A 58,273-nucleotide genomic window follows, 5' to 3' on the forward strand; every position below is an offset into this window, starting at 1 on the left:
AATATTAAAGAGCACAGCTTTAAATCAACGCTCTCCAAACACCATCCATGTGTGGAGTATGTGTGCACAAATGTTTATCGTCCCTTACCATAGTTATATTGCTGTGCGATGACATGATCAGCCGGGAGCAACACTGCAAAGATTACAAGATGCACGGATCTCATCTTCGCTTCCCAATCGGGATCAAATAATGCGCGGAGATATTGTGTCTGATGGTAGACTTTGCTCCATATCTATATTGGAGCGGTGCCTAGAGTTGGCGAGCATGGTGGTGCACGCGCGTGGTTGATTTGTTCCATGAAGCGCCCGCCAGTCTGACTATTCCTCACTGGCTCAGGAACATTGAGCAGATGCCAGCGTGTTTTACCTAGCTGACATGAAGTAGTCAGCAATAAATATGTGTCCTTGTTCCCCATTTCAAGATTGGCCCGTTACACCAACTCCAGCCCGAACCTCAAACTTCCAGACACGACTCCTTCCGCACAGCATTGGTGTCCACGTGATTCTTGCAACGTGTCCCGGCGCAATGAATTAGATCTTCAACAAGAATATTAGAACTGTTCTCAATTCATACAGCAGTACATACAACACAGCGCACTTCCCGTTGCATTGTATTTGCAAAGGACTTTAGGCCAAGGATGTGCATTCTTTAGCAGTGCTTCTCCCCTTGTGTTTATCGTACATGCGTTTCCAATCGTCAGATGTATTGCCAGTGTGTTTCACACTGAATAACATACACATAGAGTCACAAAGTGTACAGAATGTGGCCGATTGGCTCCCAATTCCAAGGCCATGATCACTTCCCTACTGCTGTGGTCCTATTTACTAGCACTTGATCCACAGGGCTATGTGTTGGCACTTCCAGTGGTCGGATGAAGGGGAGTGAGAATGTCTGCCTCCACTACCCCTCATTCTCTGTTTTCCAGTTACCAATATTTCACACTTTCATACCCCCCCCAACCTTTGATTAAAGCTGTCACGTTGAATAGCCGCCAAGTTTGTAAGTTGCCCAACTTACTGCCATGCCCATTTTCGCCAACTCCAATGGGAACCCACCACTGGCCACATCTTCCCATCTCCTCCCCTGTCTGCTTACCGCAGAGACCACTCCCTACATAACTCCCTGGTCAATTTGTCCACCCAAACCACCCTCTCCCCAGGTACTTTCCCTTGCAGTCGCAGGAGATGCTGCACTTGTCGCTTTACCTCCCCCCTCGACTCCATCCAAGGACCCAAGCAGTCTCTCCAGGAGCGGCAGAGGTTCACCTGCACCTCCTGCAACCTCATCTATTGCATCGGCTGCTCTAGGTATCAACTGCTCTACATCGGTGAGACCAAGCGCAGGCTTGACGATCGCTTCGCCCAACACCTCCGCTCAGTTCGCAATAACCAACCTGATCTCCCGGTGGCTCAGCACTTCAACTCCCCCTCCCGTTCCAAATCCAACCATTCTGTCCTGGGCCTCCTCCATGGCCAGAGTGAGCTCCACCCTAAATTGGAGGAGCAGCACCTCATATTTCGCGTGGGTAGTTTACACCCCAGGGGTATGAACCAGACGCCTCTCATGGTCGAAAGTGTTACTGAACGCTGGGGAAACATGTCATGGTATGATTTATTTCTGGGGCCCCTGAATTTAGTGGACAGACCAAAAGATTATCCAGTCCTGGTGGTTCTTCGTCCATCGAGACCTTGTGTCATTTTCTTGCCAAAACTGGTTCCATTCCGTCCTCCCTCTCACTATATCCTGCGTTTTGAAACATTCTTTGTTTCTCCCGATCTGCTAATGTAGAACCAAAACAATGATGTAATTATCTCAAATTTCTGCGCCCGATCGTTAGTGAGATCGCGTTTGAATTTCCTCCGAAGTTCATGTTAGTGTGATGTTGGCACTGAAGGATGAAAACTGAATTGCCACTTGGAACATGTCTTTTTCCGCGGGCAAATACTGAAGGTAGATTTATAGGAGGTTTGTGCACTGAAGATGATCCATAAACTGTACGGAATGTTCTGTGATGTAGTTAATACAACTAGTAATCTCCCTCTCGACCGACATACCAGCCGTGTTTGTGTTTCTGATTGTGTAATATTACTTGTTAACTGTAAACTCCATCTGTTGCATCTTCATCGTCAAGATATATCAATGAATGATATCATTAGAGAGGCCCCAAAGAGGAGAGAAATATTGCTAAGGTGAGCATATCAGTGAGGAGAGGTGAAACACTACTGCGCCTACTTCAAACCCAATGCTACGTACAGTTACATTGACTACACCCGTCTCTTGCAAGAATAGAAACATAGAAACACAGAAAATAGGTGCAGGAGTAGGTCATTCGGCCCTTCGAGCCTGCACCGCCATTCGATATGATCATGGCTGATCATCCAACTCAGTATCCCATCCCTGCCTTCTCTCCATACCCCCTGATCCCTTTAGCCACAAGGGCCATATCTAACTTCCTCTTAAATATAGCCAATGAACTGGCCTCAACTACCTTCTGTGGCAGAGGAATCCACAGATTCACCACTCTCTGTGTAAAAAAATGATTTTCTCATCTCGGTCCTGAAAGACTTCCCTCTTATCCTTAAACTGTGACCCCTAGTTCTGGACTTCCCCAACATCGGGAATAATCTTCCTGCATCTAGCCTGTCCAACCCCTTAAGAATTTTGTAAGTTTCTATAAGATCCCCCTTCAATCTTCTGAATTATAGCGTGTACAAGCCGAGTCTATCTAGTCTTTCTTTATATGAAAGTCATGCCATCCCAGGAATTAGTCTGGTGAACCTTCTCTGTACTCCCTCTATGGCAAGAATGTCTTTCCTCAGATTGGGAGACCAAAACTGTACGCAATACTCCAGGTGTGGTCTCACCAAGACCCTGTACAACTGCAGTAGAACCTCCCTGCTCTTATACTCAAATCCTTTGGCTATGCTACCCATTACTCTGTTGTGGAGGGATCTGGATCAATCCGAACGTCCCCCACCCTCAGATAGAAATGTCCAGTGCTCCTGATCTTTCAACCTTGCAGCCACTGTCTCCAATACATCGTTCTCCGACAGTTCCGCCACTCAATCGTGATTCCAGCATCGCTCACATCTTTTAAGATTACCTGGCACCTTTTCCGCTGCAGCTCATGGTTTCATAGTCCCCTTCCTCCCAAATACTACTTCCCAGTTACTTGCCCTTTAAACACAGGAGATGTGGCAGCTGCCCTGGCACCTCCTCCCTTATCTCCATCGAGTGACCACATCAAGCCTACTGTGCATGACTGATGATCACATGCTCCTGACCTCCACCAACCTCCTCTACTGCACTTGGTCCTCCCCATGTGGCCAACTTTACTTCAACCAGACAAAACGTAAGCAAGGGAATGGATTCGACGAACAGTAGTGCACAATTCTCCAACGTCTCCTGCCTGACAAATTTACTGGACTTCTTTGATCAATTAAATAGCAGGACAGACAAGGGAGAGTCAGTAGATGTTGTTTTCCTAGATTTTCAGAAAGCCTTTGATAAGTTGCTACGCATTAGGCTGCTTGGGAAGACGAGAGCACAGGGTTTCAAAGGGCAGGTACTAGCATTGATAGCAGGTTGGCTGGATGGCAGAAGACAAAGTGTGGCACTAAAGGGGGGGGGGGGGGTTAGCCTGATGTGCTGCCAGTGAGAGTGGGGTCCCGCAGGGGGTCCGCTGCCCTTTACATTGAATATTCAGGAAGAAACGTGTGGTCTATTTATGAAGTGGGGAGAGAATCCTGAAATCGGAGGTGCAAAGGGACTTGGGAATGCTGGTGCAGGATTAATCGGTTCAGTGTGGAACGTGAAAAGATTTACTGGATTCACATCGGACGGAACCGAAGAGAAGCGGTGGGCAAACATGCACGTGTCCACATAAACATAATATATTACAATGTCCATGCAATTTAAGAAAGATCGTTGTTTATATTGTCATTTCAAAGGGCGACTGTGGTGCAAAGGAACGCATCCATCTCTCTTAATACAGATAATATATCATTCTAGTGAATCTTCCCCGAACTGTATCAAAATATTTCCTCCTTCGCTGAGACTTTCTGTCAAATACAGCCGTCCTTTCCTTTGGACCTTCAAGAACAAATGCAAACATTCTACGTTGACTAGATTCTATTCATTCCATTGTAATCGTGAACAAGGGGAAGGGTTATTGAAATGCTTCTTTTATGCCCCTGTCCCACTTAGGAACCCCGAACGGAAACCTGTGGAGACTTTGCGCCCCACCCAAGGTTTCCGTGCGGTTCTCGGAGGTTGCATGTGGTTGCCGGAGGTTGCAGGTAGTGGAAGCAGGTAGGGAGACTGACAAAAACCTCCGGGAACCGCACGGAAACCTTGGGTGGGGCACAAAGTCTCCAGAGGTTTCCGTTCAGGTTTCCTAAGTGGGACAGGGTTGTGTTGTGTTTTCCGCATTGCACACAACATGTTATTCAACGCTTCTATAGTATTTCGCTGCATATGTAAATAAAATGATTTACCGACTATTTATTCAGCTTTCATTTTCTTCCCTACAGATGAGTGCATTATTAGGCATGGATATTGTATGTCGTTTTGCCCCGAAGACACTATATCAGTCGGACATTGCAACACCTCAAGATGTTGCAAATATATTACATCGGGATAGTATTGGCAATAAAGTGTGCATGAATAAATAATAGTTGCATTACCACAGCTTTGCTTTTTCCTTGCTTCTCTTTTGAAGTAACCTGCTGGAAGTAAAGTTATTCAGGAATGAAACGAACATCGGCAACAGCAGTCAGCAAAGGCTGCCGTGCAGCATCCATTCACATTTGACTTTGCCAAGAATATAAAGGAGGATAGTAAAAGCTTCTTTAGGTATGTGAAGAGGAAACACGTAGTTAAGACCAAAGTTGGACCCTTGAAGACTGAAAAAGGGTGTGCTTATTATGGGGAACAAGGAAATGGCAGATGAGTTGAACATGGACTTTGGATCCGTCTTCACTAAGGAGGACACAAACAATCTTCCTGATGTACTATTGGCCAGAGGATCTGGGGTGGCGGAGAGACTGAAGGAAATCTACATTAGGCAAGAAATGGTGTTAGGTAGACTGATGGGACTGAAGGCTGATAAATCCCCAGGGTCTGGTGGTCTGCATCCCAGGGTACATCAGGGGTGGCTCTAGAAATCGTGGCTGCATTGGAGTTGATTTTCCAATGTTCTACTGATTCACAACCAGTCAATGTGCATTGGAAGGTAGCTAATATTATCCTACTTTTTAAGAAAGGTGTGAGAGAGCAAACAGGGAATTATAGACCAGTTTGCCTGACATCGGTGGCAGGGAAGATGCTGCAGTCAATCAGAAAAGATGAAATAGTGGCACATTTGGATAGCAGAATCGGTCTGAGTCAGCATGGATTTACAAAGGGAAAATCATGCTTGACTAATCTTCTGGAATGTTTTGAGGATGTGACAAGGAAAATGGGCGAGGGGGAGCCAGTGGATGTAGTGTACCTGAATTTACAGAAAGCATTTCATAAGGGTCCACATAGGAGATTAGTGGGCAAAATTTTGGTTCAGGAAACAAAGAGTAGGGATTTACGGGTCTCTTTCAGAATGGCATGCAGTGACTAGTGGGGTACCGCAAGGCTCGGTGCTGGGACCGCAGCTATTTACAATATACATCAATGATTTAGATGCAGAGATTCAAAGCAACATTAGCAATTTTGCTGATAACACAAAACTGGGTGACAGTGTGAACTATGAGGAGGATGCTATGAGAATGCAGGGTGACTTGGACAGGTTGGGTGAGTGGGCAGATGCATGACAGATGTAGTTTAATGTGGATAAATGTGAGGTTATCCACTTTGGTAGCAAAAACAGGAAGGCAGATTATTATATAAATGGTGTCAAGTTGGGGAAAGGGGGAAGTATAACGGGATCTGGGGGATCCTTGTTCATCAGTCAATGAAAGTAAGCATGCAGGTACAGCAGGAAGGGTCTTGACCCGAAACGTCGCCAATTTCCTTCCCTCCATAGATGCTGCCTCACCCACAGAGTTTCTCCAGCATTTTTGTTTACCTTCGATTATCCAGCATCTGCAGTTCTTTCTTAAACATGCATGTACATCAGGCAGTGAAGAAAGTGAATGCCATGTTGGCCTTCATATCAAGAGGAGTTGAGTATAGGAGCAAAGAGGTCCTTCTGCAGTTGTACAGTGCCCTAGTGAGACCACACTTCCCCGTCACCTCCGCCTAGCAGAGCTGGTCCTTATCCTTAATAACTTTTCATTTGACTCCTCCCATTTCCTCCAAATACAAGGCGTAGCTATGGGCATGCGCATGGGCCCTAGCTATGCCTGTCTCTTTGTTGGGAATGTCAAACAATCCTTGTTCAAGGCGTACCGTGGCCCTATCCCCAAACTCTACCTCCGCTACATCGATGACTGCATTGGTGCCACCTCCTGCACCCACACACTACTCATTGACTGCATCCATTTCACCACTAACTGCCATCCGGCACTCAAATACACCCGGACCATTTCCGACATTTCTCTACCATTTCTAGACCTCACTATCTCCATCACAGGTGATAGACTACTGACCAACATCTACTATAAACCCACTGACTATCTGGCCTACTCTTCTTCCCACCCTGCTTCCTGTAAGGACTCCATCCCAACTCCCACGTCTACGTCACATCTGCACCCAGGATTAGGTTTTCCAACCAAGGGCATCGGAGATCTCCTCTTTCTTCAGGGAACGGGGGTTCTGTGGCAACGAAGTTCATAGGCCTATCAAGTCTACTCCACCATTCAATCATGGCTGGTCTAAAACATTCACCAAGATCATGGCTCATACTCCACGATCTATCTCTCCCTCCTAACCCCATTCTCCTGCCTTCTCCCCATAACCTGAGACAGTTCTGTCTGAAGAAGGGTCTCGACCCGAAACGTCGCCTACTCCTTCTCTCCATAGATGCTGCCTCACCCGCTGAGTTTCTCCAGCATTTTTGTCTACCTTCGATTTTTCCAGCATCTGCAGTTCTTTCCTAAACATAGACAAACCAGGATAGCTTTAGTTTAGTTTATTGTCACGTGTACCGAGGTACAGTGAAAAGCCTTTTTGTTGCGTGCTATTCAGTTAGCGAATAGTCTGTACATGATTACAATCAAGCCGTCCACAGTGTACAGATACATGATAAAGGGAATAACGTTTAGTGCAAGTAATGTCTAATAAAATATATACTGTGGATCTCCAAACAGGTAGATGGTAGGTCAAGACCGTTTTCATCTTTCTCAGTAAACGCTAGGTTTCTGAGATGGGTTATGGAGCAGTGGGACTTGCTAGTACATGTAGATACAATACAATAATACTTTATTAGCCAAGTATGTTTTGCAACATATGCGGAATTTCATTTGCAATACAGTCATACCAATAAAAAGCAACACAACACACAAAATATATTTCACCATAAACATCCACCACAGTGACCCCTCCACATTCCTCACTGTGATGGAAGGTTCAATCTTTTCCCTTCTTTGTTCTCCGGCGGTCCGGGGGCCTCGAGCCTTCCGTTGACGGGACGATCTTGACTCCCTCAACCGATCGGAACCCAGGTCGGGGCTTCCCTGGAAGTGGTGTCAGAGGTACTGTGGATAGAGTGGCGTACAAGGCTTTTGCCATGCAGGCCTTCGTCAGTCAGGATATTGAGTATAGGTTGATTACTAGATGGCACGGTGGCACAGCGGTAGAGTTGCTGCCTCACAGCGCCAGAGACTCGAGTTCCATCCTGACTACGGGGGCATGGTCACCATTGACCACATAGACACAAGGAAGTGCAGATGCTGGAATCTTGTTAGAACACAAACCGCTGGAGTAATGCAACGTGTCAGGAAGCATCTCTGGAGGACTTGGATAGGTGACGTTTCGAGTTTAGTTTAGTTTAGAGATGCAGCATGGAAATAAGGCCATTCGGCCCACCGAGTCTGCACCGACCAACGATCCCCGCACACCAACACTATCCTAACCACAATAGGGACAATTTTTACAGTTCCATCAAGCCAATTAACCAACAAACCTGTACGTCTTTGGAGTGTGGGAGGAAACCCACGCAGGTCTCGGGGAGAACGAGGGGCTTGTTTCCGCGCAGCATCTCTAAACTCAACTCAACTCAAATAAAAGCAAAACGCCACCTATCCATGTCCTCCAGAGATGCTACCAGATCCGTTGTGTTACTCCAGCACTTTGTGTTCTAACAAGATTCCAGCATCTGCAATTCCTTGTGTTTGTGTGGTCAATTGAATGGAAGCTCAGGAGATGCTGAGGAGGAGATTAACCAGGTAAAGCTACAGTTAATGAACCACACCAAAGCTGGGGAATCTGTGAGATTCATTGCTACAGACGGCGGTGGAGGCCAAGTCAATGGATATTTTTAAGGCAGAGATAGACAGATTATTGATTAGTACGGGTGTCAGGGGTTATGGGGACAAGGCAGGAGAATGGGGTTGGGGGAGGAAGAGATAGATTCGCCACGATTGAATGGCGGAGTAGACTTGATGGGCCGAATGGCCTCATTCTGCTGCTATCACTTATGAATTGATGAAACCACCCTTTCACACCATGAAGATTAATTAACAAGACGGCTTCAGAATATGGCACGGAGCGCCAGGATCCTGAGGGAATGACCACTCAGGAATTGGCTCCATGGATTGTTGGGATACTGAGGGAATGATCGCTTGGGAATGGACCAGGGAATGACAGGAGACAGAGGGAACACTCACTCAAGGTACCGGCTCCAGCAAGACAGGAGCAGGCCATTAATTTAAACCTGTCTGAAATAAACACTGAACATTCTGGGATTACTCAACAAGTCAGTCAGCATCTCTGGAGAAAGTGAGAGGATGGAGAGACAGAGAGTGAGGGAGAGAGAGAGGTTGGGGGAGAGGAGAGAGGGAGTGAGATAGATAGGCTGTGGGCCGAGCATCAAAAATGTGTCGAGAAATCAAATTTTGTGACCCATGTCTCAGAACTACATAAACGTTTGCACAGATTTAGATGAAATATAATTGTGAAGGAAGTCATAACTCGTCAATGCCAAAAATTGCACATTAATTAATTAAACTAATTAGAAAATGAGATCAGAAAAGTAAGCGCCATCTAGTGTCCAATGCCCTTATTACTCACCGGCCTACCGACAGGCCCGACCGACTGACCCTGACCCTAACCCTAATCCTAGCCCAGCTGTACATTTGTTATTTATCATTTTTATTTAACAGTTCACATCATAACTTTATAAAGAGAAATCAATTGAAAAACAAAATGATCAGCAAGGTGAGCATTACCTTTATTCCTTGGAAACCTTGTTATTGCTACTGATATAATGAGGAGGCAGCCATGATCCCAGGGTCCTCGCTGCCTAGCGACCATCAAACAAAACGCGGCATTGGTCAATTAGCGTCTGACCTCAATGTCAAACGTGCATTGATTGGACAATTACTACTCTGAAAATTGGAAGTTTTAGTCATATTTAAACAAAATGTGCAGGTTTTGTTCTTGACGAGTTTCAGGTATGATTTATATCATATTTTTACACAATATGTGAAAAATTCAGGTTGTTCCGTGAGTTTGGTCATGAACCTGAAGGAAAAATCTCCTTGGTCAGTATGGATGAGTTGGGCCGAAGGGCCTGTTTCCATGCTGTATGACTCTACGAAGAGTCTTCAACCTGAAACGCTAACCTTTCCTCTTTCTCCAGACGCTGCCTGACCTGTTGAGTATTTTCGTTGTTTACTTCAGACTTGCAGCATCTGCAGGTTTGTTTGAATTCCGTGGGATTCATGGATGGTTGGTACAAAATGATGATTCACTGCTGGAAGAATCTGCAGCTGAAGCCGCTGACTGGCTCATCATTCAGAGTCCATCTTCTCCCACGCAATGTCCAACTGAGTTCTCTTCACAGTCTCATAGCCTTCGAAACCTGAGAATAAAACCAAATATCTGTTAGAAAGAACTGCAGATGCTGGTTTAAACATTGACTTCCCCAACTTCAGATAGTCCTTGCTTTCTCTCTCCATCCCCATCCCCTTCCCAGTTCTCCCACCAGTCTTACTGTCTCCGCCTACATTCTATCTGTCGCGCCCCCTCCCCTGACATCAGTCTGAAGGAGGGGCTCGACCCGAAACGTCACCCATTCCTTCTCTTCGGAGATGCTGAGTTACTCCAACATTTTGTGTCTACCTTCGAATAAAACCACATGACAGACTTTACCTGCCATGTCCAAGCATCATAATAATCTGAGCACAGAGAAGATTTTCGAGGATGTTTAGTTTAGAGATACAGTGCGGAAACAGGCCCTTCGGCCCGAGCGATCCCCGTACACAAACACTATCCCACACACTGGGGTCAATTTACAATATTTTACCAAAGCCAATTAAGGATGTGGGAGGAAACCGGAGCACTGGGAGTAAACCCACGTGTTCACAGGGAGATCATGCAAACTCCGTACAGACAGCACCAGTAGTCAGGATGGAACCCGGGTCTTTGGCGCTGTGAGGCAGCAAATCTACCGCTGTACCATGATGCAGGAAGGGGAGGAAGGAATGGAGGGGTGTGTTGGAGCATTGGAGAGGGGGCACCAGTGCAGCGCATGTCACAGCAGCTGGCTGGGGTTCGCTGCGGCAATGCACCATGCGCGTTTGGTCATCGGCACTCACCGTCACTCATGGCGATGGGGCAGGAGGTGTCTGCCACCTCTGCCTTCTTCCCCTTGCACATACGGCTGAACCAGTTGCTGTATTCTCTCCTCACCTGCCCACAGAAGGTAGCGTAAATAAACAAATCAGCACAAAAACATTGCACGAGACCGTACACTGACGACGTGAAAGCGAACCGTAGATTATTAATGTTCTTTAGATTTTTAGTTTAGAGATACAGTGTGGAAACCAGTCCTTGTCACTTGAAAATCTGAGTCCTTGTGTCATCCGACCCACATTGCCACTGTTGATTCAGAATTAAAGAACGTTCATTTAAGAAGGAGATGAGAAACTTTCTCAAAAAATTGATAATACTTGCAGTGAGTTAAAAGAACTGAAAAAGCAGAATAAGGAATTTGATAAGAGATTAAAATCAGAGTGTGTCAGAATTGAAAATGATTACAACAAGAAATTTAAAGGTGTAAAGGATGATTTCGGAAAGCTGGACGAGATAATGGAAGAAATGGAGAATGAGATAAAAGAGATTGTCTCGGAAATAAAGAGTTTGAAACAATCACAGAAAACTGAAGAGGACAAACTTGGAAGAATGACTGATAAATGTCTGGACCTGGAATCAAGAACTCGGAGATATAACTTGAGAATTCTTGGAGTAAAGGAAGGACGTGAAGGGCATGAATCTCAAGCATGTACTTTCGTTACTGATTTGCTCAAAGATGTCTTTGAACTGTCAGAAGAACCAAGAATAGACGTCGCTAACCGAGTTGGGTATGTTGCAAAAGGAAACATAAAGAAAAATTATTCAAGACAGATAATCGTGAAATTCCGTGACATCTCTTCAGTGGAATTTATATTGAAAAAGATCATTCATGGCAAGAAGCTAACATACCGTGGGGATAATGTGCGAATATTTCGCGATTACTCTCCTGAGGTAGTCCAGAAAATGAGATTGTTTACACCGGCAAGACACACTTTGAGGGATGTCCCAGGAGTAAGATATGGAATTTACTTTCCCGGAAAAATGAAGGTATCTTATAATCGCGTTGAACGCTCATTTGCAGAGCCCGGAAAAGCTTTAAAGTATGCAGAGGACATCGTTAAGAAAACATCGGGGCAAGCTGCCGACAAAGAAGAAGATTGAACTTTTTACAGAGCTTTGAACTGATTAAAATGGCCGAGCTAACCAGACAATTAAAAAGCTTATCTCATTGGAATGTGTTATTCAGAGAGCTTGGTTATATTCAACCTTGGATGAAAAGCTCAAAGTTTAACCCCTTGGCACCTGCCTGTACGGTAGTTAACCCTTTGGTACCGGCCTGTATGATGTATGGTAGTTATAGAATGGGATATTATGTAAGAATCCTGGGGGGATATATATTGGAAAGTTTAGATTAGATTAAGATTGGATAATTGGAAGGACATATATACTTATATAATCGTGTATATGTTGTGTTCTATATTTGTTTTGGGGTTTTTTTTACTCCTTATGTCTCTTCCTGGTAACTTTTTTTTTTTTAAATTTTTTATTTTTTCTCTCGGCTGTCACGCACTGGTTGATAAACTCATATAAGAAAAGACAAAATATGAAACGGTATGTAACTTTTTATGAGGATTCACCAAGGGGGAGGAGCTCCATGTATAACAACATCACGGAGGTCGATACATTTTTTGCCATCATTGATGGCTATTCGTCCTTAAGGTATCTTCCCTTAGATACCTTAATAGCACCTTTTTTTTAAAGCACAGTCAAGATTTTTATCTGTTTCATTTTTTTGAAAGTAATTGTATATCACATTCTTTTTTTCTTTTTCTAAGGCACTTTACAAGAAGGAGATGCAATATAAATCTAATAAACCGGGATGACCACCCAAGTCCTAAAATTCTGAGGTATTTGGTTGCACCATATGATTCAGGAATATTACCCTGATTACAATGCAAGACGATAGACAAATAAAGAATGGAGGAATTACATTTTGTAGTTGGAATATAAGGGGTGCCAACGAACCAATTAAGAGGGGTAAAATTTTTGCCCAACTAAAATCGTTGAAAAGCGACATAATGTTTTTGCAGGAGACCCACATGAAACAACAAACACAAATAAGATTAAAGGCGAATTGGATAGGCCAAACATACTACTCCTCATTTACTTCTAAATCTAGGGGTACAGCTATTCTTATTAGGAAAGGTATTCCTTTTAAATTAAAGAATACTATATCAGATAAAGAGGGAAGGTATACTATAGTCTCGGGTGAAATTTATGCAACCCCACTAACTTTGATAAATATTTATGCTCCGAATTTTGACAACCCCCAATTTTTTGATAAAATTATTGATATAATATCAGAGTTTAATTACCAAAATGTAATAATAGGGGGGGACTTTAACTGTGTTTTAGATTCATATCTAGATAAGTCATCAAAACAAAAGAAGAGTAATTTAAAATCTAAAACTAGCGAACTTCTAAATACATATATAAAAAATACTAATATAATAGATGTATGGAGATCTGCTAATCCAGTTGGAAGGGAATACTCGTTTTACTCTCCGGTGCATAAAACTTATTCAAGAATTGATTATTTTTTAGTGGACATGAAATTAATGCCTTATACAAACAACCCAACATACCACATTAGTAGTATCTCAGATCACTCTCCGTTGACATTCTCAGTAAAATTTGAGGGAATGCCGGGTAAAAAATTTTTTTGGAGGTTTAATACACATATTTTAAATGACGTGCAAGGCTATCAATATTTAAAACAACAAATGAAACTTTTTTTCGATACAAATGATATACCAGGTACTTCGCCTTCTTTATTATGGGAAACTTTTAAGGCATTTATGAGAGGAATTATAATTTCATACCAAAGTTTTCAAAATAAAAAGAATAAGACAGAACAATTGTTGTTAGAACAAGAAATCAGACAGTTAGAGTTGGATAATGCCAAAGATTCCACGACAGATAAACACAATAAGATAGTATTACTGAAATTTAAACTTAATCGAATTTTATCGGCAAGAGTAATAAGACTATTCCAAATTACAAAACAGGAACATTTTGAGTTTGGTGACAAGCCACATAAACTTTTAGCTCGCCAATTGAAAAAACAAGAAAGGGAAAATACTATAACCAAAATTAAATCAGAGAAAGGCAAATTACTAATACTACCTAAAGATATTAATAATAGATTTGCCCAATTTTACCAAAACTTATATACATCTAAAATTAAAATAGAAGATAGTAAAATAAAAAAAATTCTAGATAACTGTAACCTTCCAATACTGGACCCTTTGGAACAAGAGGAACTAGGAGCTCAAATTACAATCAAAGAAATAGGTGAAACAATAAAATCGTTGAAAAATGGTAAGACACCGGGACCAGATGGTTTTAATAATGAATTTTATAAAAAATTTCAGGAGATAACGGCCCCTTATTTATTTAATTTATACTCCCATGCTTTTAAAGAAAACAAACTACCTGAAACACTAACAGAATCAACTATTACGCTTATTCCAAAAAAAGATAAAGATTTAGAAGATCCGGGCTCGTACAGAGCTATATCACTTTTAAATACAGATCAGAAAATTTTAGCAAAGATTTTAGCAAGTAGATTAAGCAAATATATTAGTAAACTGATAAACCCTGATCAAACGGGGTTTATACCTAAAAGATACTCATTTAATAATCTGAGACGCCTGTTTTTAATATAATGTACTCGCATAAAGTAGAGGAAGAAGATATATCAATTATTTCTTTGGATGCAGAGAAAGCATTTGATCAGGTAGAGTGGCAATACTTATATAAAGTACTACAAAAATCTAACATGGGAGAGGATTTTATAACATGGGTAAAATTATTATATGATAAACCGATGGCAAGAATTTTAACTAATAACATGTTATCTCAAAAATTTCAACTATCAAGGGGTAATAGGCAGGGATGTGCACTATCACCCCTGCTATTTGCCCTTATGATAGAACCCCTGGCTGAAAGTATAAGAATTCATCCGAATATTCAGGGCTATAATACCAGGGACTCAAAGAATAAAATCTCATTATATGCAGACGATATACTTTTATATATTACAAAGTCACAAACGAGCATACCAAATTTATTAAACTTAATAGAGGAATTTGGGTCTTTTTCTGGATATAGAATAAACTGGAACAAAAACGAAATCATGACATTAAAACCTCAAGAACCTACACACTTACTGAAGTTCCCCTTTAAAATCGCAACAGAAAAATTTAAATATTTGGGTATTCAGATTACTAGAAAATATAAAGCATTATTCAATGCTAATTTCATACCTTTATTAAATAAACTTAATACACGGATTAAATTTTGGAAAACACTTCCCTTATCATTATTAGATAGAATAAATGCAATAAAAATGATCTTCTTACAACAATTACTATACCTATTTCAGTCTATACCGGTATATATACCAAAATATTTAAAAAAAAAATTAGACTCTAACATTACAAATTATATTTGGGACTATAAATCACATAGAATCACAAAAAAACACTTATGTAAACCAAAAGAGGTCGGGGGACTTTCACTTCCGAATTTTATGTATTATTACTGGGCAGTGCATATTAAGAATATGATTTATTGGTTGGATAGTTCTACACAACAGACAGAATGGATAAAAATGGAGAAGGAGGATTGTCATCCTTGTAATATAGGAACGATCCTCTTTTCCCCCAAAAAACTGAATAACACAATATATAAGAAGAACCCAATTATATATGGTACAATAAGAATTTGGAAACAAATAAAATTATCTTTAAAATTAAGAAATCTATCACTGTTAATGCCAATTGCGAATAACCCTTTATTTAAACCATCTCTTATTGATAAGACATATAACCAATGGGAAAGTCTCGGAATTAGAAGGATCAGGGATATGTACGAAATGGGAAACCTACTATCATTCCAACAACTACAATTAAAATTTAAATTGAAAAACAACCAATATTTTAAATATCTTCAGATTTGCGACTTTGTGAAAAAATATATACAAGGATATCAAAAAGTAACTCCTGACTTATTGGAAGAAGCAATGAATATTGAAGCCGACTCACAAAAATTAATATCCTATTTATATAATAGTATTCTAAATATAGACCTACCATCGACAGAGGTACTTAGAGAAGAGTGGGAACGGGAATTAATGATAAAAATTACGAAGGTTAAATGGGAAAAATACCTGATATATATTCACAAATGTTCAATTAATGTAAGACATAATCTAATTCAATTTAAAATTGTACATAGATTATATTATTCAAAAACAAGATTGAACAAATTTTATCCAAATATATCCGCCACTTGTGATAAATGTCTAGCCCAAAAGGCAACTATAACACACTCCTTAGTTTCCTGCATAAAACTTTATAGATTTTGGAATGATATTTTTGAAATACTTACAAAATTATTCAAGACAAGAATAGAACCTAATACTGAAATGATTATATTTGGTGTAATGGAAGATGGGAATAAATTGAACACATCTCAAAATCTATTCCTTAATTATGGTTTAATAATAGCAAAAAAATTAATACTTAAATTTTGGAAGGGTACATCAATACCAACGCTTAAAATGTGGATTGCAAGTATGTTGGACACCGCTCATCTTGAGGAAATGCGATTCCTCCTAATGGATAAATCAGACCAATTCATAACGAGTTGGTCTCCATTCGTCGTTTTTTTGGAATCATATGGTGCAACACAATTGTAAAAAATAACGGTTTCAGGACTGGACGAGGGTTGGTCAAGATTATAAATAATGATCTCCTTTTCTTTTCACTATTTTCTCTCTCAACTTTCTTCATTTACTCGTTTTCTTTCTTCACACACTATATATTTCACATTTTTCTATCCTTTACTATCTAACTTCTTTTTCTTATTCTCATCTTTTTTCAATGTAACAAAAAAAAAAGAAGTTGTACATAAAATGTATTATGAAAATATATATTAGGCACTTTGGTGCCATGTGACTGTGCTTACTTCTAATAAAATAAAATATTAAAAAAAAAAAAAAAAAAGAAAAAACATTAAAAAAAAAAAAAAAAAAGTTAAAAAAATTTAAAAAAGGAGATGAGGAGGAATTTCTTTAGTCGGTGGCGAATCTGTGGAATTCGTTGACACAGACGGCTGTTGAGGCCAAGACATTGGTTATTTTTAAAGCAGAGAATGACAGATTCTTGACTAGTATGGGGGTCAAAGGTTATGGTGAGAGGGCAAGAGAATGGGGTCAAGAGGGAAGACAGATCAGCCATGATTGAATGGTAGAGTGGACTTGATGGGCCGAATGGTCTAATTCTGTTCTCATGAACTGATGAATTCTGTTGTTGGTGAAGGGCGACACGGTGGCGCAGCGGTAGAGTTGTTGCCTCACAGCGCCAGAGACCCGGGTTCGATCCTGACTACGGGTGCTGTCTGTGCGGAGTTTGCACGTTCTCCCCGTGACAGTGTGGGTTTTCTCCGGGTTCTCCTGTTTCCTCCCACACTCCAAAGACGTACAGGTTTGTAGGTTAATTGGCTTTGGTAAAAAATGAAAATTGTCCCTAATGTTTAGGATAGAATCGCAGAGTCATAGAGTGATATATGTGCCCGCACCGGCCAACATGTCCCAGCTACAGCAGAATAGCGCGAGGGTGAGAGCAGATTACCTGCTGGTTCAGCAGGCAGTGGACCAGGAAGATGAACACTCCCTGGGAGCCGTTTACAATGGTGAATATGTACGACAACACTATGGTGTCCTTGTTCAGCTGGAAAAGTCCAATGACCCATGAGCAGCCCAACACAACGAATTGGGCCATGGTCTTGAAGGTCCGTATCCTGGTGATTTACAAAGACAGGGTGAGGACCTCAACCCAGCAGTGAACCATGCCCAAAATCCCCTCAACCCCCAACATTCCTTCCCCTCTCTCTCGTCTCCCTCTCCCCGACTCTCAGTCTGAAGAAGTGGTCACATACACCAAGTATGAAGAAGGCTCTCTACCCGAAACATCACCCGTTCCTTCTCCCCAGAGATGCTTCCTATCCCGTTGAGTTACTCCAGCATTTTGTGTCTAACTACTATCTACCTCACTGGTGACTCTCAGACTATCCTTGATCGGACTTTGCTGGCTTTACCTTGCACTAAACGTTATTCCCTTATCATGTATCTATACACTGTAAATGGCTCAATTGTAATCACATATTGTCTTTCCGCTGACTGGATAGCTTTTCACTGTACCTCGGTACACATGGCAATAAACTAAACTGAACTGAACTGGGAACATGAGGAAAGGAACTGCAGATGCTGGTTTAAACCACAGATAGACACAACAAGCTGGAGTAACTTAAGAAAGAACTGCAGATGATGGATAAATCAAATGTAGACAAAAATGCTGGAGAAACACAGCGGGTGAGGCAGCATCTATGGAGCGAAGGAAAAAGGCGACGTTTCGGGCCAAGACCCTTCTTCAGTCTGATGTGGGGTGGGGGGGGGGGGGGGCGGGGAAAAATAAAAGAGGCGGAGACAGTGGGCTGTGGGAGAGCTGGGTAGGGGAGGGGAAGAAAGGAGAAAGCAGGGACTACCTGAAATTGGAGAAGTCAATGTTCATACCGCTGGGATGTAAACTACCCAAGCAAAATATGAGTTGCTGCTTCTCCAATTTGCGGTGGGACTCACTCTGGCCATGGAGGAGGCCCAGGACAGAAAGGTCGGATTCGGAATGGGAGGGGGAGTTGAGGTGCTGAGCCACCGGGAGATCAGGTTTGTTATTGTGAACTGAGCGGAGGTGTTGGGCGAAGTGATCTATATACCTTCGATATATATGTATTATATCTCTCTCTACATCACCCTCTATATCTCTAGTTTCCCTTTCCCCTGAATCTGGGTCTGAAGAAGGTGTCTTGACTTGAAACGTCACCTATTCCTTCTCTCCAGAGATGATGCCTGACCCGCTAAGTATCTCCTCAGTTATTGTTGGCTAGCGATCAATATCCTCACTGTAGCTGAGCAGACCCAGCAACCCTACGATGGTTGACCTCTGCCTCCCCCTGTTTCTTGTGAGGTTTCACACGTACCTGGAGTCCTTGATGGTTGAGACATTGGTGTTCAGGGCAGTCTTGATATTCCTCAAGTTCCATATGATCATGACAAACAAAACCGTGTTAACCTGCAACACAGCAGCACCGTAATTATAGTTCCAACTAGACCAAGTGATCTTCCAATCTCACTGTGGAACTGCTACACTACAATGCTGAGAAACTATATTCTGCACTCTGGTCTCTTCACTCGTACTGTTGTACTTGAGTTTGGCTTGATTGTATTTATGCACGGTGGCGCAGCGGTAGAGATAACCATATAACCATATAACAATTACAGCACGGAAACAGGCCATCTCGGCCCTACAAGTCCGTGCCGAACAAATTTTTTTTCCCCTTAGTCCCACCTGCCTGCACTCATACCATAACCCACCATTCCCTTCTCATCCATATGCCTATCCAATTTATTTTTAAATGATACCAATGAACCTGCCTCCACCACTTCCACTGGAAGCTCATTCCACACCGCTACCACTCTCTGAGTAAAGAAGTTCCCCCTCATATTACCCCTAAACTTCTGTCCCTTAATTCTGAAGTCATGTCCTCTTGTTTGAATCCTCCCTATTCTCAAAGGGAAAAGCTTGTCCACATCAACTCTGTCTATCCCTCTCATCATTTTAAAGACCTCTATCAAGTCCCCCCTCAACCTTCTGCGCTCCAGAGAATAAAGACCTAACTTATTCAACCTATCTCTGGATGCTGCCTGATAGCGCCAGAGTCCCGGGCTCAAAGCTGACCACGGGTGCTGTCTGTACGGACAGCACGTCTGCTTCGGGGGGCAGTGGAGGCCGGTTCTCTGGATACTTTCAAGAGAGAGCTAGATAAGGCTCTTAAAGATAGCGGAGTCAGGGGACATGGGGAGAAGGCAGGAACGGGGTACTGATTGGGGATGATTAGCCATGATCACAGTGAATGGCGGTGCTGGCTCGAAGGGCCGAATGGCCTATTCCTGCATCTACTGTCTATTGACACAGATACACACACATACACATGCACACACACAAGCATTCACACACACACACACACACACTGACACTCATACACACACTCTCACGCACACACTCATACATTTGCAGACACGCACGCACACACACCTCTCTCTCATGTACACACACACACACACACAGGTACATGGATAGGACAGGTTTGGAGGGATATGGGCCACAGGCGGGCAGGTGGGACTAGTGTAGATGGGACATGTTGGTCAGTGTGGGCAAGTTGGGCTGAAGGGCCTGTTTTCACACTGTATCACGCTATGACTGTAAAACATGGACTGAGGAGCAGTCCACAAATGAAACATTCAACATGACACCAGGGTACTCATAGACATACTTGGTGCAAACTTCACCCCGATGAAAAATAAAAATCCCTGTGCAACAAGTAGCTAATAATAGACTAGGTTAAAAGAGGATTCAAGTTTCACAAGAGGGAGGGAATGTGCTGGTTTAGTCCAAAGCAGACCAAAATACAGGAGCTAGTGTGAGGGGGAGATTAGATGCTTTCAATGATGTAGAAAGAGTTGGTGGAGATTTGATGAGAGTTTGGTTTAGGTTAGTTTAGAGATACAGCACGGAAACAGGCCCTTTGGCCCACCAGGTCCAGCGATCCCCGCACACTAACGCTATCCTACACACACTGGAGACAATTTACACATACACCAAGTCAATTAAACTACAAACCTGCATGTCTTTGGAGTGTGGGAGGAAACCGGAGCACCCGGAGAAAACCCACGCGGGTCACAAAGCGGATGTACAAACTCCATACAGATAAAACCGCTGGTCAGGATGGAACCCGGGTCTCTGGAGCTGTGAGGCAGCAACTCTACCGCTGCGCCACCGTGCCACCCTAATGGACAGGCCTTGAGATACCACCCGTGCTTGCTCCACTTACTCTGCCTCATCAGAGAAACATAGACAATAGGTGCAGGAGTAGGCCATTCGGCCCTTCGAGCCAACATCACTATTCAATATGATCATGACTGGTCATCCCAAATCAATACCCCATTCCTGCTTTCTCCCCATATCCCTTGATTCCGTTAGCCCAAAGAGCTAAATCTAACTCTCTTTTGAAAACATCCAGTGAATTGGCCTCCACTGCCTTCTGTGGCAGAGAATTCCACAGATTCACAACTCTGGTTGAAAAAGCTTTTTCCTCATCACAATCCTAAACAGCCTACCCCTTGTTCTTAAACTGTGATACCTGGTTCTGGACTCGGTTGGGAAGGCGGATGAAGGTTGCGGCAGAAAAGGGTCTCCAGTCGCCTTGGACTCCATGCCACTGGATCCTGACCCAGATCCGTCAAGGACCGTGGGGTGGGCTGTCTGTGCACCAGTCTCCCCACGTTAAACAAAGTCACGCACAGGCGTCCTCCACAGTCATACTCGTTGCGATGAAAGGGCGGGAGAGGGGAACAGTATAGAAGCTGAGTATAGAAGCTGGGATGTAATGTTAAAATTGTACAAGGCATTGGTGAGACCAAATCTGGAGTATGGTGTACAATTTTGGTCGCCCAATTATAGGAAGGATGTCAACAAAATAGAGAGAGTACAGAGGAGATTTACTAGAATGTTGCCTGGGTTTCAAAAACTAAGTTACAGAGATAGGTTTAATAAGTTAGGTCTTTATTCTCTGGAGCGCAGAAGGTTAAGGGGGGACCTGATAGAGGTCTTTAAAATGATGAGAGGGATAGACAGAGTTGATGTGGACAAGCTTTTCCCTTTGAGAATAGGGAAGATTCAAACAAGAGGACATGACTTCAGAATTAAGGGACAGAAGTTTAGGGGTAATATGAGGGGGAACTTCTTTACGCAGAGAGTGGTAGCAGGGGTGTGGAATGAGCTTCCAGTGGAAGTGGTGGAGGCAGGTTCATTGGTATCATTTAAAAATAAATTGGATAGGCATATGGATGAGAAGGGAATAGAGGGTTATGGTATGAGTGCAGGCAGGTGGGACTAAGGGGAAAAAAATTTGTTCGGCACGGACTTGTAGGGCCGAGATGGCCTGTTTCCGTGCTGTTATTGTTATATGGTTATATGTTATATGGTTAACAGGACTAGCAGCCAGCAGCTTGGGCAACCGTGGCCGGTGACATGTCCAGGCACTGGTCACTCATAGACTGACCACAGGCAGTCACCCGCCATGGGAAGGTCACACACACACACACGAAGGCACCACCTTCAACTCTCCCACTACCGTATGGCTTTCCCCTTATTTTAAGAATAAGGAATAAGCCATTTAGAACGGAGACAAGGAAACACTTTTTCACACAGAGAGCGGTGAATCTGTGGAATTCTCTGCCTCAGAAGGCGGTGGAGGCAGGTTCTCTGGATACTTTCAAGAGAGAGCTAGATAGGGCTTTTACAGATAGTAGAGGCAGGGGATATGGGGAGAAGGCAGGAACGGGGTACTGATTGGGATCAGCCATGATCACATTGAGTGGCGGTGCTGGCTTGAAGGGCTGAATGGCCTACTCCTGCACTTATTTTCTATTGTCTATTGTATCACTCCTTCCAACCTTACCAAAACCACGAAGGACACCGGACCCAACAAACTCCAGATAAAACCTTTCTCCAGATCCAGCCAACACCTGCAAGTAAAGAAACATGTATTCATTTAGCAATGGGATTTTCAAAAGTAATAAGTTTTTTTTAACCTTCTGGGGCTTCTGTTAAAGTCTTGCATCACAACTTCTGACAGCCAGGGTGATAGACGCAGAATAACTCAACGGGTCAGGCAGCATCTCTGGAGAACATGGAGAGCTGACGTTTCAGGTCGGGACCCTTCTTCAGAAGTGGTATTTGAGGCAGAACAAGGGTCTTGACCCGTAATGTCGCCCATTCCTTCTCTCCAGAGATGCTGCCTGTCCCGCTGAGTTACTCCAGCGTTTTGTGTCGATCTTCGGTTTAAACCAGCATCTGCAGTTCCTTCCTCCATATGATATTAACACCAATCAGGATGAGTGGACTGGAGGCTGCGTCAGCTTGAATGGAGCGTCTGGGTGGGCATGGAGGAGTTGGGCCTAGTCTGTGGCTCTGGGACAGCAGAGATTGTAAAGGCAGCACACAGTACAAACAGGTATATGTAGGAAGGAAGATGCTGCTTTAAACTGCATAGATAGACACAGAGCTGGAGTAACTCAGCGGGACAGGCAGCATCTCTGGAGAGAAGGAATGGGTGACGTTTCTTCAGTCTGTGTGATGGTGTGTGTCACCGTGTGTGTCACTGTGTGTGTCACTGTGTGTATCACTGTGTGTATCACTGTGTGTCACCGTGTGTGTCACCATGTGTGACGGTGTGTGTCACTGTGTGTATCACCGTGTGTATCACCGTGTGTGTCACCGTGTGTATCACCGTGTGTATCACCGTGTGTGACGGTGTGTGTCACCGTGTGTGTCACCGTGTGTGTCACCGTGTGTGACGGTGTGTGTCACCATGTGTGTCACCGTGTGTGACGGTGTGCGTGACGGTGTGTGTGACGGTGTGTGTCACCATGTGTGTCACCGTGTGTGATGGTGTGTGTCATACTGACCGGTCATGACTCCAGTAGCCGCAGGTGTTGACAAAGGCTGCCACGGCCACCACCAGCGCCGGGCACAGGTAGGCGACAATGTACATGTATCGCCGCTTCATCACGCGTGTGCGGGTGAAGTTCACCACCTTCAGGTTGAGCACCATCAGCCACAGGTGTAAGGCCTCCAGCAGCATCCAGCTGAACGCCACCAGCAGCAGGTAGTGCAGACTACCCAGCACCAACGCACACTCTATCTGCAGAGACAACAGTGGTCACTGCATGCCCATTGGAGACCACCCAATACCCACACTTCACCTACTCCACCCATCCAATCAAGGCCACCCACCCAAACAGCCAACCCATCCCTACCCACTCTCACCCACCCTCAACCCAACACACTCCATGCCCCCTGGCCAATACCTACCTCACGCCTCATGCACCCTCACCCCACACAACACCCACCCCACACCCACCCCGCACCCGTCACCCACACGTTACCGATTGCGGTTTGATGAACATGGTGATGAGGAAGAGCAGCTCGGCCAGGAAGAGGTTGAGGCAGAGGTGCGCTCGGATCAGCGTGTTGGGACCGCGGATGGCCTTGCACCAGAAGAAGGTTGCTAAGGACAACAAGAGGAAGAAGAGCGACACGGGCAGCACCAGCACAGTGATCCACCAGAGGGCGGTACTGTGCACCGGGTCCTGTGGGCAACACAGATCAACATCAGGCAACCGCAATGTAAATGGTCCAAGTTTACGATGCAGCACAAACCACACCAACTTACTCCAGTACTTTGTGAGCCTGAAGAAGGGTCTCGACCTGAAACGTCGCCTATTTCCTTCGCTCCGTAGATGCTGCCTCACCCACTGAGTTCCTCAAGCATTTTTGTCTACCTTCCAGTCTTTTGTTAGGTTATTTTCTAAACCAGTATCAGCAGTTCAGCCGAAATGTGTTGGAAGGAACAGCAGATGCTGGTTTACACTGAAGATATGCACAGAATGCTGGTGTAACTCAGTGGGTCAGGCAGCATCTATGGAGCGAAGGAATTGGTGATGTTTCGCATCGAAATCCTTCCTCAGTTGCTGGTTTACATTGTGGAGTAATTCAACGGCAGCACCTTCAGAGAAAAAGGATGGGTGACATTTTGTCTCGGTCTGTAGGTTTCCTCAAAGTGCCCCTAGAGTGTAGGATGCGAAAGTGGGATAACATGGAACTAGTGTACATGTGATCAGTAGTCGGCGTGGACTCGGTGGGCTATTATCAACAGACTGGAAAAGCAACAAAATGAAATGAAACAAATTTAAATGAAACTGAACTGAACTAAATTGTACACTCTGGAGTTTAGAAGGATGAGAGGGTATCTCATTGAACATATAAAGTCATTAAGGGTTTGGACACGCTAGAGGCAGGAAACAAGTTCTCGATGTTGGGGGAGTTCAGAACCAGGGGCCACAGTTTAAGAACAAGGGGTAGGCCATTTAGAACGGAGACGAGGAAACACTTTTTCACATAGAGAGTTGTGAATCTGTGGAATTCCTCTGTTGAGGCCGGTTCTCAGGATACTTTCAAGAGAGAGCTAGATAGGACTCTTGAAGATAGCGGAGTCAGGGGATACGGAGAGAGAGCAGGAACGGGGTACTGATTGTGGATGATCAGCCATGATCACATTGAATGGTGGCGCTGGCTCGAAGGGCCGAATGGCCTACTCCTGCACCTATTGTCTATTGTCTAAATTAAACGGAACTTAGCGGAACAAAACTAATCTAAATGAAACTAATTTAAACTAAACTCCACTGAGCGAGCTTACCGAGGTCATGATCGAACCTGGCCAATAGTTCTATGTTATCCCACTCTCACATCTCACACACTGGGGGCAATTTACAATTAACCTCCAAACCCGCACGTCTTTGGGATGTGGGAGGAAACGGGAGCACTCGGAGGAAACCCCCGCGGTCACGGGGTGAACATGCAAACATTTGTGAAGACTTTCCACTGACTGGATAGCACGCAACAAAAACGCTATTCGATGCATGTGACACTAAACAAAACAAATTTAAACTCCTCAACTAAAAGTGTTTAAACAAAACAAAACTAAAATAAAATGAGTTAAACTAAACTAAATTAAAATAAACCAAATTAATGTAAAATAAATTAAACTAAACTAAACTGAAAGAAAGGAAACATCTAAACTAAAAGAAGCTAAACTGAACTAAACTAAACTAAAGTGTCCCTGTATTTACATGGGGACAGCACCAGAGGTCAGGATTGAACCTGTGTCTCTGGCGTTGTGAGGCAGCAACTCTACCAGCTACTCCACTGTGTGGCGCCCGTGTTCCTGCTGCCTGTGTTCCTGCGCTGCCGGTCTGTGGGCCAAGCGGCTGCCCGATGCCCAGCTCCATGCCCGCTCTCCACCCGTCTCACCATTTTGTACTGAGCCAGCAGCAGGGCAAAGCTGGACAGGGTGTTGTAGGTACAGGTGGCGTGAGTCTTGTTGCCGCTGCTCTCCTGCTGTGTTGCCCAGCCGTTGCCCATCCAGGTGCCGCAGTGTCTCTTCCTCTTGCCATCATCGCACGGCTGGAAGCAAGCACACCTGAGTATTACACACCTCCCTTACACACACGCACATGCACACACACTCACACACTCACACTCAAATACACACACTCAAACACACACACACACACACACACACACACTCTCACTGACTCTATGACCGTGCGGTGAGGTCCTGGACTCTCCCACCAGTGGAAACAGAAGATGTTGGAATCGATTTATTGCACAAGTTTCCAAAGCCGGCACCCAACCCAGGCGACGATAGTTTTAAAAACCAAAAATAATTTATTCACTTATTATTAAATAATATTTTACAAACTAAACCAGTGGTAACGCACCCAGCAGCATAATACAAAATCACCAAATTATCTAATCACTCAATTTTCAAGTAACTATATCGTCATCCATATTAATGACACATTCCACCCTCCGCGGTGCCCAGCGGTCCCGGAAATCCCCCAGGGTGCCCGTGGACAGCGCGTAGACCCTCTCTAACACCACCCGGGCGCGGAGGTAACCCCAGAAAAAGGGCAGGTAGCCGGCACGGGCAGAGCTCTCTTCCGACCTGGCGCTGTGACTCGCGGATGGCCAACTTGGCCAGGCCCAGGTGCAACCCAACCAGGACATCTTCAGCCCCCCTACCCTCTCCCCTACACACAGGGTGTCCAAAGATGTGGACGGTGGGTGCGGAGCACATTTGAGTGCTGGCCCATAGAAGCAGATCTACAGTCACATTACAACCGCTCCACAATCTGAAATCTCTACATCTAAAGCAACATTTCTTACTTTCTCACCTCATTTCTAAAGCTTCATCCTTTTGTTCTGAAGCTTTAGTTTAGTTTAGTTTATTTTAGAGATACAGCGCGGAAACAGGCCCTTCAGCTCACTGAGTCCGCGCCGACCAGCGATCCCCGCACATTAACATTATCCTACACACACTATGGACAATTTTTACATTTACTAAGCCAATTAACCCAGAAACCTGCACGTCTTTGGAGTGTGGGAGGAAACCGAATATCCTGGAGAAAACCCACGCTGGTCACGGGGAGAACATGCAAACTCCGTACTGACAGCACCCACAGTCGGGATCGAACCCGGGTCTCCGGTGCTGATTTGCTGTAAGGCAGCAACTCTACCGCTGTGCCACCGTGACCGCCCAAAAGCAGTGGCCACTGGTCCTAGACTCTCCCACTGGTGGAAGCATAGAAGATGGTGGAATGGGTTTATTGCGCAGGGATCTCGGGGTCCGCCGTTACTGCCGTTTGCCTTGCCCCACCGCTGAGTGCTCACCTTGCTCACCTCCTCCTTCACACGGAAGGTGATGTTGAGGGTTGGTGTCAGACCCTGCCTCTGGCCGCCCACTTTGGTCACCGTCACCACCTTCGAATTGAACTTCACACTGGCGTTGTCTCTGCCTCCCTCCTGCACCAACGTTGGCTCCACGACGGTCTCCAGCTTTCTGTAAGCCAGGAAGGTGAGGAGAGCGTTCTCTGTCCCACCCCGTGTGTGAGAGAGAGGAAGGTGGACAGTCTGATTGGGCTCCATGTAGAAAGCACTACCACCTCGAAACTACTCATCCCCACTCCAGCTAACCTCATCCCACCCCATCTAACCTCATCCCACCCATCCCCATCTCATCCGACCCCATCCCCATCTCATCCCAACCCATCTAACCTCATCCCACCCCATCTAACCTCATCCCACCCCATCTAACCTCATCCCACCCCATCAAATCTCATCCCACCCCATCTCCATCTAACCCCATCCCACCTCATGCTCAACCCCAAACCTCATTAACCCTCACCCACCAGACTCCCATGGTTCCTGCATCCACCTCCAGACCCTCATCGTTCCATCAACCTCCATCCACTATTCAACCCCTCCATAACCTCCCTTCCTGGGCTGTCATAGCTGTACCTGGGTTCCACCCGGAAACTCTGCCTCCCTCCCACCCTGCTCACCCACTCCCAAATTCCTTCACTCTGCCTTTGAATCGAGTTGGTACAGTCCACGGATGTCCATCGTGGTCAGAGCAGGGGCCTGGACATGGGTGAACAGTGATGGTGGTCTCCACTGCTGTGGCCTGGACTGGCTCGGCATTATGGGACTTCCCGGTGAGCAGAGCAGCTCAGGGCTGGCCCAGGTGAGAAGATCATAAGGTCATAGTGATAGGACTAGCCCATCGTCTACTCCGCCATTCAATCATGGCTGATGTATCTCTCTCTCCTAACCCCATTCTCCCCATAACATCTGACACCCGTACTAATCACGAATCTATCTATCTCTGCCTTAACAATATCCACTGACTGGACCTCCACAGCCTACGGTGGCAAAGAATTCCACAGATTCATCACCCTCTGACTAAGAAATTCTTCCTCATCTCCTTCTGAACAGAACGTCCTTTAATTCTGAGGCTGTGACCTCTAGTCCTAGACTCTCCCACTAGTGGAAACGTCCTCTCCACATTCACTCTCTCCAGGCCTTTCACTATTGTGTGTGTTTCAATGAGGTCCCCCCTCATCTGACCCTACTATCCGACCCAGGGGAAGGCTGGCAAGCTGCCCTCTGCCCTATGGATGGGGTAAGGAGAGCGGGCAGGTACCGTGATCGTCCTGTCCCAGCAGCGAGAGGGAGTGGGCCACCAAGATGCTGTTGTAGGCGTTCAGGTAGATGATGGAACTCGCCGTCACTTTGTCCTTCTGTAGAGAAGCCACATCAACCGCTGCGGGCAAAGGGGACAGGTTACATGTGGTGAGAAGTTGGACAGGTGAGTCAATGGTGAGGTGGTGGACAGGTGAGTCAGCAGTGAAGATAGGCACAAAATGCTGGAGTAACTCAGCGGGACAGGCAACATCTCTGAAGAGAAGGAATGGGTGACGTTTCGGGTCGAGACCTTTCTTCAGACTGATGCTGCCTGTCCCGCTGAGCTCCGGCATTTTGTGTCTTTCTTCAATTTGAACCAGCATCTGCAGTTCTTTTCTACACATAGAGAGATGTTGTACAGGTCAATCAATGGACAGATGTTGTACAGATAAGTCAATGGACAGATGTTGTGCAGGTGAACCCGGGTCTCCGGCGCTGCAAGGCAGCAACTCTACCAGGAGAATGGGGTTCGGAGGGAGAGAGAAGTGGAGTGCGGGGTGTCACTTACCGATGGTGGACGACGAATAGCGCGTCTTGTTGTTGCGGAGTAGGTTGAGCGCAGCGTCGGCGATGGCAACCTCCATGGCCTGCAGCAGGTGTCCAAGTGCTGCCTGCTGCTGCTGCTTGTTCAGGTGGCCCCATTCCACCGGGCTGGCCAACACCGACTGGGAGAAATTACTGAGCGCCTTGCGAGAGAGGCCGTGTTGTTACATAAACATAAAACATTTTTAAATCTATCACACTTTGTCTTTGCGGAATGATTCATATCACAAGAGCAGATATTTTAGTGGAAACAATGATCAGATTAGATTAACCCTGATCTGAGGAAGGACGTTCTTGCCATAGAGGGAGTACAGAGAAGGTTCACCAGACTGATTCCTGGGATGTCAGGACTTTCATATGAAGAAAGGCTGGATAGACTCGGCTTGTACTAGTTAGAATATAGATTGAGAGGGGATCTTATAGAAACTTACAAAATTCTTAAGGGGTTGGACAGGCTAGATGCAGGAAGATTGTTCCCGATGTTGGGGAAGTCCAGCACAAGGGGTCACAGTTTAAGGATAAGGGGGAAATCTTTTAGGACTGAAATGAGAAAAACATTTTTCACACAGAGAGTGGTGAATCTGTGGAATTCTCTGCCACAGAAGGTAGTTGAGGCCAGTTCATTGGCTATATTTAAGAGGGAGTTAGATGTGGCCCTTGTGGCTGAAGGGATCAGGGGGTATGGAGAGATGGCAGGTACAGGATATTGGGTTCGAACAGGATATTGGCCCTTCGAACCAACACCGCCATTCAATATGATCATGGCTGATCATCCAGAATCAATACCCTGTTCCTGCTAATTCCCCATATTGCTTGATTATGTTAGCCCGAGGAGCAAAATCTAACTCTCTCTTGAAAATTTTGGCCATGCTTCACTTTCAAATTGTGCCGAGCGCTGAAAGTCTTGGCGTCACAGAGTCACGTGACACAGAAAGTGGCCCTTCGGCCCATCTCGTCCATGCCGACCAAGATGACCCAGCCAGAGAGCACTCCTGAACTCTGGTTCAGTCTGAGGGAGGGTCTCGACCCGGAACGTCACCCATTCCTTCTCTCCAGTGATGCTGCCTGTCCCGCTGAGTTGCTCCAGCTTTTTGTATCAGCCTACTATCTACCTCATTGGTGACCCTCGAACTAAATGTCCAAGACTATGGGCGGTCATGGTGGCTCAGCGGTAGAGTTGCTGCCTTACAGCGAGTGCAGCGCCGGAGACCCGGGTTCGATCCCGACGACGGGCGCTGTCTGTACAGGGTTTGTACGTTCTCCACGTGACCTGCATGGATTTTCTCCGAGATCTTCAGTTTCCTCCCACACTCCAAAGACGTACAGGTTTGTAGGTTAATTGGCCTGGCAAATGTAAGAATTGTCCCGAGTGGGTGTAGGATAGTGTTAATGTATGGGGATCGCTGGTCAGCACGGACTCGGTGGGCTGAAGGGCCTGTTTCCACACTGTATCTCTAAACTGAGCTAAACTAAACTAGAGGGCATGGCTTTAAAGTGAGAGGGTCAAAGTTCAAAGGGATGATGGTCGGCATGGACTCAATGGGCCGAAGGGCCTGTTTGAATGCTGCATCTCTCAAACTAAATGAATGAAATGGTGCCTGGCCTAAAACTGCTGCAGGATAGTGTGTGCAGAGAGAGCTCACCTCCATTGCAATTCCAGCATCAGAACTGTTGCATGCTTTGTCCTTGAAGCTTTGAATCTTCTTTACAATGTCTGTGAGTGCAGCCTGCATGTCCTTCTTCCGAGGAAACAAAACATGGAACAATTGTAAGATTTGTACAAAACTTTGAAAATGATAAGGAAGATGGGTGTCACGGTGGCACAGCGGTAGAGTTGCTGCCTCACAGCGCCAGAGACCCGGGTTCAATCCCGACTACGGGTGCTGTCTGTACAGAGTTTGAACGTTCTCCCCGTGACTTGCATGGGTTTTCTCCGAAATCTTTGATTTCCATCCACACTCCATAGACTTACAGGTTTGCAGGTTAATTTGCTTGGCATAAATGTATGCTCTAAATTGTCTCTAGTGTGTGTAGGACAGTGCTGGGGATCGCTGGTTGGCGAGGACTCGGTGGGCTGAAGGGCCTGTTTCCACGCTGTATCTCCAAATTAAACACTGTATCTAAAATTAAAGGTCTGATGTAAATTGACAGCCGTGGAGAGAACACTGATGTCGTGCGTGTGTGGGAAGGAACTGCAGATGCTGGTTTAAACCAAAGGTAGACACTAAATGCTGGAGTAACTCAGCGGGACAAGCAGCATCTCTGGAGAGAAGGAATGGGTGACGATTCGGGCCTCGACCAATCACCCATTCCTTCTCTCCAGAGATGCTGCCTGTCCCGCTGAGTTACTCCAGCATTTTGTGTCGAACACTGAAGTTGGTTCCCTTCTCCTTCCCGTGAAGTTGAAGGATGTTATGGACACTTGGCCGATTAAATGTGGTTGAGAATGAAATGTTGCCTCTGTGTAAAGATCCTGCAGGATAGGGTGTCACCTCACCTTGTCCAGTCCTCCTGCGGCAGATCTGTTGCATGCTTTCTCCTTGAAGCTTCGGGTCTCGTTTACGATGTCTTGGATCATGGCTGCGTCTATCTGATGTTTTAAGGGAAAGGATACATGTAAGAGGTTTCGACCGAGGATTAGCAGTGTGTACAAGGATAAGTAGGAGGAGGTGTCTGAGAGTTGGCCCGTTGCCCAACCAGAAATGTCAGGAGGAAGGGTCTCAACCCGAGTTACTCCAGCTGGTTGTGTCTATAGACCGAGGATTTTTAATTCATTCCCTTTTGCCAGCCCTGGCATCGGTTTTGCCCGTGCCCACCTTTATCGGCCAGATACATTTGGGCAGTGTGGTGGCGTGGTGGTAGACTCATGGAAACAGGCCCTTCAGCCCAACTTGCCCACCGGCCAACATGTCCCAGCTACACTAGTCTCACCTGCCCGTGTTAGGTCCATATTCCTCCAAACCTGTCCTATCCATGTACCTGTCCAGCTGTTTCTTAAACATTCGGATAGTCCCAGCCTCAACTCCCTCCTCTGGCAGCTTGTTCCATACACCCACCACCCTCTGTGTAAAAACGTTACCCCTCAGATTCCCATTAAATCGTTTCCCCTTCACCTTGAACTATGTCCTCTGGTCCTCGATTCTCCTACTCTGGGCAATAGTCTCTGTGCATCCACCCGATCTATTCCTCTCATGACTTTGTACACAAACTAGTCACCGTGGAGTTGCTGCCTCACAGCGCCAGAGATCCAGGTTCGATCCTGACTACAGTTGCTTTCCGTGCAGAGATTGTGCCTTCTCCCCGTGACTGAGTGGGTTTTATCCGGGCGCTCCGGTTTCTTCCCACACTCCAAAGCCGTGCAGGTTTGAAGGCTAATTGGCTTCTGTAACTTATCCCTAGCGTGTAGGATGGAACGAGTGCATGGGTGATTGTTGGTCAGCCTGGACTCAGTGGGCCGAAGGGCCTGTTTCCACAATATATCTCTAAAGTAAACTATGCTAAACAAGGCAAACAATGTGTTAATCACTTTCTTTCTCCCCGTGACCGGCACCCATGCTGCAGAAGGTTGCATTGGTGGGGGTTGCATTACAGCACAGGTCAGACGCTACTCCTAAAGGTTCAGTACAGCAGCACAGCTGGTAGAGCCCTGCCTCACAGCAACAGAGATCCAGGTTCGGTCCTGACCTTGGGCGCTGTCTGTTGTCCCTGTGACCGTGTGGATTTTCCCCGGTCACCTCCCACATCCCAAAGACGTGCGGTTTTGTAGGTCAATTGGCCCCCAGTGTGTAGGGAGTGGATGAGAAAGTGGGATAACATAGAACTAGTGTGTGAACGAGTGATCGATGGTCGGCACGGACTTGCTGGGCCGAAGGGCCAGTTTCCAGGCTGCATCTCTGAACTAAACTAAACTAAACTAAAAGGAAGATGAGGGTAGATGCACAAAGTTGGGGAAGCTCTTGATATTCTGGGCAGAGAATCAGATGCTCAAAGCACAATGTGCTGGAAGTACTCAGTAGGTCAGGCAGCATCTGTGGAAGGAATGGATAGATGATGTTTCAGGCTTGGACCCTTCTTCAGACTGGGAGCAGAGAAGATGCTTTAGTCTGAAGAAGCGTCCCGGCATGAAATGTCACCTGTCCATTCCCTCCACAGATGCTGCCTGACCCGCTGAGTTCCTCCAGCACTTTGTTTTTTTTCTCCAAATTCCAGCAAATGTAATTCCTTGGCTGCTGCTCAATTGAACTGAGAATCAGTGAATTGGTCAGTTGGCATAACAAGAAGCATGTGTATGTATTCAGGAGAGAGTTGGAGTTAGCTCTTAGAGCGAACTGAAACAAGGGATAAGGTGAATCAAGGGATAAAGCAGGAACTGGGTCCTGATTCTGGATGATCAGCAATGATCATATTGAATGGCAGTGCTGGCTCGAAGGGCCGAATGGCCTACTCCCGTACCTATTGTCTATGTTTCTATGCGTATCGGCGGAGTGAGCCTTGAGACCGTGAGGAGTGAGTACTGACGGGAGGGAGATCAAATGTTGAGGCCAACTGCAACAGGATTCCTTGCACAGCCTCTACTCTAACGGTGGGGACAGATGCCAGGGCTGTGGGAGGGAAGGATGGGAGCTGGAGAGGTGGTGGGAGAATCGTGGCCATGTTCTCACCTGATCGGGAGCTTTGGTAGATTGTTCCGTGGTGGCACTAATGGTTCCATAGCTGACAGTCGTTTCATCTGGAGAACAAAGAAAACATTTGAGATTTAGACTGGGGATGAGATCATTCCCCAGGGCACAGACAGAGTGATGAGGGTGGCAGTGGTAGGGGTGGCATAATGGTAGGAGTGGCACAGTGACAGTGGTTGGGGTGGCACAGTGGCTGGGGTGGAATAGTGACAGGAGGCAGAGTAACACAGTGGCTGGGGTGGCACAGTGACAGGGGGCAGAGTAACACAGTGGCATAGTTACAGGGGGCAGAGTAACACAGTGGCATAGTTACAGGGGGCAGAGTAACACAGTGGCTGGGGTGGATTAGTGACAGGGGGCACAGTGGCTGGGTGGCACAGTGACACAGTGACATTGTGGGCGTGACTGCCAGTGGTCAGAACCAGCTGTGCCACAGTGCTGCCCCTAAAGTTTGAAATTCCGATGTTAGACCAACCTCCCCTTGGATATCATGAACGATGGTGGCGCAACGGTAGAGTTGCTGGCTCACAGCGCCAGAGACCCGGGTTCCATCCTGACTACATGTGCTGTCTGTACGTTCTCTCTGTGACCTGCGTGGGTTTTCTCCGGGTGCTCCGGTTTCCTCCCACACTCCAATGACGTGTAGGTTTGTGGGTTAATTGGCTTGGTATAATCGTAAATTGTCCCTAGTGTGTGTAGGATAGTGTTAGTGTGCGGGGAACGCTGGTCGGCACAATGTAGCTGTGGTAAAATTGGTGTAGGATTGCGCTAGTGTATGAGTGACCGCTGGTCAGTGGAGACTCGACAGGCCGAAGGGCCCGTTTCCATGCTGTATCTCCACACCCTGTTGTAAAGGGTGGTTAGGAGGGGGGGGGGGGGGGGGGGGGGGTGGAGCACAGTAGAAGCCGAGGCACATTTGTCCCGGAGGTCACGCATCATACTCACCAGGAGGGGAGTCGGCTTTGAGGTTTAGTATTGTAAGTTTGGTCCGAAGGCCAGGTACAATGATGCGGCAACAGTATACTCCCTCATCCTTCTTCTCCAGATCCTTTATGGTCAGGGACACATTGCCCTTCTGTAAATCTCCACGCAGTTCATATTTGGAGCTTAATTCAGGAGGGATCGTGCTTGTCGCCTCAAATTGGAAAAGCTTGTTGGGGCAGTCCAACAAAGAGCATTTCCCTCGACCCCAGCAGGTTGTGTACAGTACACTACTGCTGTACATGCAGGGGAGAGTGACTGTAGACCCCAGTACTCCCCTGATCTGTGACTCCTCTGTAAAGCAGAAGCGACAGACATTCCCTTCAGTTCAGTTAGAATCACAGAGTCATTACATTACATTACATTGACTTCTCCAATTTCAGGTAGTCCTTGCTTTCTCCCTCCTTCCCCTCCCCTTCCCAGCTCTCCCACAGCCCACTGTCTCTGCCTCCTCCTTTCTTCTTCCTGCCCCCCACCAAATCAGTCTGAAGAAGGGTCTCGACCCGAAACGTCACCTATTCCTTCGCTCCACAGATGCTGCCTCACCCGCTGAGTTTCTGCAGCATTTTGTGCCTACATTACATTAAGTGGTTTTCACTGTAACCAAGGTTGTGGGGTGCCATCTGCATTGTGTAGTTTTACTCAAGGGCAAGCTGGGTGGATGAGCAGGTCCTCTCCCAGCAAGAAAGAAAGAACACACTACACAACCAAAATTAAACATAACACACAGAACATCCACCACAGTGAGACCAGCACTTCCTGCTGTGATGGAAGGCACAAACATTCAGTCAGTCAGTCTTCCTTATTCTGTGGACCCGTGGTCGGGGCCCTGAACCCTCCGCAGTCACCACTACGCACGGCCCAATGTACAGGCCCTCTCACCGGGACGATAGAAACTCCCACGTTGGGACGGATCGGGAACACCCCGCAGCTCGGAATTCCCGAATCGGCCGTGTCCCACCGGAGACGGTGGCTTCGCGATGCCACGTCCACAGGCCCAGCGGTCGGGGCACCTCTTCAGGTGATCCTCGGCGAAGGCCGCAGGCAGCTCCACGATGGTAAAGTCCATGCCGAGATGGCTCAGGTATGATGTGAAGATAATTGAGATGTGTTTTTCATCAATTTATCTAATGTACAGTAAACCCTTGTTATAATGAACCATGTTTGATTGTCCGCTATTGCCGCTTGTCCGCTATAACAGAGTAAGGGATTACAGAGTGTAGGAAGGAACTGCAGGCACTGGTTTAAACCGAAGACAGACAAAAAAAGCTGGAGTAACTCAGTGGGACAGGCAGCATCTCTGGAGAGAAGGAATGGGTGACGTTTCGGGTCGAGACCCTTCTTCAGATTACTATAAGTAGTAGCAACAAACAACTGCCATTGCTGGTTAATGCACTAAATGACACAATATACTGGGGCAACTCAGTGGGTCAGGCAGCATTACTGGAGAAGATGGATGTGTCATTTAGGGTCGAGATACTTCTCAGTTCAGTCAAGTTTAGTTTAGTTTATTGTCACGTGTAGCGAGGTACAGTGAAAAGCTTTAGTTGCGTGCTTACCAGTCAGCGGAAAGACAATACATGATTACAATCCAGTCATTTACAGTGTATAGATACATGATAAGGGAATAACGTTTAGTGCAAGGTAAAGCCAGTAAAGGCTAATCAGAACCAGGGGCCACAGATTAAGAAAAAGAGGTTGGCCATTTAAAACAGAGATGAGGAAAAACTTTTTCACCCAGAGAGTTGTGAAACTTGTGAAATTCAAGTTGGGTGAATCAAACTGGCAGGGGTGCTGAGGAAGAGGATTTCTTGGAATGTATGCGGGATAGTTATCTAAACCAACATGTAGAGGAACCAACGAGAGAGCTGGCTATTTTAGACTGGGTATTGAGTAATGAGGAAGGGTTAGTCAGTAGTCTTGTTGTGCGTGGCCCCTTGGGCAAGAGTGACCATAATATGGTTGAGTTCTTCATTAGGATGGAGAGTGACATTGTTAATTCAGAAGCAATGGTTTTGAACTTAAAGAAAGGTAACTTTGAGGGTATGAGACGTGAATTGGCCAAGATTGACTGGCAATTAATTCTAAAAGGGTTGACGGTGGATATGCAATGGAAGGCATTTAAAGACTGCATGGATGAACTACAAAAATTGTTCATCCCAGTTTGGCAAAAGAATAAATCAGGGAAGGTAGTGCATCCATGGATAACAAGGGAAATCAGGGATAGTATCAAAGCAAAGGATGATGCGTACAAACTAGCCAGAAAAAGCAGCATACCGGAGGACTGGGAGAAATTCAGAGACCAGCAGAGGAGGACGAAGGGCTTAATTAGGAAAGGAAAAATGGATTATGAAAGAAAACTGGCAGGGAACATAAAAACTGACTGCAAAAGTTTTTATAGATATGTGAAAAGAAAGAGATTAGTTAAAACAAATGTAGGTCCCTTGCAGTCAGAAACAGGTGAGTTGATCATGGGGAACCAGGATATGGCGGACCAATTGAATAACTACTTTGGTTCCGTCTTCACTAAGGAAGACATAAATGATCTGCCGGAAATAGCAGGGGCCCGCGGGTCAAAGGAGGTGGAGGAATTGAGTGAAATCCAGGTTAGTCGGGAAGTGGTGTTGGGTAAATTGAATGGATTAAAGGCCGATAAATCCCCAGGGCCAGATAGGCTGCATCCCAGAGTACTTAAGGAAGTAGCTCCAGAAATAGTGGATGCATTAGTAATAATCTTTCAAAACTCTTTAGATTCTGGAGTAGTTCCAGAGGATTGGCGGGTAGCCAACGTAACCCCACTTTTTAAGAAGGGAGGGAGAGAGAAAACGGGGAATTACAGACCAGTTAGCCTAACATCGGTAGTGGGGAAACTGCTAGAGTCAGTTATTAAAGATGGGATAGCAGCACATTTGGAAAGTGGTGAAATCATTGGACAAAGTCAGCATGGATTTACGAAAGGTAAATCATGTCTGACGAATCTTATAGAATTTTTCGAGGATGTAACTAGTAGCGTGGATAGGGGAGAACCAGTGGATGTGGTGTATCTGGACTCCAGAAGGCTTTCGACAAGGTCCCACATAAGAGATTAGTATACAAACTTAAAGCACATGGCATTGGGGGTTCAGTATTGATGTGGATAGAGAACTGGCTGGCAAACAGGAAGCAAAGAGTAGGAGTAAACGGGTCCTTTTCACAATGGCAGGCAGTGACTAGTGGGGTACCGCAAGGCTCAGTACTGGGACCCCAGCTATTTACAATATATATTAATGATCTGGATGAGGGAATTGAAGGCAATATCTCCAAGTTTGCGGATGACACTAAGCTGGGGGGCAGTGTTAGGTGTGAGGAGGATGCTAGGAGACTGCAAGGTGACTTGGATAGGCTAGGTGAGTGGGCAAATGTTTGGCAGATGCAGTTTAATGTGGATAAATGTGAGGTTATCCATTTTGGTGGCAAAAACGGGAAAGCAGATTATTATCTAAACGGTGGCCGATTGGGAAAGGGGGAGATGCAGCGAGACCTGGGTGTCATTGTACACCAGTCATTGAAGGTAGGCATGCAGGTGCAGCAGGCAGTAAAGAAAGCGAATGGCATGTTGGCTTTCATAGCAAGAGGATTTGAGTATAGGAGCAGGGAGGTTCTACTGCAGTTGTATAGGGTCTTGGTGAGACCACACCTGGAGTATTGCGTGCAGTTTTGGTCTCCAAATCTGAGGAAGGACATTATTGCCATAGAGGGAGTGCAGAGAAGGTTCACCAGACTGATTCCTGGGATGTCAGGACTGTCTTATGAAGAAAGACTGGCTAGACTTGGTTTATACTCTCTAGATTTTAGGAGATTGAGAGGGGATCTTATAGAAACTTACAAAATTCTTAAAGGGTTGGACAGGCTAGATGCAGGAAGATTGTTCCCGATGTTGGGGAGGTCCAGGACAAGGGGTCACAGCTTAAGGATAAGGGGGAAATCCTTTAAAACCGAGATGAGGAGAACTTTTTTTCACACAGAGAGTGGTGAATCTCTGGAACTCTCTGCCACAGAGGGTAGTTGAGGCCAGTTTGTCGGCTATATTTAAGAGGGAGTTAGATGTGGCCCTTGTGGCTAAGGGGATCAGAGGGTATGGAGAGAAGGCAGGTACGGCACCTAATTTCTATGTTTCTATGAATCTGTGGAATTCTCTGCCTCAGAAGGCAGTGGAGGCCAATTCTCTGGATGCTTTCAGGAGAGAATTAGATAGAGCTCTTAAAGATAGCGGAGTCAGGGATATGGGGCGAAGGCAGGAATGGGGTACTGATTGGGGATGATCAGCCAGTAGATCAGTGATTTAATTCAATCCCAGAATGTTCATCATAGTTTGGTGTCGAGGAAGGTTAGCACAGATGTTGGGACAAACATTCAACTCACCAGATTGAAGAATGGGTTCAATCCAAATGATCAAATAGAAAATAGCTGGAAAAATAAATTGATAGTTTAGATCCAACATGAACGGTTCACAAATGATAGATTTAAAGTATTTTTATATAAAATTTAACAATAGAAGATACCCAAGGGCGGCCCAATGGTTCTGCGGTAGAGTTGCTGCCTCACAGCGCCAGAGACCCGGGTTCGATCCTGACTATGGGTGCTGCCTGTACAGAGCTTGTACGTTCTCCCCGTGACAACGTGTTTTCTCCAAGATCTTCGGTTTCCTCCCACAGTCCAAAGATGGACGGGTTTGTAGGATAATTGGCATGGTATAAATGTAAAATTATCCCCAGTGTGTGTATGGTATTGCTGATGTAAGGGGATCGCTGGTCGGTGTGGACTCGGTGGGCCGAAGAGCCTTTTTCCACGCTCTATCTCTAAACTAAACTAACAGCCTAACCAACAAGATCTGGGCCAAAGATTCAGTAATTGTAGACTTTGGAGGCACAGCACGGAAATAGGCCCTTCGGCCCACCGAGTCCGTGCCGACCAGCGATCCTCACATACTGGCTCTATCCGACATATACTAGGGACAATTATAATTTATTACCAAAGTCAATTAAACTACAAACCCGCACGTCTTTGGAGTGTGGGAGGAAACCGGAGCACCCGGGGAAAACCCACATGGTCACAGGGAGGAAGGTACAAACTCTGTACAGACAGCACCCATAGTCAGATGGAACCCGGGTCTCTGGCGCTGTGAGGCAGCAACTCTACCGCTGCGCCCCCGTGCTGCTCATAGTTGGTGGGTTGGAGAGCAATAAGGTAGAGGTAGATAGAGAGATACAGCACTGAAACAGGCCCTTCGGCACACTGAGTCCATGCTGACTGACCTAAAGGAGAGTCCTTTAATTCTGAGGCTGTGACCTCAAAGTAGCTCTTTCTTCCCAATAACCCTTTCTGGCTGAAGTCCTCCCTCCACCACCTCCAGTTTAAATTCCATTTGGAATATTTTTGAGGACCAAGAAACCAAAACCAAGAACAAGACTTCTCATCCTAGACTCTCCCACTAGTGGAAACATCCTCTCCACATCCACTCTATCCAAGCCTTTCACTGTTCCGTACATTTCAATGAGGTCTCCCCATACCCTTCGAAACTCCAGTGATCCTTCCAACGTTCTTTCCTATCCATCCTATAGAGGTGAGGATTCACTGTATTTTCTCACACAGGCTATTTCGCGACCATCACCAGGTTTACATTGTATTGTATTGTATTGTATTCAAATTTTATTGTCGTTGCCTCACTTTGAGACAACGAAATGAATTTCCCGTACAGCAGTATCGTTAAAAAAAAAATCACAAGAAAAATAATAAAAATAAATAATAAATAAATAATAAACATATTAAAAAAAATTAACATCTTACAACACTTCAAAGATTGCATCAAAGGAGGAACTCCACACAGTGCTTGTTGCAAGATTATCGTGTGAACAAGACACTGAGCAAAATGAGCTGACCAGTCTCACGCTCGCTCGATGCAACACAAAGCCTATCCATCACACCTTGTCTTTGTAGAATGATTCTTATCACGAGAGAAAATATTATAGAGGAAATAATGCTCAAATTAGATTAGCGTACTGTGTAAGTTATTACTGCAATGAAATTCATCAGAGTGCTACAACTTATAGAAACCTAGAAATTAGATGCAGGAGTAGGCCATTCGGCCCTTCGAGCCAGCACCGCCATACAATATCATCATGGCTGATCATCCAAATTCAGTACCCCGTTCCGGCTTTTACCCTCATACCCCTTGATTCTGTTAGGCCTAAGAGCTAAGTCTAACTCTCTCTTGAAAACATCCAGTGAATTGGCCTCCACTGACATTTGTGGCAGAGAATTCCACATATTCACAACTCACTGGGTGAAAAGGTTTCTCCTCATCTCAGTCCTAAATGGCCGGCCTCTTATTCTTAAACTGTGTGGCCCCTGGTTCTGGAGTCCCTCAACATGGGGAACATTTTGTGGGGGTGGGGGTGTAGGGAAGGGGGTGGGGGTGTGGAGATGTTGAGAAGGATGTAGGGGTGGGGATGGGGTTGTGGAGATGTGGGGAATGGGATGGGGGAGGGGGTGGAGGTGTAGAGGTGTAGAGGTGGGGGTGTGTGGGTGTGGGGATGGGTGGGGGTGGGTGGTGGGATGTGGGTGTGTGGGTGGGTGGGTGTGGGGATGGGGGTGTGTGAGTGTGAGTTATGGGGGTGGGGGTGGGGCTGGGTGTGGGGTGGGTTGTGTGGGTGTGGGTGGGGCTGGGTGTGGGATGGGTGTGTGAGTGTGGGGGTGTGTGGGGTGTGGTTGTGTGGGTGTGAGTGTGGGTTGTGGTGGGGGTGTGGGTGTGGGGATGGGTGGGGGTGTGTGGGTGGGTGGGGTGTGGGGTGGGGGTGTGTGAGTGTGGGGGTGTGTGGGGTGGGGTTGTGTGGGTGTGAGTGTGGGTTGTGGTGGGGGTGTGTGGGTGGGTGGGTGTGGGGATGGGGGGTGTGTGAGTGTGAGTTATGGGGGTGGGGCTGGGGTGTGGGGTGGGGGGGTGGGAGTGTGAGTTGTGGGGGTGGGGGTGTGGGTGTGTGGGTGGGGCTGGGTGTGGGGTGGGAGGGTGGGTGTGGGGGTGGGGGTGTGGGTTGTGGTGGGGGTGGGGGTGGGGGGTGTGGGGATGGGGGTGTGTGAGTGTGAGTTGTGGGGGTGGGGCTGGGTGTGTGAGTTGTGGGGGTGGGAGTGGGGTGGGGGGGGGGGGGGGGGGGGGGGGGTGGGAGTGTGTGGGGGGGGGTGGGTGGGGGGGTGGGGCTTTGGGAAACCTGGAGGACTGTTTCTCCGGGACTATTTTTCGATGGGGCAGGGATATGTGGATGGTACCGTGCATTGAGGGGTGGGTGGGGAAGCAGCTGACTCACCGTGAAGCAGGCATCCACTGTCCCTCCGCATCCTCCCCGGCGGCTCTGTCTCTGGATCACCGCGGACCTGCTGGTGGTTGAGAAGAATTTCAGCAAATCCCATCCCACGGCGATGCCCAGCGCCGACACGGCAAAGGTGACGGGGAGGGGGGGGGCGGCGTGGATACGGCCTTCAATGTGGCCCGGCTACACTGTGGTGGCTCTCCCGTGACTGCACGGCACGGTGACACAGCGGGTAGAGTCACCACCTCACAGCGCCACAGACCCGGGTTCAATCCCCACCTCAGGTGACCGTGTGGGTTTTCTCCGGGTGCTCCGGTTTCCTCCCACATCCCAAAGACGTACAAGTTTGTAGGTTAATTGGCCCCCTGTAAATTGTACCCTCGTGGATGAGAACATTGGATTATATGGAATTAGTGTGTACGGGTGATCGATGGTCGGCGTGGACTCGGTGGGCCGAAGGGCCTGTGTCTGTGCTGTATCTCGAAACTAAACTAAACCAATTTTCCAGTTTTGATGAGAGATCTAATGATATATATTTAACATGCTGCACCAGAAACAGGACCCTCGGCCCAACTTGGCCATGCTAACCGAGATGCCCTAACTATGTTTCAGAAAGAACTGCAGAGCCTGTAAAAAATCGAAGGCAGACAAAAATGCAGGAGGAACTCAGCAGGTGAGGCAACACCTCTGCAGAAAAGGAATAGGTAACGTTTTGGGTCAGAAACCTTCAAACTGTTGAGGAACTCAGTTTATCAGGCAGTAACTTCTACAAATATTTATAAGATTATAAGAATATAAATGAGACAGGAGCAGAGTTAGGCCAATCGGCCCATCAAGTCTACTCCAACATTCAATCATGGTTGATCTATCGCTCCCTCCTCACCCCATTAGAAACATAGAAACACAGAAATTAGGTGCAGGAGTAGGCCATTCAGCCCTTCGAACCTGCACCGCCATTCAATATGATCATGGCTGATCATCCAACTCAGTATCCTGTACCTGCCTTCTCTCCATACCCCCTGATCCCCTTAGCCACAAGGGCCACATCTAACTCCCTCTTAAATATAGCCAATGAACTGGCCTCAACTACCCTCTGTGGCAGAGAGTTCCAGATATTCACCACTCTCTGCGTGAAAAAAGTTCTTCTCATCTCGGTTTTAAAGGATTTCCCCTTTATCCTTAAGCTGTGACCCCTTGTCCTGGACTTCCCTAACATCGGGAACAATCTTCCTGCATCTAGCCTGTCCAACCCCTTAAGAATTTTGTAAGTTTCTATAAGATCCCCTCTCTTAGAATCTTCTAAATTCTAGAGAGTATAAACCAAGTCTATCCAGTCTTTCTTCATAAGACAGTCCTGACATCCCAGGAATCAGTCTGGTGAACCGTCTCTGCACTCCCTCTATGGCAATAATGTCCTTCCTCAGATTTGGAGACCAAAACTGTACGCAATACTCCAGGTGTGGTCTCACCAAGACCCTGTACAACTGCAGTAGAACCTCTCTGCTCCTATACTCAAATCCTTTTGCAATGAAAGCTAACATACCATTCGCTTTCTTTACTGCCTGCTGCACCTGCATGCCTACCTTCAATGACTGGTGTACCATGACACCCAGGTCTCGCTGCATCTCCCCCTTTCCCAATCGGCCACCATTTAGATAATAGTCTGCTTTCCTGTTTTTGCCACCAAAATGGATAACCTCACATTTATCCACATTATACTGCATCTGCCAAACATTTGCCCACTCACCCAGCCTATCCAAGTCACCCTGCAGTCTCCTAGCATCCTCCTCACAGCTAACACTGCCCCCCAGCTTAGTGTCATCCGCAAACTTGGAGATATTGCCTTCAATTCCCTCATCCAGATCATTAATATATATTGTAAATAGCTGGGGTCCCAGTACTGAGCCTTGGGGTACCCCACTAGTCACTGCCTGCCATTGTGAAAAGGACCCGTTTACTCCTACTCTTTGCTTCCTGTTTGCCAGCCAGTTCTCTATCCACATCAATACTGAACCCCCAATGTCTTGTGCTTTAAGTTTGTATATTAATCTCTTATGTGGGACCTTGTCGAAAGCCTTCTGGAAGTCCAGATACACCACATCCACTGGTTCTCCCCTATCCACGCTACTAGTTACATCCTCGAAAAATTCTATAAGATTCGTCAGACATGATTTACTTTCGTAAATCCATGCTGACTTTGTCCAATGATTTCACCACTTTCCAAATGTGCTGCTATCCCATCTTTAATAACTGACTCTAGCAGTTTCCCCACTACCGATGTTAGACTAACTGGTCTGTAATTCCCCATTTTCTCTCTCCCTCCCTTCTTAAAAAGTGGGGTTACGTTTGCTACCCGCCAATCTTCAGGAACTACTCCAGAATCTAAAGAGTTTTGAAAGATTATTACTAATGCATCCACTATTTCTGGAGCTACTTCCTTAAGTACTCTGGGATGTAGCCTATCTGGCCCTGGGGATTTATCGGCCTTTAATCCATTCAATTTACCCAACACCACTTCCCGGCTAACCTGGATTTCACTCAATTCCTCCAACTCCTTTGACCCGCGGTCCCCTACTATTTCCAGCAAATTATTTATGTCTTCCTTAGTGAAGACGGAACCAAAGTAGTTATTCAATTGGTCCGCCATATCCTTGTTCCCCATGATCAACACCTGTTTCTGACTGCAAGGGACCTACATTTGTTTTAACTAATGTCTTTGTTTTCACATATCTATAAAAACTTTTGCAGTCAGTTTTTATGTTCCCTGCCAGTTTTCTTTCATAATCTATTTTTCCTTTCCTAATTAAGCCCTTTGTCCTCCTCTGGTGGTCTTTGAATTTCACCCAGTCCTCTGGTATGCTGCTTTTTCTGGCTAATTTGTACGCATCATCTTTCGCTTTGATACTATCCTTGATTTCCCTTGTTATCCATGGATGTACTACCTTCCCTGATTTATTCTTTTGCCAAACTGGGATGAACAATTTTTGTAGTTCATCCATGCAGTCTTTAAATGTCTTCCATTGCATATCCACCGTCAACCCTTTTAGAATTAATTGCCAGTCAATCTTGGCCAATTCACGTGTCATACCCTCAAAGTTACCTTTCTTTAAGTTCAGAACCATTGTTTCTGAATTAACAATGTCACTCTCCATCCTAATGAAGAACTCAACCATATTATGGTCACTCTTGCCCAAGGGGGCACGTACAACAAGATTGCTAACTAACCCTTCCTCATTACTCAATACCCAGTCTAAAATAGCCTGCTCTCTCGTTGGTTCCTCTACATGTTGATTTAGAAAACTATCCCACATACATTCCAAGAAATCCTCTTCCTCAGCACCCCTGCCAATTTGATTCACCCAATCTATATGTAGATTGAAGTCACCCATTATAACCGTTTTGCCTTTGTCGCACGCATTTCTAATTTCCTGTTTGATACCATCTCCAACTTCACTACTACTGTTAGGTGGCCTGTACACAACACCCACCAGCGTTTTCTGCCCCTTAGTGTTTTGCAGCTCTACCCATACAGATTCCACATCCTCCAAACTAATGTCCTTCATTTCCATTGCATTAATCCCCTCTCTAATCAGTAACGCTACCCCACCTCCTTTTCCTTTCTGTCTATCCCTCCTGAATATTGAATATCCCTGGATGTTCAGCTCCCAGCCTTGGTCACCCTGGAGCCATGTCTCCGTGATCCCAACTATATCATAGTCATTAATAGCTATCTGCACATTCAACTCATCCACCTTATTACGAATGCTCCTTGCATTGAGACACAAAGCCTTCAGGCTTGTTTTTACAACACTCTTACCCCTTATACAATTATGTTGAAAAGTGGCCCTTTTTGATTTTTGCCCTGGTTTTGTCTGCCTGCCACTTTTACTTTTCACCTTGCTACCTATTTCTTCTACCCTCATTTTACACCCTTCGGTCTCTACGCTCACACATTTAAGAAACCCTTTCCCTTTAACTCCATCCTCCACTGTCCCATTCAACACCCCACCCCCCTTATTCAGTTTAAAGCCACCTGTGTAGCAGTGGCAAACCTGCCTGCCAGAATGCTGGTCCCACACCTGTTAAGATGCAATCCGTCCCTTTTGTACAGTTCCCCCTTACCCCAAAACAGATCCCAGTGATCTAAGAATCTAAATCCCTGCCCCGTGCACCAGTTCCTCAACCACACGTTCAGGTCCCGTATCTCCCTGTTCCTGCTCTCGCCAGCACGGGGAACTGGAAGCAAACCGGAGATAACAACCCTGGAGGTCCTGCTTTTCAACATTTTTCCGAGCTCTCTAAAGTCACGCTGCAGAATATTCATCCCCTTCTTTCCGACATCGTTTGTGCCAACATGCACTACCACTTCCGGATGTTCACCTTCGCCCTTGAGGATTTTCTGCACTCTGTCCGTGACATCCTGGATCCTGGCACCGGGAAGGCAGCACACCATCCTCGCATCCCGTCTGTTGCCGCAGAAACCCCTGTCCGTACCTCTCACGCTGGAGTCTCTCACTACAATGGCCTTGCCTGCCTTAGGCCTTTTTGGTTTTGGCTCAACAGCCCTATTCGCATCACAGGCCAGTCCGCCGCTCATGTCTTCTGTCCCAACAACTTCTATGCGGATGAACCTGTTTACAAGAGGTACACCATCCGGGGACGTTGGCATTCCATGCTTCCCTCCCTTTCTCACTGTCTCCCACCTTCTCTCTTTCCAGTACATTAGGTGTAACAATCGTACTGTATGACTTGTCGAGGAACGACTCAGTTTCTCGTACGAACCGGAGGTCATCCACTTGCTTCTCCAGTTCCCCAACACGGCCCTTCAGGAGTTCTACCTGGATGCACTTTTCGCATTCTCCTGCCTTCTCCCCATAACCTCTGACACCCACACTAATCAAGACGTAGTCTTGCCTTCCCCTCCCTTCCCTCACCCACTGGCTTGGTACAATTATAAAATGTTCCCAGTGTGTGTAGGATAGTGTTAATGTACGGGGATCGCTGGTCGGCGCCGGCTCGGTGGGCCGAAAGTCCTCAAAAATATGGACTTCCCTCTGAGTGAAAAAGTTGCCCTGAAGTCCCTATTGGATCACTCCCCTCACCTTAACCCGACACACTCTAGTTTTAGAATCCTATACCCGGGGAAAAAGAATGTTACCGTTCAATTTATTCATACCCCTCATGATCATGTACACCTCAATAAGGTCACCACATCCCCCTACGCTCTAATGAACAAAGTCCCAGCCTATCCAACCTCTCCCTGTATCTCAAGCCCGCAAGTCCAGGTGCAGTAACACCCTGTTGAATCTCGCTTGCACCCTTTCCAACAATGACATTTTTCCCGTAGCTGGGTGACCACAAATACACACAGCACTCTTAGAGTGGCCTCAGGGGCAATTTTTTTCTCTCAGAGGGTAATCGGTACCTGGAGCTTAGATTAGTTTAATTTTGAGATACACCATGGAAATACACCCTTCAGCCCACAAAGTCCATGCCATCCAGCTATACTAACTCTGCACATAGGGTTGCCAACTTTCTCACTCCCAAATAAAGGAAAAAAGGTCAAAATACGGGACAAATTCCCGACGGCAATTCGTTGACTGACTCAGCCGTGGCTGTGTGAATGAGTTGGCCCGGGTGCTGTTCTATTTTTCCTGCAAAACTGGATTGTGTCACTGCATTCCGTCATTATGTGGGAAATAAGAATGGCCCAGGTCGGCAACAGTTAACAAAGCAAGTTTACTGGATGTAGAAACCCCCAACATCAGTCTGAAGAAGTGTCTCGACCCGAAACGTCACCCATTCCTTCTCTCAAGAGATGCTGCCTCACCGCTGAATTACTCCGGCAATTTTGACTACCTTCGATTTTTCCAGCATCTGCAGTTCTTTCTTAAACAAGGAACTGAAAATATTGGTTTATACCAAAGATAGACACAAAGTGCTGGAGTAGCTCATCAGGTCAGGCAGCATCTCTGGAGAATGTGGGTAGGTGACGTTTCGGGTCGGGACCCTTCTTCAGACTGATCCCAATCATTCAAACCAAAACATTTACTTGTCAGTCTCACCCCGTCAAAGATATTCCCTTCATCCCTCTCACCCCTCTGCCCGATTTCTTGGCTACTAACTTAGTTTCCGCCACTCCCCAGCTCAGAAGCTGGCCCTGAAACTTGAAGTGTGTAGGAAGGAACTGTAGATGCTGATTTACACCAATGATAGGCACAAAATGCTGGGTAACTCAGCGGGACAGGCAGCATCTCTGGAGAAAAGAAATAGGTGATGTTTCTGGTCAAAAAGTTAACCCCTCAGGTTCCTATTAAATCTTTCCCCCCCTCACCTTAAACCCATGTACTCTGGTCCTCGATTCACCTACTCTGGGCAAGACACTCTGGGCGTCTACCCAATTTATTCCTCTCATGATTTCCTCATACACCTCTATAAGATCACCCCTCATCCTCCTGCGCTCCAAGGAATAGAGTCCCAGCCTGCTCAACCTCTCCCTATAGCTCACACCCTCTAGTCCTGGCAACATCCTTGTAAATCTTCTCTGCACCATTTCCAGCTTGACAACATCTTTCCTGTAACACGGTGACCTGAACTGAACACAGCATTCTAAATGCGGCCTCACCAATGTCTTGTACAACTGCAACACAACCTCCCAACGTCCATGCTCAATGCCCTGATGGACAAAGGCCATTGAACCAAAAGGCTTTTTGACCACCCTATCTATTGTGATGCCACTTTCAAGGAACTATGTACCAGTAGCACGCCTGTCAAACAGTTTAAAGACTGGTCTCGACCTGAAACGTCACCCATCCGTCTCTCGAGATGCTGCCTGTCCCGCTGAGTTACTCCAGCATTTTGTGTCTACCTGTACTACCAGTCCCCCCTGCTCGACACCCTCCCCAGAGCCCTACCGTTCACTGTGCAGCTTCTGCCCATGTTAGTGCTCTGGGTTTATGCTGGAATTTAGTTTTTAACTGTGGTCAGATCAAGTACTTCAACATCACCGGTCGAACAAAACATTGTCACTTATTGAGCGAGTTACCTCAGTGATAACAACTTGAAGCTTTATGGATGGGACACACTCCAACGAAAGAGGCGACGGGTGCTTTCAGCTTCCAGAAGCTTCCGACGACGACGTCTTCTCGTTACTTCTGCGGTGGGGTGGGAGTGCAGCTTCTAGATGCTTCTAGAATGATCGAGAAGCGGCACATAGTGTGATGGGACGATATCTCTCGAGCAAGACTGCTCTGCTGTGGAATGGTTGGAGATTCGTTCAGGTCTTGCTAGCAAAGCAGAAGTGGGCGAGAACGTTAATCTAACTAATGCATCAAGCAATAAAGGAAATGGTGATGCTCTACAAACACTCCAACAGGCTGACATGCAGGTTTGTTGAACTGGAAAGCAGAAATCATGTGCTTCAAGTCTCATGTCAGCCTTGAGCCACCTCTACATCTACAGAACTGGAGTGGAATAGAGTTATTTTAGTTTTGTTTAGTTAGAGCACAGCGTGGAAACAGGCCCTTCAGCCCACTGAGTCCATGCTGACCAGCGATCCCTGCACACTAGTTTAGATTAGAGATACAGCGTGGAAACAGGCCCTTCGGCCCATCTAGTCCACACCGACCGTCAAGCAACTTGTGCACTAGTTCTATCCTACACGCTTGGGTAATTTACAGAAATCAATTAACCTACAACCCTGAACGTCTTTAGAAACTGTAGCACATGGAGAAAACCTACGCGGTCACAGGGCGATCGAGCAAACTCCATACAGACAGCATCCTGAGTCAGGATCGAACCCAGGTCTCTGCCGCTGTGAGTTAGCAACTCTACCGCTACGTCACCATGCCACCAACATCTCCCATTATCTCCAATCCCAAGGGAACATGAACTAGTTGGGATGAGAGCAACAGAGGGTTACAAAGTACTGGAGTAACTCAGCGGGTCCGGCAACATCTCTGGAGAGAAGGAACAGGTGACGTTTCAGGACCGGAGTCCTCTTCAGACTGAAGTAGGGTTCCAGCTGATATGTGTCTACCTTCGATATAAACCAGCATCTACAGTTCTCTCCCACACAAGGGGTAGAGTCGGTCTGGGTGGAGTCAAGGCATCAGGGGATGACGGACATTGTTGGATATGCCCTCGGGTCCCCAAAACAGGGGGCACAATACAGCAGGATCTAGACCCTGGCTCTAGTTGTGCAGGGGAAATGACCAGAGGATATTCAACACAAATAAGCTGAGCAGAAGTGTGATTGTAATCTGATTTACGAAGAAAAGAGAAGTGAGTGATCGCAAGCCACAAGTCTGAAGAACGGTCTTGGTCACATTAATGCTACCAATGCTGGAGTAACTCAGCGGGACAGGCAGCAGCTGTGGTGAGAAGGAATGGGTGACGTTTCTTCTTTGGACTCGACCCCAAACGTCACCCATTCCTTCTCTGCAGAGATGCCGCCTGTCCCGCTGAGTTACTCCAGCATTTGTGTCTGTCTCTGAGAATTAGACACTATTGACAAGAGTCAGTCAGTGAGGGCAGTGGAGGAAGGAATTGCAGATGCTGGTTTACACCGAAGATAGACACAAAATGCTGGATTAACTCAGCGGGACAGGCAGCATCTCTGGAGAGAAGGAATGGGCGACGTTTCGGGTCTTTCTACCTGTATTTCCCTGTATCTACCTCCAAACCTTTCCCAACCATGCAGTTGGGGGCTAACGGAATCAAGGGGTATGGGGAGAAGGCAGGCACAGGTTACTGATTGTGAATGATTAGCCATGATCACAATGAATGGCAGTGCTGGCTCGAAGGGCTGAATGGCCTCCTCCTGCACCTATTTCCTATGTTTCTAAATGTTGTTACTGTATCTGCCTTAACCACTGTATCTCCTCTGGCAGTTTGTTCCACCCACTACACTTTAACTTGCTCGATTGTAATCACGTATGGTCTTTCCGCTGACTGGATAGCACCTAACAAAAGCTTTTCACTGTACCTCGGTACACGTGACAATAAACTAAACAGAACTGGGAACGTGTAGTAAGGAACTGCAGATGCTGGTTTAAACCGAAGATTGACACAAAAAGCTAGAGTCACTAATATTACAAATGCTGGACTAACTCAGTGGGACAGGCAGCATTTCTGGAATAATGGCTTGTTTCCTTTATCATGGTTAGTTTTTTGGCATATCTTTCATTCATTTGTTCTATATCTCTCTACATCACCGTCTATATCTCTCGTTTCTCTCTCCCCTGCTTCTCCGTCTGAAGAAGGGTCTTCACCTGATATCATCCCCTCATGATTTTATACGCCTCTATAAGATCACCACTCATCCTCCTGCACTCCAAGGAATAGATTCTCAGCCTGCTCAACCTCTCCATGTAGCTCAGACCCTAGAGTCCTGGCAACACTGAGCTATAGGGAGAGGTTGAGTAGTCTGGGTCTCTATTTCTTGGAGCGCAGGAAGATGAGGGGAGATCTTATAGAGGTGTATAAAATCATGAGAGGAATAGATCGGGTAGATGCACAGAATCTCTTGCCCAGCATAAGGGAATCGAGGACCAGAGGACATAGGTTTAAGGTGAAGGGGAAGTGATTTAATAGGAATCCGAGGGATAACTTTTTCAGAGGGTGGTGGGTGTATGGAACGGGCTGCCAGAGGAGGTAGTTGAGGCTGGGACTATCCAAACGTTTAATAAAGAGGCAGGAACATGGATAGGACAGGTTTTGAGGGATATGGACCAAGCTCGAACAGGTGGGACTAGTGTAGCAGGGACATGTTGGCCAATGTGGGCAAGTTGGGCCAAAGGGCCTGTTTCCACGCTGTATCACTCTATGACTCTGTGACATCCTCGTAAATCTTCTCGGCACTCATCCGGGGCCCCAAAAATGGCAATCAATGGACAGGGCTGTAGAGGTGTTCCCATTATGGTAGACATTATATTAAAGTAGCTGGCCCAAAAATTATGTTATCGTACACAAAGGAAAAACATATGGCTCAGATGACAGTGTGGGCCCAAACATGTATCTCATTTAACCTCCACCTCTAGATAAATCCCGGACAGTCTTGATTTAGTGTTTGTAATTCTTTTATATTTAGTGTTTGTAGTACTTAAGATATACACTTAAGATATTTAATTTTATTCTTTGTATGTAAAACTTTGGAAACTATGCAGTTTGGGATAAGCCATCTGTGCTCTATATGTGAAGTGTGTTTTGTTTGAATTAGGATTAGAAACCTTAGACTCTGCGCTCAGATTCACAAAGATAGCATTCTTCCCCCATAATGGGAACGATATGTTTTGTGTATATAAATTGTGTGACCTCTGTATCATTTGTACCTCTTATATTTTGAAAATTGGTCTCTGAGATCTGAGACCAATTTTCTTTGGCTTCACTCTGTTAAAATGAAACAGTCCTGGGTAATTAAGTCGTCAGTGACAAAAGTTGCATATAAATTAATTAATTAAACTAATTAGAAAATGAGATTGGGAAAATGTGGCCAATACCAATCTAGTGGCCAATACTCAGATTACACCACGGGCAGCCTATTTCCGTGTTGCAGTCCATTTAAATTATATATATATATATATATATATGACTTGTAAATATTACTGTAATCATATATAATTAAGTATAATTATCTATATTACTAACAGTCTGATCTTGACCACTTCCTGTTGTTCTGTATATTGATTTTAGAAAAAAACGGTGCCACTTATGGCTGTGAAATTTGGCCATCTTACTCAGAGTCCCCATCCGCTGCGCAGGACAAGAGGATGTTTCCCATCGATGAAAAATAAAAGAGTTATTAGTGTTTAAAAAATGTTGAGATTCTCTCTCCTGAAGGCCACGCCCCTTCCAGAGGGACTACAAAATCCAGAAGTGTTGAGTGCCTCAGTCAGTCTCTGCAAGATGGGGTAGCGAGAGGGTCACATCTCTCAGTCTGAGCTGTGAACAACACTGAACACATGTGTACTAAACTGTAAGTGGTTTTACTGACCTGTCAGTTCCCTTAATGTGGTTTGAAAATATAGTATGGAAATGCTAAAGCTATGTTGCCTTTGGTTAGGAAATGCTCAAGCTGTGTTGCCTGATTAAAGTTGCCTTGCCTAATTAAAGTTGCCTTGCCTTCTATATAATTAAAAGTCTAATCTTGACCACTTCCTGTTTGCGCTTTATATTGATTTTAGAAAAAAAAACGCTACCACATACGGCTGTGAATTGTGGCCATCTTACTCAGAGTCCCCCTCTGCTCATTAGGTACCGAGGATTTTTCCCATTGATAAAAAATAAAAGTTATTAATGTTTTAAAAATGTTGAGATTCTCTCTCCTGTCAATCACGCCATGAAGCCATGCCCCTTCTGGTGGGAGGGCGGGAGGGACTATAAAACCCAGATGTGTGGGCATGGCTCAGCCTCTGCAAGATGGAGGAGGGAGAGGTCACGACTCGCTGTCTTTAGTGGCCCTGCATCCTGCTTGAAATGGAATTTCAAGGAATAGCCGCGAGTCAACTGCCAGCCCACCAGCTGCGAGTGAGTGAGCTGCCAGCACAACAGGTGCTGGGTGACTGAGCCGACAGCCCAAGAATCAATTTCGGCCCACAATGTCCATACTAGCCCTCTGGAAACCAGTCCCTTCAGCCCACATCACCCATACTAGCGCTCCAGAAAGCCCCCTCCCTCCCCATTGGCCATCAATATTGGAATTGGTGGAGAGGTGGTATATTGCGTTGGGTCCCACTTAGTCTAGTATTATATAAAAATAATATGATGAATATAATTGTGAGTGTTTTTTAATGACACTCGCAGAGTCCCTGCTCCTGAACCAGCCTAATTAATGGATGAGGGCTGTTCTTGCTCCCTTTACTGAACCCCACTGACCACCAGTGTGCAGAGTGGGGGTCACGGCCATAGTGGGACTGGGGCAGTGCCAAGCTGGGTGACAGACCTGTCTTATTTCTGATGTAAATGTCACATCCTGACCAAGAATCTAATGCTCTGATGTTTACTTGATTAGTATTCATTTTAAGCTACAATTAGCCTATGTTAGAGACATTAGCCAATTAGCCAATGTTAGAGACCCCTCCCCGCCCCCCGATGGTGCCTTTGCAAATGAGCGCTATTACCTTATATTATAGGGCACCACCCAATCAGAATTAATAGGTTGATGCCTTGATGTACCTGAAATCCTCTCCTCCTGTCTGGAGATCTTCTCCTGTACAACGCATGAGAATTATGTCGACACCTTGTGCTCTCGAAAAATGCCTTTGAGAATCTCTTACTGCATTTTCCATCGTTCCAACATGGAGAGGTTTGGGTGCAGAACGGTCCATGAATCATGTGCTTGAGTACCAATTCATGCAGCTCAGGATATACTTGTGGGTCTGATATTTCAGCTTGCATAAATCTGTCAAAATGTCTTTGGCTTGGCTTACACGCATTGTCAAGCCACATCAATACAATACCATTTACCATTTATTTGTCATTTGAACTTCACATGAGGTTCAAGCTAAATTTGGTTTCTTCAGTCATATAAGAAAAGAACCAAGACACACACCAACACAATTTACACAAACATCCATCACAGTGAATCTCCTCCTCACTGTGATCGAAGGCAAAGTCTTGTCTCTCCCCTGCTCTCCATTCTTTTCCCGATGTCAAAGTCAAAGCCCCCGGCGGGCGCCAGCAAGTCCGCGTCCACTTAAAGCTGCGCCGGGCGATGTAAGGCCCCGCTCCAGGCCACTCTCAACCCCACAATTCGGGCAGGAGTAGTCGCCATTGCCGGTGCCCCGCAAAGCGGTCTCCCACCGGGGACCCGCGAGCTCCCGGTGTCACCATCCACCGGAGTCGGGTCGCAGCCGCGCGCCACCGCAGCTCTCCACGCTCTGAACTCTCCACGCTCCGAAGCCGGCCAGCTCCACGGTGGTAGGTCCGCAGCTCCGCCGGCTCCGTGACTTGAGCCCCCAGGTCGTTCCGGTTGGAGGCCGCTCCACGCTGCTAGACCCCAACGACAACGGAGACCCGACAGGGAAAAGGTCGGGTCCCCGTAGAGGGAAGAGATTTAAAAGTTTCCCCCACCCACCCCCCGCCCCCCACACATACACGTTTAAAAGCCCACTACAAACTATACCCTCAATGGGACAAAAAATAAAAAAAGACAGACAGACTGCAGAGGCCTCTGCGACATCGGTCGCCCCAGCCCACCCATCAGACAGTGCAAATGAGGCAGACTTCTCTTCTGATATTCCACAGTCAAGGCGAAAGCTATACAGTTGCCAAAGACGCCATGTAGTCCAGTGAGGTAGCTTCCTTTTCAGATCAAATACTCTTGCAATAATGTCTGGTCTATCACACGGCTGCTGATTGTGAAAGAGGCACTGTCACATCTTGCTCCACTTCAGTTTGCAAGTCATCGTAATGAAGAATGAAGCATTGCCATACTTCCGAACGTACATCCTGGCATCGTTCCATCATGTATCTCGGTTCATCATCAAATGTTGAGGAGAGGACGATGCACTTTCCGATGTTTTCCAAATCATCATTTTCGTTTATTACATCCCTAAGGCCTCTGTAATTTGTTGATCTCGACGATGCTTGATTCATGCGAATGTAATTGAGCCTATCAGGCTAAATCTTAACTGCCATATCAACAACATATTGTTGAAAGAGTCATCCTCCTCTGAAAAGGTGGTTTAATTCATTATCATGATTCCTGATCCTATAGACATAATATCACATTGCTGTCAATATCTTGTGCTTACTCATTTGGAGTTGGTGATGCCATCCATCATCTCCAAGTGGAGATAAAAGTACGTATTGAAAACTGTCACACGACCTATTAGACTCTAAATGGTTTTCTGGCATCCTCCTCCTTCTTTCAAGACAATGTGCCATGATATTGCCTGAGGGTCATTATCGTTTGGTATTACAACTGCAACTTCATTGGCAATTTGTGCGAAGCTGGCTGACAATCTGGATGAATGACGATTGATGCCTCTGGTAAACCTCAAATTCTTTCCTTCGCTATTTTAAGTATTTGAATGTAGTTGTTTTGTCTTAGCAAGGTTTCAAGTATTGCAACAATTTCCCTCTGAATACCAGCATTTTGCAGTATACCCATTCGCAATTCAATGTTATATTGGGGGTCCATAAAATAGATCTGCAAGAAACGACTATGCTGGTGTAGTTCAGGCCAAGGTAATGATGAATCTGGCCATGAATGATCACTGAAGGATTCCATCCAGGTGGCACCACTTCCTTGGCACCAAATGACGTCTGTAGAGACAGTTGTAGTGTCAATTATTCTCTCTGAATTCGTTTGCTTGTGGTGTGTCAAATGTATACAGTCTCAGGCAGTGACAGCAGAGGAGCAATGTTCACCTGACCCTTCATGCAGCAAAAGTTGGCAGTTTCTCCAGAGAAATGGTACGCATGACACTGAGGGCAAACATTGCTCATTTCGCCAACATCAGCAGAAAGATTTCTCTTTGTGAGTTGTACATTTCATCTTGTTGTTGCTCTGGCCCAGTGTTCAGCCAATCTTCTAGTTCTTTCAACTCCCATCCCTTTATCCCTTCTTCTTTGCATCATTTCTCGTTGATCCTCTAGAAATTCAGTTGTTTCTTATTGCGTCTCTTCGTCCCTTCTTTTTTGCGTTCTTTCTCGATCTTCCTTGAGACGTTCAGTTCTTTCTTGTGGCAACTCTTGTTCCCTTTTTTGTGTTCTTTCTCGCTGATCCTCGAGATATTCACATCTTTTTTTGTTGCGACTCTTCACTGCTACCGCGTTGCGTTCTTTCTCGTTGGTCTGCAAGACATTGCGTTGTCTCTAGTTGCGTTTCTTGTTCCCTTCTGTTCTTTGCTGCTTCTCATAGAAACATAGAAACATAGAAATTAGGTGCAGGTGTAGGCCATTCGGCCCTTCGAGCCTGCACTGCCATTCAATATGATCATGGCTGATCATCCAACAGTATCCTGTACCTGCCTTCTCTCCATACCCTCTGATCCCCTTAGCCACAAGGGCCACATCTAACTCCCACTTAAATATAGCCAATGAACTGGCCTCGACTACCCTCTGCGGCAGAGAGTTCCAGAGATTCACCACTCTCTGTGTGAAAAAAGTTCTTCTCATCTCGGTTTTAAAGGATTTCCCCCTTATCCTTAAGCTGTGACCCCTTGTCCTGGACTTCCCCAACATCGGGAACAATCTTCCTGCATCTAGCCTGTCCAACCCCTTAAGAATTTTGTAAGTTTCTATAAGATCCCCTCTCAGTCTCCTAAATTCTAGAGAGTATAAACCAAGTCTATCCAGTCTTTCTTCATAAGACAGTCCTGACATCCCAGGAATCAGTCTGGTGAACCTTCTCTGCACCCCCTCTATGGCAATAATGTCCTTCCTCAGATTTGGAGACCAAAACTGTACGCAATGCTCCAGGTGTGGTCTCACCAAGACCCTGTACAACTGCAGTAGAACCTCCCTGCTCCTATACTCAAATCCTTTTGCTATGAAAGCTAACATACCATTCTCGACGTCCATTTGCGTTGTTCCTTGACCATCCTCCAGCTCTTTATCTCCCTCTTCTTGGCATTATGTTGAAAAAGCAGTCTATACACAATTCATGAATAAGCACTGCCCAAGCAGCTGTGGCTAGCCTGCAGTCCTGGATTTCTTATTTTTGTCTTGTTAGATGTATGTTTTAGTTTATTTTTAGTTGTGTATATGTTGGGTGTGGGGTGGAGGGGAAACTTTTTTTAAATCTCTTCCTTCAACGGGGGCGCAACCTTTTCCTTGTCTTATCTCCATTTGCACTGAGGCCCAACATCGTGGAGTTGGAGTTGACCTTGGGGGCTCCGGTCATAGAGCCTGTGGTCTTTTACCATCATATAGGTGGTTGACTTCAGAGGTTGTGGTGCGCTGTGACTGCGGCCCAACTTCGGAGCTTCAGGGGGCTTCGGATTTTTTTTCTTTCTTTTTTTTCGGAGGCTCTCGGTCACGAGAGCCCTGTGGTGTGTAATATCGGCTTCATCCCCCCAAAGATCATGTGGTGTTTGCAATTATGCATCGTTCAGGAACAGCACGCGGGCCATTTCAGTCGCCAAATGGCAGGGTAGGTGGTAAACATACGAGCCAGTGTGCCTCTTCCATGGGCCCCACGGGGCTTCACATCGAGAGCCTCGATGCAGCGCCAATGCACAGTTTGACTGTGACACTGATCAAGGGCAGGGAGAAGAAGCAAAT

General features: G+C 46.0%; 1 protein-coding gene across 1 annotated transcript; it reads right to left on the reverse strand.

The window, feature by feature from the left end:
* Positions 1-9,651: 9,651 nt before the first annotated feature.
* On the reverse strand, positions 9,652-27,402 carry LOC129715122 (adhesion G protein-coupled receptor E3-like). The gene is made up of 9 exons (XM_055664991.1): positions 27,148-27,402; positions 25,726-25,878; positions 23,802-24,005; positions 23,322-23,557; positions 22,313-22,379; positions 18,773-18,864; positions 17,368-17,536; positions 10,693-10,786; positions 9,652-9,956 (listed from the first exon to the last, which is right to left on the reverse strand). The coding sequence occupies exons 1-9, from the start codon at positions 27,400-27,402 to the stop codon at positions 9,886-9,888; spliced, it is 1,341 nt and encodes a 446-aa protein (XP_055520966.1). The 3' UTR covers positions 9,652-9,885.
* Positions 27,403-58,273: the final 30,871 nt, after the last annotated feature.

Source organism: Leucoraja erinacea, unplaced genomic scaffold (assembly GCF_028641065.1).
Source record: "Leucoraja erinacea ecotype New England unplaced genomic scaffold, Leri_hhj_1 Leri_1025S, whole genome shotgun sequence".
In the NCBI taxonomy this organism is placed as follows: Eukaryota; Metazoa; Chordata; class Chondrichthyes; order Rajiformes; family Rajidae; genus Leucoraja; species Leucoraja erinaceus.

What these genes read in the sequence shown, in the direction of transcription:
- LOC129715122 (XM_055664991.1), bottom strand. Translation starts at nt 27,402, where the DNA reads ATGGAGCCCAATCAGACTGTCCACCTTCCTCTCTCTCACACACGGGGT. An exon ending in TGCTGGCTCAGTACAAAATG is followed by an intron (nt 24,006 to 25,725) that starts GTGAGACGGGTG and finishes TGTTGCCCACAG; the next exon opens with GACCCGGTGCACAGTACCGC. An exon ending in GGCTACTGGAGTCATGACCG is followed by an intron (nt 22,380 to 23,321) that starts GTCAGTATGACA and finishes CTTTACTTGCAG; the next exon opens with GTGTTGGCTGGATCTGGAGA.